The sequence below is a fragment of the Anguilla rostrata genome, chromosome 1 (genome assembly GCF_018555375.3).
Source record: "Anguilla rostrata isolate EN2019 chromosome 1, ASM1855537v3, whole genome shotgun sequence".
Classification (NCBI taxonomy): Eukaryota; Metazoa; Chordata; class Actinopteri; order Anguilliformes; family Anguillidae; genus Anguilla; species Anguilla rostrata.
Genome location: NC_057933.1, coordinates 76641756 through 76713844, shown reverse-complemented (window position 1 = coordinate 76713844; position 72089 = coordinate 76641756). Strand labels below are relative to the sequence as shown.

At 40.2% G+C, this 72089-nt stretch overlaps 2 protein-coding genes across 5 annotated transcripts in view; both read left to right on the top strand.

Moving 5' to 3' along the window:
• grhl3 (grainyhead-like transcription factor 3) overlaps window positions 1–10017 on the top strand; it is a 17742-nt gene extending 7725 nt beyond the window's left edge. For 2 of the 4 annotated variants that reach the window (XM_064302106.1, XM_064302119.1), the window contains exons 9-16: window positions 1628–1786; window positions 3001–3079; window positions 4302–4441; window positions 5916–5947; window positions 6260–6360; window positions 6558–6643; window positions 7117–7181; window positions 8756–10017. In XM_064302106.1, the coding sequence (XP_064158176.1) occupies window positions 1628–1786; window positions 3001–3079; window positions 4302–4441; window positions 5916–5947; window positions 6260–6360; window positions 6558–6643; window positions 7117–7181; window positions 8756–8870 (777 nt within the window). In that variant the 3' untranslated portion in view covers window positions 8871–10017. Of the gene's footprint in view, window positions 1–1627; window positions 1787–3000; window positions 3080–4301; window positions 4442–5912; window positions 5948–6259; window positions 6361–6557; window positions 6644–7116; window positions 7182–8755 lie in introns of all 4 variants that reach the window. The other 2 variants (XM_064302098.1, XM_064302111.1) reach the window with 1 other exon arrangement.
• A 6604-nt stretch (window positions 10018–16621) lies between these two features.
• Window positions 16622–59662, top strand: LOC135235962 (nuclear GTPase SLIP-GC-like). Its single transcript, XM_064302063.1, has 20 exons — window positions 16622–16826; window positions 30571–31071; window positions 32045–32122; window positions 32462–32581; window positions 33060–33168; window positions 33971–34196; window positions 34398–34628; window positions 34788–34979; window positions 39593–39771; window positions 39871–39919; window positions 40011–40109; window positions 47553–47673; window positions 47775–47908; window positions 48423–48602; window positions 53253–53410; window positions 55465–55600; window positions 55703–55811; window positions 55928–56061; window positions 56457–56547; window positions 58676–59662. The coding sequence occupies exons 1-20, from the start codon at window positions 16799–16801 to the stop codon at window positions 58738–58740; spliced, it is 2940 nt and encodes a 979-aa protein (XP_064158133.1). The 5' UTR covers window positions 16622–16798; the 3' UTR covers window positions 58741–59662.
• The last annotated feature ends 12427 nt before the right edge of the window (window positions 59663–72089 follow it).

The window sequence follows — 72089 nt, the reverse complement described above, 5'->3', positions numbered from 1 at the left end:
TGTTTACCCGGCAGAGTCCTGCGTTTCCCTGAAAGCAGGGCGATGGTGTCATAATCGCACCCTCGGCCCGCCCTCGGCCCGCTCGCCCGTCCCGCTCGCTCGCCCCGCTCGCTCGCTCGCCCGCCCGCCCGTCACCAGGAGAGCGGAATCCTAGGCATGCACCTGCCCCGGGGGCCTGTCACCACAGCACTCAATCTGATCCTCCGCTCGCCCCCAGGGCGTCTCAGGGGCGGGACAGCGAAACTGGGAGCAGGGCGAGGGAGGGGGGAGGAGAGAGAGAGAGAGAGAAAGAGAGAGAGAGAGAGAGAGAGAGAGAGAGGAGGGGAGAGAGCGAGGGGGAGAGAGAAAGGGGAGAGAGCAAGGGTGGAAAGGGGAGAGAGAGAGAGGCAGAGAGAGAGAGAGAGAGAGGGGGATGGAGAGAGAGGGGGAGAGAGAGAGACAGAGAGATTATCACCTTCTTCATATAACTATTATTACTAGCATTATTAGTGCTGTACTTATTATGTACAGTCAGACTTTTTTATTCAGCGCTGTTGTCATTTTCTAAACATATATTTAAGCCCAGTCGTAATTTTATAAACGTGTCCATTTATTTTTGTTAATTGGTGGCAGCGCCTGTTTGAGCATCACTGCAAGTTGAACGCCTTGAACAATTGTTCCAGTAAAGCATATGTTCATGTGAATGCGATTTTTAGAAGGGGGGGAGGGGTGCTGGGAGGGGGGGTGAGGGCAGGGCCAGGGGTGGTGGAGTCACGCTCCATTTTCACTGAAGGCACCTGCCTCCCGTCTTATCGGAGGCGTAGGAACAGGAAGCTGCTCCCCGGCCTCCGGCCAACTGCTCTCACAGGGTTGCGGGGAAGAACATGGCGTACATTTCAAAGAAGCGAGGGAAGGGGGGGGGGCAAGGGGGGGGGGTCACAGACAGAGGCGCCAAACACTGCACGGGCAGAGAGCCTGGGCATCCAAACACTGCAGAAATAATACGATGATAATAATACTAATAATGCTTTTTTTTTTTTACATTTACTTTAGCTGTTTAGCAGGGGCTTTTATACAGAGTGACTTACACAGCTCTTACATTCTCTCACATAAGATCCATATTTTACTTTAAGTAACTTGGGTCCAGTGCCTTTGCCCAAGGGGGCAACAGCAGTGCGTCACCTGGGAATCAAACCTGCAACCTCAGAGTTACGAGGCCAGTCACCAGCCCATTATACGCTACAGACCAGCAGCTTTGAAATTAAATGTTTTTTAAAAAAAAGAAATTAACTGGGTGTATAAATCAAGGCGTTTGTTTTCCTTTCAAATGCCCACCCAGTTCACTCTTTTTTCTTTCCCAAACTTAGACAAGCCCCAGCCTGCCAATTAATTGTACCTTAATGAGGAAATCTGTAGTACAGTCATCATCCTGCGCAGGTGAAACTTTACTGCCCAATTAGCGGGTGCGGTTTGGCATGCCACTCTCTGTTCGTGACTTAAGAGGCGGCGGCAAATCGACGCGATGCGGCAGCCTTCGGTTGTGCCAAAACAAACCGCCTGGCGCCCTTCCGTTTCCGGCCTCCAGGTGGCAGTGTGTCTCGCCCGCCACCGTGCGTCTCACCGTCTGTCGTGGTACTGTCTTTCTCAGGTGTACATCGGCATCAACTCGCTGAGCACAGACTTCTCCGCACAGAAGGGGGTGAAGGGTCTCCCCCTGAACCTTCAGATCGACACCTATGACTACAGCACGGGAAGCAACAGGCTGATCCACCGGGCGGCCTGCCAGGTCAAAGTGTTCTGCGACAAGGTGAGCACCCCACCCCCCCAATCCCACACAGGCTATGTCTCTGTCACTATTTCATGGGGTGATGAGCTGGAAGTTGAAGTGTAAACAACTATAATAACCAGCTATTCACATCCTGTGTATTTGTATTTGAGTGTTACCGGGTTAAAAAAAACATGGCCCAATCTATTTTCTCTCAACCGTTGCCGTATTCCGGTATCTGATACGTCTGCGGAAACGGGCGGCGTCGCTGCAAAAGCGACTCCAAATCAGCGCAGCTCAGTTATAAAATATATACAGTATATAGATTTTTTTTTTTTAAACCCACCAACGCTGTCTACTACATCCCAATCTACCCTGTACTGAGTAGAAATGGCGAGCGTAGCAGCCGTGACGACCTTGCCCCTGTATCAGATAACTGACAGCGCCGAGCTGGTGGCAGCGTCGACAGCGCTGAACTAATCTCTCCCATCTGTTTGACCTCACCTGTCTCACCGGAGTGTCTGCACCTCGCGCTGTTTTGACACACTGCGCTCGACCGGTTTTTTTTTCCGGCAAAGAGAAAGGGCTCTTCTGTGATTGAAGAACGTTACGGAGTGCGCCATTGGGATTTTATTTATTTATTTATTTTTTTACCGCGTGCTGTACTGACTCAACCTTTACAGCCAGAAACACGCTACTCTCAAGTAAAACATTGAACTGCTATTCCGCACGCACATAATCGTTCTTAAAAACCACAGAAAATAATAACAATAGTAATAATAAAAAAAAAAAAGCATTACTGAGTGTATAATGCAGCAAACAAACCAGCAAGCTGGCTGTAGTTTTGGTTTAGTCCAGTTGCCACTGTTGTCTTTCAGACAAGTACAAAATCTATGAAATTGCGGTGGTAATTACCCACAATTCCTGTACTTTCTGAAGACCAGGTATTTGTCCTCTGGGTTGATTCTCATTGCACTTTATGACAGTAAATGTTCTGGGACATTCCTGTAAACTGGCCTCCGAGTGACTTATTTAATTGGCTGCTCGCGACCTTTGGAAAACGTCTCGAGGCGTGTTCAGCCAGACACGATGCTAACAAAGACAGCCGTGTATCCCTTTAAAAAAAGAGAAAAGTTTAGTGGGCGTTTTACCGTTGCGCAGAATACAAGTGGCACACGGTGTTTAAAAGGTTTCGTGAAATCGCAGTTCTGACCCCATCATTTTGCTGACTCCCATGCAATGCTTCTACCCACCAGGGTGCGGAGAGGAAGATGAGGGACGAAGAGAGGAAACGGGTGAAAAGGAGGGTCAAGAGCAGCGACAGCAGCAACAACAGTAAGTTGCCCCATTTCCTCGTGTGACGTCACTGCCTTCTTAACATAAGCACGGCTCATCTCTGCCGATGAGAAAAGAAATGAAACGTCACTTAATAATTATTCATTAATAATGAGGCTGAATGCAAGAATCAAAGAGCGATTACTTCTGAACAAAACCTGGTTGTTCATTTTGTTCTTGCTCATAAAAAGGGACATGTGTTTCTTCGACTAAATGCTCAAGAAAGTACAGTGTGTTGAACAAAACTTAGTCAAACACTGAACAACAGTCCTTGAAGAAAACACCACCTTTGGAAGGTGAATACCTTAAAAAACTTTAAACTTAAAAAAGTGTGGTTCCTAGACCCAAGCAATTGATTGAGTCACAAACTTGAGTGTCAGGCATACAAAGCCACAAATATTTATTGGTGTATTTTCTTACAGACAAATTTCTGCAGTATTTTTTTTTTTTATTATTCTGAGGAAGCAGGCAGGCTGCCAGAGCTTGCTGGTGCTCATGCGCTGTGCACTGCAAGGCATTCCCAAGGAAACCTTTTTGAAAAGGGCCTCTGCAAAAGACCAGATGAGACCTGTGGATTAGCGAGCTGTTGAAGTGCGCCTCTCGGGTCCGAGTTGTCGCTCTTCTGAGCGGTTAAGCGAGCCGCGCCGAGCCCTCCGAGCGAAACCAGACTGTAACCCAATCCGGACAGTAATCGCTGCCTTCGACGCATCGGAGCCTGTCTTTCCACGAGTCTGGCTCTCGTTCCTCTTCCAGGCCCGTCTCCTTTAACCGGGACGCCCCGCTCTGTGGGTCCCCAAAGTTGCGCGAACCTCGCAGACGACCGAGGCTGGAAGCAATTCCGCTTTCAATTCTGAGCGTTCGGAAGAGAAATCTGTGAACTGATAAAAGCCCATAATGTTCAGTTTAGTTTATTTTTCTGAACCGAAAACGGCAGTCGATCCAGGCTCTACAGATGACCGCACTATCAATCTTTTATTGAAGACGACACTTTCTGACGATGGCCGCTAGAAAAAACACCTGTCCCCTTTAAGTCCAAATTCCAACATCATTACAGGCATTTCAGGCAGACTTCAGACACGTGGTTCTTAAACGATGGACCGAGGACCTCTGCAGAGTGCTCTGTGCCAACTTAATTATAAATAGTGGACTGATTGATTGATTGATTGATTGATTGATTGATTGATTGATTGACTAACCCCCCGCCCTCTTCCCCCTTTGACAGATTCCAGCAGTAAGCAGTCAGTGGTGTCCAGCTCTATCGGAGGCGACTGCACGTACTTCAAAGCCCTGGATGACCTGGTGACCCAGCCTGTGCTGTTCATCCCCGAGGTGCACTTCTCCAACATGCAGCGCTTTGGCCTGGTACGTTTCTCCTCCTCCCAACACCCCCCCCCCCCCCCATCTCTCGCTCTCCCTCCCTTCTTCCCTCCCTCTCTCTCCCAGGAGTCTGGGATGTTGAGTCATATCCATATCCTTATGACCCCTGGGGGGGTGTTTAGAAAGTAATGAAAGGAGGGGGAAAAAAAAAAAAGTTGGGAAAAAGTGTGGGAAAAAATAGTGTGGGAAGGAATGAAAGGAGGGAGGGGACGGGACGGGGAACGAGTCTGGGACGGGAGGAAAAGCACTTTCTCAGATCAGAAGAGCGGCAGAAGGTTTTTTTCCTTTTTGGCACGCTGTTGAATTTCCTCAGTATGAAACTCAAGTGGGGCCATGGAGTCTGACTGCAGCGGAGATTAACCTGTCAGAGCTCAGATTAAAGCAGCGTGCGCGCAAACACACACACACACACACACACACACACACCCGCACACACACGCACGCACGCGCACACACACACACGCACACTCACCCACACGCACGCGCACACACTCACTCACACACACACGCACACACAACACGCACACACGCACACACACACACGCACTCACACACACCGCACTCACACACACACACACACACACACACACACACACACACACACACACGACACTTAGGAGTCCCCGCGCTGTCTCATCACACAGTGCTGAAGAGGTGCTTTTCAGACTCGCTGACAGAAAGTTGAGTGGAGTGTTGTTTGGGCAGGCCAGTTTCCCACAGTCTGGAAATTTTGGAGGAGGGGGAGGGGGCGGCGCAGGGAGGGTGGGAGGTAGGGGGGAGGCAGTGCGTGTGTAACTCACCTGTGTGATAAGGACTGCATTCCAGCACACCACCTTGGTTATCTCTCCTCTTCATTGTAGTTGCAGGGAAGAATTTAGTGCAGGACTGTAAGGGGGGGTAATGATGGCTGTGCAGGGAAAGGGGCGTGGTGGGGGTGGGGATGGGGGGCTTTTTGGGCCTGGGGGCGTTAGGTAAAAGCTGTCCTGCAGGTGTCTTCTGTTTCTCAGTGAGGCTCAAAGCCCTCTGCTGTCCTCCGGGGCCAGACACTGTCACCACGACACGGCTCATATCAAAGAGAGAGAAGAAGAAGAAAATACACACATTCCTCAATGTCCCCACGCCCCACACCCACACCACAAAATAAACAATAATAATCTTTTTTGTTTCACGTATGAAGGTTTAGACACACATGATTTGGGGGGGGGGGGATAGGGGCTTGAATTTGAGGGCGCACCGAGTGAACATACCATAGAGGTATTGGGCCGCTCGACTTTCGCAACACCTGAGCCCTGACGCAGGAAGGTTGCATAATGCGAGTGGCGGGAGGTGGCTCACCCCTGACTTTCGTGTGTGTGTGTGTGTGTGTGTGTGTGCGTGTGCTGTCTTCTCTGTGAAGAGGCCGTGTCGCAAACCATTACATCTCTGACCGTGTCTTTCTCTCCCGTTTCCATGACAGCAGAACCCCCCTGTGACTCTGGAGGACGCTGAAAGGTAACGATCTTTTCGTCTCCACCGTTAAACACTCGAATGCATATGCTCACATATGTATGTACATTGATGTTACATATTGTAAGCGTACAGTTACTGTCCACGAGGACCTGTTTTGACAATGTCGGTTAATGTCCTGTGATTTTGCTCAGTCTTTGTGTGGAGTGGCTTGGGCACAAAGGAAATTCCAACAGCGAGATGCTGTTGGCAGTTTTCATTTGAAATCCGGCTTGCTTTCATTCTGCAACAAGAGCCGCAATGTTTTTTCGTGAGGCCATGGCTAACCAGTCTCGTTTTTGTCATCTTTTTTTCCAGGAACTCACTGAAAAGGAGAATCTGCCCCCCTTACCCTGAGAACGGGGAGCAGTGCAGCCCCCCAGCCACGAAGCACCCCCGGCAGGAGGAGCAGCAGAGAGGTAAGGGCGGGACAGAGCGGATGGGACGGGTGGGGTGGGGTGGGGGTGGGGGTGGGGGTGGGGGTGGGGGGGGTTATTTCCTGCACCAGTCTCGGGCCCAATATCAGCGATAAACAACCGTCGTTTCCTTTTTTGTTCCGCACCCCCACACGCCAGGGGCTAACCTCTGTCCTTCTCCCCCCCCCCCCCACCCGCAGTCCTTCTGTACGTGCGGACCGAGGCCGAGGAGGTGTTCGACGCCCTCATGCTCAGCTCGCCCACTCTCAAAGGGCTCAAGATGGCGGTAAGCATCCTATCCACCTCCCCTCCATACCCCCCGATCCCCCATCGTTTTTAACCGTTCATGGAGGATTTCGCCAACAACCTGGCAGCTGTTCATTTCCGGGTTCACTCTCACGTCATTGCATTACATTACATTACATTCATTTGGCAGACGCTTTTATCCAAAGCGACGTGCAAAAAGTGCATTTCGTGGTCATAGACAACTGCTAAACGCAGGTTCCGTAAGGTACAATACTTATTTTGTACAGCTGTTTCTAGCCAAGAACACAGTTCACACAGTGAACACTATTCTGACCTAACCTCTGCAAAACAAACTAGGCAGAAGAATAAGCTACAGTATTAATAGCACGGGGGTGTTTGGTGATTGTGATGTCACAGTGGCCGGCAGCCTATAGGAGGGTTACCGCCGCCGTTGGCTTGACGCTAATATCGACGCCTTTCTTCTCTTCTTTGTTTTCCCTCCAAAACCAACAGATTTCAGAAAAGTACAACCTGCAAGAGGAGACAATCGGGAAAATCTACAAGAAATGCAAAAGAGGGTAAGAGCGAAAAAAAATCCCATCCCATTTCCATGCGCGGTGAGGCGGGGCTGTTGTCGTCGCTCGCTGCGATTGGACGAGCGGCCCCGTTCAGGGGAGGACAGGCATCTTCGAAAATACGGCCCCCTGGTTAGGGCGACCCCGCTCCACGAACCTGTTGAAGAAGAAGCTAATCTCATGTCAGCCCAGCCTTCGGGGGGGAAGCGGAGGGCGAAGCGGATAAACCTGTGGGCAGGGGAGGCGCTGCAGGATCTCGAGGAATGTGATAATTGCACCTTTCAAAAAAAAAAAAAAAAAAAAAAAAAAACAACAGAGAGGAGTTTCAAAACTTAAGGCGGGATGAGTCACACGATTGTTTTTCTTATTTGCGTTCCGCCAATCTGATGAGCAGACGAGCACCAGGAAGTCCTCGCGGTTTGCGTCGGTTTATGTGCGCGCCCTCACGGCGGAAAGAGATCGCCCATTCTGATAATGGCCGATGGCCCTGATTCGATAGCGAGGGCGCCATCCTATTGAGCAAAGGATTATGGGCCGTTTGCATTGTGCTGACCGGGAGGAGGGGGGGTGGGGGGAGGGGGGGGGGCTTCTGTGCAGATACACAAATATTAGACTGAAAGCAGGGAGTATAAGACACTGAAGCAGATCTGGCGCACAATGTTCCACGCAAGTTCCCCTGCTCTGCTTTTGGTTCTTCGCAGGCCCCACAGGGGAATGGGTGGATCAGGGGTTTTTTTTTTTTTTAAAAAAAGGAACGCGTAGGACTGTTTATAAAGAAAGCGGGTGCAGATCACCAGGCAACAAAAATGTTCTAAATTCGGGGAGAGGGAATGGAAAAGAACCGAAATTTGAGTTGATCACGAATCACATCTGGTGCCTAGTCACCATGACTTGCAGGAGAACCTGTACGCTTGACTGGTGTTAAAATATCCCGGGGGGGGGAGGAGGGGGGTACGTTGAGGGCGATGGCTCTGATGACATCCTGAAGAGGAAACTTACAGGTTCCGTGACATTTTCTCGTTCTTTAAGTCATCCTCTTCCCTCGGGCAGAGACGGAGTTTGGCAGCTCGCTCATTAGCAACACAAATAACATGGCTCTGATGAACAGAATTTTTCTTGTTTCGTTTTTTTTTTTTTTGGGCGGTGAGGTGTCTTCACGCTTGCCCTCACAGTGAGGGTCCTGCCGTCAACCGTAAACGCTAACATCAAACGAGCCCAAACGAGCCCAACAACCTATTTGCTCAGTCTCCAGATAATTAAATGTAAGATTTTTCAGGCTAAGTGCACAGGTCCTCTCTAAGCTGTAGGAGAATCCAAAAGGAGCAATGTTCTAAAGCTCCTGAAAGAACATCATCAACCATCACAGCCGTGCCAAAACAGCGCCGAAGGCGAACAATCACTGCGAGTTAGAAGACAGTCGATGTCATCACTGTCTTAAGTTCACACTCAGTGCTTCTGGTGTTCACTGTATGTTGTTTACTGAGCAGATTTTGTGCAAATGAATGTGAGCAGGACAGTCCCTTCGGAGCAGGACGTAGCGTTAACTTCCCCTCTCCCTGTCGCTTGTGTCTCCTCAGGATTTTCGTCAACATGGACGACAACATCATCGAACACTACAGCAACCATTCCGCCTTCCTGATGGAGGTCTCGGAGGCCATGGGGCAGTTTCAGGTCACTCTCACCGAGTTGTAATTGGGGTCCAGGCCACTGGGACCCCAGAGGAGTTCCGTGGGTTTCCGAGCCTACCTGCCGAATTTCAAAACTTTTTAAAAAGCACTGTCACTCCGGCGTCAGATGTCCAATCGGACTGGACCCTAGGCCTGTCGAAGTGCCCGCGGAATTCCAGAACCTGACCAGAGGACCAGCTCAGCACCAGAGCCGGGCTTTCAAACAGATGCTAACCATTGCCACTGTATATATCTCATCTAATAGCCCCTTTTGATATTTTATAATTATTATTATTTTTTTGGGGGGGTAACAAATATTTTATAACGTGAAAGCATTTATGATTAATATGCTGTAAATATTATATGTAAATAGACTTAATTATCATGAGCACAGGGAGCTGTTTTGCCAGCGGACAAGCAGATGAACTGATGTCTTGCTGGGAGCTATTGCTATTTCAAATTAGCCAAAAGTGTACGTTATCGCGTCATTCCCTTTTCAAGCTGCCATTCTCGCTGCTTAAAATACTTTAAAATTTCTTTTTTTTTTTTTTTGCAAAACATATTCATAGAAAAACAAAGTGTTGGGGATGGTGAGGTTGCTTATGACTTGTGTGATGAACATTTCTTTTACACTGTAGTATCTCCCATTAGAGGCTTGTATATGATTTTTTTTTTTTTTTTTTACTGGCTTAACACTGCCGATTTTGTTGCTAGCCTGTCATTTTCAGATCTAAATACAGCCAACAAGAGGCTTTTTAGACCCAAAGTCACACATTTCCTTCTGGAAGCCTGCACCTCGGCAGCGTTCCTTCGCTCAAACTCGGTCGAGGGCCCGCGAGCAAACATTTCGGGCTTTGTTTCGTAGCGCCGCTGGCGACGGCTCCGGCCACCGCCCGCGGCGTGGCCGCCCCTCCAGTTCATGACAACCACTAAGAAAGTGAACCACTGAGATTACTTTTACCGGGGGCCCCTTTCAAGATCCATCGCTGAGTTTATTCGCTGAAGGTTTAGGCCTGCTCTTCAAATGGGACTTCACAACATTTCAACGCTTTTGTATCTCTGTATTGTATTGTGTTGCCAAAGCTGTTTGTTGTTTTTTTTTTTTTTTTTTTTTACTGACAATGTGCCTGTTTTTTTTTTTTTTTTAAAGAAAATAAAATTTAAAAAATTATATTTCTTGTAGTCACTTCATTCATCCCTTTTTGGCTGGATCGCAACAGCGGGGCCAGCCCTACAAACGTGAATGTTTGTGACTGAGTGAGCGATGAAGTTACACCATCGGTCGGCCGAGTTCAGACACCCCAGACACTCCCACGTCACCTCTCTCCTCACTACCCCCCACTGGTTGCCTGTCATGGCTCGCATCAAATTCAAAACATTGGTCCTAGCATAGCAGGCAGTCAAGGGATCAGCCCCAGCATACCTCCATAAGATCTTAAAACCCTACATGCCAGCCAGACCCCTCCACTCCGCTACCTCCGGACACCTGGCACCTCCCCCGTCTTTGCACTTGCGCTTCCCGGTCACATCTCCTGTCTGTTTTGGCTCCACAATGGTGGAATGACCTTCCCGTGGAGGTCAGAACAGCTGAGACCCTGATCACCTTCAAGCGACGACTGAAGACTCACCTCTTCAGGCTGCACCTCTCCCCATACCTTCCTGTAGTCTCTAATTGACTATGTAAGCTTAGGTTTGTAGCTAGGTAAGCTGTTTATCTTAGTTTATTTTAATTATTGCACTTGGGCCTACTTAATTATTGCTTGTATTATTTCCATAGACTGCTCTGTTGCTGCTTTTGTTTGTGTTGATCAGATTATCCTATAGGGTCCAAGTTAAACTACGCGGTCGCTTCCTGCATTTGGACCTGTACTTCCCTCTAGAGTTTTCAGCACACTTGTTCCTGGTTATGGTTATACACTTTGTTGTACGTCGCTCTGGATAAGAGTGTCTGCCAAATGCCTGTAATGTAATGTAATGAGTTATGAAGCTACACCATTGTCAGCCGGATCACGTGTGTTAGGTCCAGCCATGTACTAGGTTTTAACCTGGTCTTGGTTGTATACAAGCTGGTAAATATGAGCCAATATAAAATTAATTTTCTTATTTTAGGAGAAAAACTGCTGTGAGGGGGCGGTGTGGTTGTGGTGCCTTCTTCTCTCAGTTTTACTGGCGGATCGCAAACAACTTAAAAGGTGCATACCGCCACCTACTGTACAAGAGTGTGTAACGTCATATCATTTCACCCTATTTCTTATATTCTACACACCAACCTTGTGTTTTTTAAAAAGGTAAAGAGTGTCTTCCTGGCAACTCCTACCACCTCTCCCTCTCCTTCTGTTCCCAGTATCCCAATGGTTGTAGTGCAGGCAGCACAGATAAAGGTTAGAACTAATCACGTAACTGGCCACTAGGGTTGTCAGAAATATCGATACTTACTGTTGTCAATGATGTTACAGTAAGGTTGTTGTTTTTTTTGCACTACTTAAGATAATTTAAAAAATATATATTTTAGTCTTTTTTTAAATATTGTTGTCTTTGATGTTACAGTAAGGTTGTTGTTTGTTTTGCACTACCTCAGACAACTTAAAAATATTGTTGTCATTGATGTTACAGTAAGGTTGTTGTTTGTTTTTTTGCACTACCTCAGGCAACTTAAAAATATTGTTGTCAATGATGTTACAGTAAGGTTGTTGTTTTTTTTTTGCACTACTTAAGATAATTTAAAAAATATATATTTTAGTCTTTTACAGCAAGGTTTATTTTGCACAAACTCAGACAACTTTAAAATATTGTTCCCATTTTTATTAAAAATATTTTTTATGCCTCTTAATCTGTTGTCATTTTTTCCCCCGTGGTATCGAAAATGGTATCGAATATCGATATTTTCCTGGGTATTGGTATCGAAGTTAGAAATTCTAGTAATTCCAGGTTTGAGTCCCCACTAGGACACTGCCGTTGGATAAGATCTGCTAAATGCCAGTAATGTAATGATCCAGACAAAATTTTCCAAATCGAAACGTTGGCTGTTGGATATTCATGAGCGAAAAAACGGAAAAACATTCCCATCTAGTGGTGAATCTAGAGTATTGGACCTGGACTGTATTATTAAAACTGGTAGGCCAGTTGCCAACCCCGCGATTTTCTCTTCGAACGGTTACTTTAAGGATGAGTCGGCAGTAGGGCTTCACATTAACTTTTTGGCTCTCCAGCCACTCAAACTTTTCACAGTTTGTATGTCTTGTCTTTATATTCTGTCATTGTATGATATGCTATGCATTATATTGTATGTAGATGCTTAAGGTTACGTGTACCCTGCCTGGCAAAAGTGACCGAAGCAACAGCGATACCGATAGCAATCGTCTATCTGCCAACGTGACTATCATCTAAACGCACAGATTAGAATTTCCCGGTCATTTTGATTCGCACGTCATTCAAAATGCTAAATTCTCATACTTTTTTCGCATGTGATGTAACGGTAAATGTTAAAAGAAGTTAAATGGAGGACTGTCCAATGGGAAAACCAAGTCTACATCCTTTTACGTATTTGGGACGAAGAGTCGGTATAGGCCAAGATACAGGGGATGATCGTTGCGAACCTAAGGCTCTTTGAAAAGCAACAACTTGAATTGTTATTTCTCTCGTTTTGTGTCCATTGCAGATGGTGATATGGCCGTGTCGACGTGGTTGTTTACATTGGTATCGTTAACAAACCATTGTGTGCATACGTGTTGTTTCAAGTGTGAACCGTGTGAGCACAGGGATCGGATATGGGTCACTTCAAAAAGTAGATGTAAACAGTCGGTCATAAAAATGGGATATAAGAAAAAAATCGGAACAGGGCATCAAGACCTGTGGTATAAACATATCTTAAGAAATATCAAGATGGAGTCTATTAAAAACACTCAATCTTAGGTCAGCTATTTTCTGTCATTGGTGGCATGCAAGTAGGGGAGACTGGGGTTGGTTAGCACACTTTTCACTTTGCCGTATTTCTCCGGCATAATTTATGTTAGAATATTCTAACCAGTTGCAAATGAAAAGTTAAGGTCTCAGCCATACATGCATATATTTTAATGTCCACTAATGTCTTCTAATATTAACTCACCAGTGATTCAAGTCATATGGTGCATTTAATGGGGTTGGGTGGCATAATGTTAAAATGCTATATTTACAAAGAAAGAAGCAACTAATGGAAACAATGTTCAATATTTAATTATAAATAAGAATAACCAGAAAATATGAATATTCATTGGAATAAACATATTAAATATAAAAGTAATAATAAATATTATGTACAATAGGGATTGTGCAGTTAATAATGTGATGACACATGCATAGTACATATATGTATACGTTGGCACATATATGTACAATGCATGCTATCACATTAACTACACAGATACCAGTGTTGGTTGGCACAACCCCAAAATGAGTGTGCCAACCAACCCCGCTGACATTGGGACCCACCTCTGTGATAATATAATGTCACCCAGCAAATATCACTCATCACGGACTCATCACAAGGGGGGGGGGGGTTGTCTGTTACTTTTATCCAGCAAGAAATCCCAGCAAGCCAGTACAGTATATTAAAATTCACTAAAAGACTGTTTACAATGGCATAAACTTGGATTCTTTTACATGTATACAGTTGCCAAAAACACTTCCGGTTAACATTTTTAAAAATCTTTTTCATATAGCCACGATAGACTTTTGGCAATATCTCCCGAAATTGTTTTTTAAATATCCTGACAAAGAGAGGGTAATTCTACATGTCTAACCTGAAATACGTTGTTCAAGCTCAATGCATCCACCAAAAAACCTGATGGTACATTTTGCCCCAGGTTACATTTGGCTTCTTTACATGTTACATGTGGGGTGTTTTTTATTATTTAAAAAAAAATTCATTTATTTATTTTTTAAAGTGAAGTCCTGTATTTTGTGTATTGGAATAATGCCTCAACAAAAGGGGTTTTAAAATATGTATACATATATACATATTGCCCCACTCTCCCCTGCATAACACAGTTCTTGGAGATTTTTTATTTTACTGATAATCATTCATAATTTTCTTCAATTCCCAGACACACATTATGAAACTGTGTTCATTAGTGTCATGGGTCTGGGGTGCAGTGGCCTTGGGCTGCCACTAGAAGGCACCTGGCGTCTGGGAATTTCTTTCTTCTTGTGTTAAACCTGTTTTTTCACTAAGCCGGTTAGGTATAGGTACTCGGTGGACTGTGTACAGTGTACAGTGTACAGAATTGTGTTCGTGGGTGATTCTGTGTTCTCCTTTAAAGGCGATCAGCCTCTTAGCGCAGCGAGTGCATTCTGACGCCTTAGGGTATTTTCTACTTTTATTTTGAGCTTGTGTGAGCCGCTGGGTATTGGGACGTTGTCCCTGGTATTGTATTTTGTTTGTGTCTTTCTGAGCTTTGTCTCAGGCTTTTTCTTTTCGCTGAGTAATTTTGCTACTCGGTTGTCTTTTTTAAGACCAGTTTTGGGTTTGGTGCCAGAGCTTCGCCTCTGTACCACTGCCCCCTTTCTTTTTCGCCCTGGTTTTCACTGGTAGTTTTTGGCTTCTCGAGCCAGTTTTACGGAGTCGTTTTTTACTCCGCGTTTTCTTTTGGTTTATGATCCTGTGTGTGCGGGAGTTGCTCTCCCAAGGATCTTGTTTTGTGTTTTAGTTTCTGGTGTTCAGTTTCCTTTGTCCTTCGGGACTTTGTGGTTAACGCTTCCTGTAACGTTAGCTTTTCGTTTCGCTTCTGGTTCTGACACCCCCCCCCCATTAGAATTAGCTAGCAGCCCTCAAGTGTATAACAATGTTTCCGTCATAAACCATGCCTCTCAGACCTTCACTGGTCTCTGAAAAAATTTAATTGCATAAAACACTAACAAGCCATCTGTCACACCAACAAAAGAACAGTCCCATACTTAATGACCTGCGAGACAACAATTGTCTTTAAAAAAAAAAAAAAAGACTCTGGAAACAAACATATCTACAAATATTTGAATGTGACATCACAGTTGCTATGAAAACAAGTTTAGCAATAGGATACACACCTTGAATTTAAAAAACAGACCAACCGAAGCTGGGCGGGGTGTTCTGCAGAACATGAAACTAACATTGTTTTCATTACCTTTATTTAACCAGACAGGTCATTGAGAACACACACTCTTTTACAGTGACGACCTGGCAGTTTTAAACTCATTGGTAGGCTTGAAAAGCAACAAGACAAGATTACATGAGCTCTTCCCTTCATTCAAACACTGGTGAGGCCGTCAACGGTGAAATATTTACTGCATATTTAACTACGGCACTGTAAATCATTGCAACTGGTTAAGTGTATGAGCTGGTATGTGTATCCCACACTGGCTGTCTCCAATTCTGTTCATATAGTGCTTGGCTCTTTATTTACACTTCTGTTGGCACATGGATTGAATTGGCAGAGATGAGAAACTTTGCCTGGAGTGCTGAATGTAGAGTATGCAAAACTACATACTCCAGAAATACTCTCTTGTTTTTAGCCATACTGAGTTGCGTTGAGAAAATAGCATTTTTATTGTTTGTTTGATAAGCAATTTTTTCCAAAAAATATTTTACTGTATTTATCAATTATGCATGAGTATTTCACACTCTGGTAAAGTTTTGCATTATCCAATTTCATTGTAAGTATTTAAATATTTCTGTATATTTTAGCTTATATTTGTCTTTATGCTCCTGAAATGAGTATGCTACTCATTTTTATAATATCTGATGTATTTTGACATGATTCCACAATATATCCATGATTCCCAGCATAATTGGGTGTTTTGAATAGTCAATGATGGGTTATTCCAGATACAAGTAAATTTAAGGATGTTTGTTTCTTGCCCTAACATTTTCTCCCATGCATTTATGGTACTATTTATTATAAAAAGTGCAGGTTTAAAGTAATAATCTCGAAGATTTTAATTAAAATAAATGTCTTAAGTCACTATCTATCGCTGCATTCGGTAACACAATGGTGATTGAGCCTATTTTTATATTAATTAATACTATTATTATTATTATAATTCATGATTAAAAAACTTGGTGTCTGTGGTGACATTCCCGGGAAAAAATCACAAGTGGCGCACAGTTAGTGACGCGTTTTTCATCACCCATCAGTGGTTGGTCCGCCAGAGAGGGTGGGCGGAACTAACGCAACAGGCTCGCTCTTCAACTCACGTGTGAGCGGCGTACTGTTTTTTCCAGTGTCTGCATGCGTTACAATAACTCCCCCAACCCCCCCTTTCTCTGTTATGGAACCCTAAAAAGTTTTTGTGTAACATGAGAGATCATATTATTTGTTGATGTAGATTTAGTATTACATTTAATGACAATGTAACTTTACTAAATTACATAGCTATTTGCACAGCTAACGCTAGCTACCGGACCATGTCAAGAAAGACAACATTAGTTTAGTTAAAACCTCAGGGCAGGTTTTCTGAGGTGCGTTCAAGTTCAGCGAACAAGGCGAACGTTTGCAAACTATTTTCAACTTTTTTCCGTTAGCTTTGTGTTCGCCGCGAACGGTCTGAAAAGGTAGTTTGCAGCGAACAAAAATGGACGCTGGACTGAGGGAAATGTTACCGTCTGTCACACCAACAAAAGAACAGTCCCATACTTAATTACCTGCGAGACAACAATTGTCTTAAAAAAAAAAAAGACTCTGGAAACAAACATATCTACAAATATTTGAATGTGACATCACAGTTGCTATGGAAACAAGTTTAGCAATAGGATACACACCTTGAATTTAAAAAACAGACCAACTGAAGCTGGGCGGGGTGTTCTGCAGAACATGAAACTAACATTGTTTTCATTACCTTTATTTAACCAGACAGGTCATTGAGAACACACACTCTTTTACAGTGACGACCTGGCAGTTTTAAACTCATTGGTAGGCTTGAAAAGCAACAAGACAAGATTACATGAGCTCTTCCCTTCATTCAAACACTGGTGAGGCCGTCAACGGTGAAATATTTACTGCATATTTAACTACGGCACTGTAAATCATTGCAACTGGGTAAGTGTATGAGCTGGTATGTGTATCCCACACTGGCTGTCTCCAATTCTGTTCATATAGTGCTTGGCTCTTTATTTACTCTTCTGTTGGCACATGGGTTGAATTGGCAGAGATGAGAAACTTTGCCTGGAGTGCTGAATGTAGAGTATGCAAAACTACATACTCCAGAAATACTCTCCTGTTTTTAGCCATACTGAGTTGCGTTGAGAAAATAGCATTTTTGTTGTTTGTTTGATAAGCAATTTTTTCCAAAAAATATTTTACTGTATTTATCAATTATGCATGAGTATTTCACACTCTGGTAAAGTTTTGCATTATCCAATTTTATTGTAAGTATTTAAATATTTCTGTATATTTTAGCTTATATTTGTTTTTATGCTCCTGAAATGAGTATGCTACTCATTTTTATAATATCTGATGTATTTTGACATGATTCCACAATTTATCCATGATTCCCAGCATAATTGGGTGTTTTGAATAGTTAATGATGGGTTATTCCAGATACAAGTAAATTTAAGGATGTTTGTTTCTTGCCCTAAAATTTTCTCCCATGCATTTATGGTACTATTTATTATAAAAAGTGCAGGTTTAAAGTAATAATCTCAAAGATTTTCATTAAAATAAATGTCTTAAGTCACTATCCATCGCTGCATTCGGTAACACAATGGTGATTGAGCCTATTTTTACATTAATTAATACTATTATTATTATCATAATTCATGATTAAAAAACTTGGTGTCTGTGGTGACATTCCCGGGAAAAAATCACAAGTGGCGCACAGTTAGTGACGCGTTTTTCATCACCCATCAGTGGTTGGTCCGCCAGAGAGGGTGGGCGGAACTAACGCAACAGGCTCGCTCTTCAACTCACGTGTGTGAGCGGCGTACTGTTTTTTCCAGTGTCTGCATGCGTTACAATAACTCCCCCAACCCCCCCTTTCTCTGTTATGGAACCCTAAAAAGTTTTTGTGTAACATGAGAGATCATATTATTTGTTGATGTAGATTTCGTATTACATTTAATGACAATGTAACTTTACTAAATTACATAGCTATTTGCACAGCTAACGCTAGCTACCGGACCATGTCAAGAAAGACAACATTAGTTTAGTTAAAACCTCAGGGCAGGTTTTCTGAGGTGCGTTCAAGTTCAGCGAACAAGGCGAACGTTTGCTGACCTGACAGTGATTAATCTTTTCTGAAGCATTTATTAAGCAAATATTGTTGTCCGGGACACCGTGAGCCCGGCGGCTGTATAGCCTACGGGACACAGTGAGTTTGCGCTACTGTCATACGCTCACACGCACACACAAAGCAGTAGCATAACATCACAAAATGTAGCCTACATACAACGACGTGACAAAACCCTTCAAACCCATATGTCCCACTACAATGGCCACCCATTAAAAGTCTATCTGCATGTTATTTTCTTTTAATAATAACGTGGTATTCTCTTTCCATTACTCTTGAATTATGCTATGTATTGTGTGTGCTATCAGTTAATTATATTATATAATGAAGACGGATAGGACGTCCTCACAGGCCAAGTGCTAGGGATGAAGGGAAATTGGTGTGCGCTTGCAGGTTAGCTGCTGGAATAAACTTTCCTTGTGGATTATTCTCGGTCGGAAGATGTGGGTGGTTGCAAAAGGATTGCTTTCTTCTCGTTCGTCGGAGTAGTGAGATTGCAGGTTGTTCCTTTTTGAACCGCGGCTTCTCGCTCCTTCTTCGTCACAAACTTTGACTTTGATTGCAACCTTGATTAACTTTATTCGTATTTGAACTATTTCTGTTGCTTGCTGGACATTAAGACTCTCGTAATTTGGGGGTTTTGGGATATCTTGTCATGTTTATAAATGTATATTTTGGTGTTAATCTAACGTCGGCTTGTCTGTAGACTAAAGTTGAATGTGCGCGGGTCCGCCGAGACGTGATTAATTGATTAGCCTACTTCAATACATCGTGGGGCTATATTATCGTGTCCGATTGTTTCGTTATTATACATGTTATTGTTATATTGTCAATAAAGGAAGTGTATGATTTTCAGTTTGTGGCTTTAATTAGTAGCATACAGTGGCGGTTCTTTAATGCGGGGCGCTGGGGCGCCGCCCCCCCTAAATGCGAAATAATTATAAAATAAAAATCGTTTACTCGTACAATGCGCCTGTTGGTCTGTCAGCATTCATTAAAAATTGGTTCCAAAATCAAATTGTATTTGGTTAATTTCTGTGTGATTATAGCCTACTTCATGGGTGAAGGGCGCCGGCCAAATGAGTGTGTAGTAGGTCCTTCAACTTTTTGCAAGCAAGTGACCTGAGGCTGCTCTCTAAATGGTTGCTTCAGATTTTCCACACTCCTACTTTTATTGGCAGCGAATTGGTATGGTTTTTTTGTTTTTTGATCTAATGTGATTGGACAATTCTCGATGCTATCTTTCATGTCCACGCGCGCCATTGATATAACTACGGATGCGCGACTGTCCTTACTGGAGATGGCAACTTTAAGTAGAACCGCGGAAATCAAAGAAAATTTGGTTATTTCCTTACAAAAACGCCCTTTCACAAGGCGTTCACTGGAAGAAAAAAAGAGGATCTTGGGCCGGACCGACCAAATTTACAAATTCAGCAGCAGGCAAGTGATCGAGGGCTAGCCTACACCGGAGCTTCTCCCCGCTCTAGTTATGACAAACAGAGTTGGCTAGCTGTATGTGGTGTAAGTAATACCTTTTATTGCTTTCCCTGTTTGCTATTTCAAAGTGTCGGCACCGAAGCATTGTGGACAACGACGGGGGTACAAGACCTATAACATATTTCTGAAAAATGCAAAAGGCACGAAAGTAGCCGCAGCCGTCAAGACAATAGTATGAGACTAGATTTTTTTGGCAGGCTTAGCATTTCTGAACAGTTGATCACCTCATCCTTCTGGATAGGCTTGAAAATCTTGTAAGCCTCCGTGGACAGGTTCTCTCTTGGTTCAGATCATACCTATCAGACCAATATCAATTTGTGCATTTTAATAATGATTCCTCTTATAAATCCAGGGTTAGATATGGAGTACCACAAGGATCTGTGCTTGGACCTTTGCTCTTCTCTCTTTATATGCTCCCCCTGGGACAAGTTATTCGCAAACATGGCATTAATTTCCACTGCTATGTAGATGACACCCAGTTGTATCTATCAGTTAAACTTGATGAAGTTGTCCAGCTGTCTAAGATCAAAGCCTGTCTTATAGACATAAAGGAATGAATGACCCAAAATTTTCTCTTGCTAAACTCCGATAAGACTGAGATAATGGTAGTGGGGCCCAAGTCCCTCAGATGCAAACTATCTGACTATATGCTTAACATTGATGGAATCTCCATTACTTCAAGTGCTGTAATCAAAGATCTTGGTGTTACCTTTGATCCAGATCTTGCATTTGATATACATATTAAAAACATCTCTAGGGTTGCTTTTTATCACTTGAGAAATATCTCAAAAATTTGGAAAATACTGTCCTTACATGATGCAGAAAAGCTAGTTCATGCTTTTTTTACTTCAAGATTAGATTACTGCAATGCTCTTTTGTCTGGATGTGCAAATTCCTCCCTGAAAGGGCTCCAGCTAAATCAAAATTCAGCGGCTTGTATTCTCACTAGAACAAGGAGATTCGAACACATCAGCCTAGTGCTAGCATCACTTCACTGGCTGCCAGTTAAATTCCGAATTTTAAAAAAAATACTACTTACTTTTAAAGCCTTACATGGGCTTGCCCCTTTGTACTTAAATGATTTACTTATTCCTTATATTCCCTCACAAACGCTCTGTTTGCAGGGTGCAGCCATCCTTGTTATTCCTAGAATAGCTAAAAGTACCATAGGTGGTAGAGCCTTCTCCTATCGTGCTCCCCTCCTGTGGAACAAGTTGCCTGCCCATGTTTGAGGTGCAGACACTATCACCTTATTTAAAGCTAGGCTCAAAATATATCTTTTTGGTCTCTCCTATATTTGAGGGGCAGGAGTGGGTGGCGGGCATAGCTATAGAGTCTCTGGTGGACTGAGCGTTTAGTGCTGTTACTGGATCATCATTGGTAGTGCTGTGTTAAGCTGAACCGGCCATGGTCTGGTGATGACTGTCGCAAGCCTGCCCTCATGGCTGCACTGGCCCCTGCCTCTGTTTCCCTTAGCTATGCTGCTATAGCCTTATTCTGCTGGGGTTTTCCTTATTGCACGCAAGCACCTCTGTCTCTTCTGCTCTGTTTGCTAATATACCTTTTGAACCCCCTAACAGCCCAAGCTTGTTGAGCACCCCCCCCCCTAGACCAGCTAGACCAGCTGGGCACCCACGCCTCCTGCCAGTACTGACTTTCCATAACAAACCAGTGCCTGCCCACGGCAGATGGGTTCCCCCTCTGAGTCCGGTTCTGCTCAAGGTTTCTTCCTGTTATCAGTCAGGGAGTTTTTCCTTGCCACTGTTACCCTAGGCTTACTCTCTGGGGGCTGGTTCTCTATAAAGCTGCTTTGTGACAAAGCTCCTTTGTTAAAAGCGCTAAAACTTCCTGTTATCAGTCAGGGAGTTTTTCCTTGCCACTGTTGCCCTAGGCTTACTCTCTGGGGGCTGGTTCTCTGTAAAGTTGCTTTGTGACAAAGCTCCTTTGTTAAAAGCGCTATACAAATAAAATTGAATTGAATTGAACAGCTAGATGAAGGCTACAGGATTGGTATTAGAAGGCACAACGAAGAGATGACAAAATCGACACATCTTGTCCAGAATAATAGACTGTGTGCAATTTTGTGGAGCATTTGAGTTGGCTTTGTGTGGCCATGATAAGAGTGAGAGCTCCGATAATCCCCGGATATTCCGTTCCGTTCACATTTTGACCAGCAGATGGCAGCAGAAGGCTCTATAAATGACCTTTGAGTTAGCTAATATTTTCCTACTCTTTATGACTTCATAGAATGTAACAGTGGCAGTAAAAATGACTCTAGTAGTTCCATATTTAGAAATTTAGCTGTTTCCTGTTGGTAACTTTAAGTGATGTAGGTGAAATGGGCATTTTGTCATCTCTACATATTACTTTATATTATTAAGGAGGGCAAAATATGTTCAAGTAGTGCTACTGGCCAGTGTTTAGGCAACATTACAGTGTGTTGTGTTGTTTTTAGATTTATTTATTTTATTTTATTTTCTGAGCTATGAAATGCTGCTTCGGTTTGTTTGGTCTCCCCCAAAACTGCACCCCCCCAAAAACTTTTATCACCAGCCGCCACTGGTAGCATAAGAGAAGGCCCAGTCTTCCAGCAGCATCAATAGGCTAGCCTATAGGGCTCCATTACCCGATCCGTCTCCATTACAACATAAGGAACTGATAGTAGACAATCGTATGGCAAAATTCATAAGTAGGCTAATGTAAATAAAATAACATCATTAAAAGAACATTATATAATTACCCACATCCAAGTAGATTGTATGCCTGTACAAATCATTTACCTATCACCTGGTAGCGCTATTCCTAAGTTCTGTAACACCCCCCTCCCCTCACTTTTTTTCCCCCTTCGGATCTACCCTGATCTCATACATGGCTTCTCTGGAATCCAATTGACGGAAATCCGTCGTAGCGACGAAGAACTTTAATCCCCGAGTGTCTTGGGATCTTTAATGACCACAGTGAGTCAGGACCTCGGTTTAACGTCTCATCCGAAAGACGGCATCTCCTACAGCACAGTGTCCCCGTCACTGCACTGGGGCATTTATTTTTAATTTTATTTTTAAGTTTATTTGACCAGAGGGAAGACTGCCCCCTGCTGGCCCACCAACACCACTTCCAGCAGCAACTCAGTATTTCCTGGTGGTCTCCCATCCAAGTACTAACCAAGCCCACACCTGCTTAGCTTCAGCCAGTCAGCAGGAGTAGAGTGCGTGGTGGTATGGCTGCTGGCCATATTCATATTTATACTACTGTCTATAGTGTTTATATCTGATCTATAGAGTGTACATCGTATTCTTATCATACCTCGAGCTGTTACTCTACATTTCCTAGCATTCTCATTTCCTACTGTCCATACTAGTGTTCACACTGTCTATACCTCAGTGTATTTATACCACTCTGTTCATACTGTTCATTCTGTAAATACTGTTCATACTGTATATATCTTAGCACATTCATACCTACCCTTACTGTTTATTATATGTATATATTATACATATGTACATTACACTTGAGCAACTTGAATATGTATTATTTGAATTTTTTAACATTTGAATTTTTGATTATTAATTTGTGAACATGGAAATATAAAAGTGAAAATGAGTTACTGATAATTTGAAGAGTTGAATTCAGAGGCAAAAAATTAACCCTCCTGTTCTGTTCATTTTTCAGGTACAGCAAAAATGTTCCTGGGTCAATGTGACCCGGTGAATGTTTAAAAATCCAAAAGTTGTCAGAAACCAAAAAATCCTAATAAACATTGTTTGGGTACCTAATTACTAACAATTCCATCAAAATTTAGTGCAATGGTGTTATTCACCTCTCACAGATCATGGTTTCATTACGATAATTCACTCGTTTTTCATAAAAAATACATGTTCAAACTTGTTTCTGTATATTGGAAAAACCTAGATATAAAATACACTAGTTTTATATAACATTTAATTTTAAATTTGTTTTACATTTTTAAACATTTATTTTTCATGGGGTGATGTTGCTAAATAGAGATGACACCTCTTCTGTTCAGGGTCAAATTGACCCGTTCACTTAAAATCAAGCCAAATGAGTCATAAGGATTTTTATTGAAAGTAATCTTTATTTATGCAATGTTTAGAATGTTTAGAACCAGAAATGAACAAAAATGAACAAGAGATGAGCAATATGAATGAGGCGTGTGTGTGTGTGTGCGTGTGTATCTGTGTATATACACAGCACATGAGGGACAAGTCGTCACGGTATGCTTTGTGCAAATGCACGTTACATTCTAAATTTTGCACGTCGCACATGTCGTGCTCATCTTGACGTCATGCAGACCTGGCACCTCTTCCACTTCCTTCTTCCCCCAGCAGCAACCTAGAAAGATGAGGGAGATGATTACTATGTCTTTTTGCTGATCCCGATCCCCTGACACGCACACATACACGTGCGCGCACAGACACACACACACACACACAAAATAGTACTTAGAATGTTTTATCTTTTTATTTAACAATATAATTTGAGCTGGGTCCACATTCAAAGCCCTCTCTCTATTTGTCTCTCTCATACTCAATGACAGAGTTTACATGCATTGTCCATGCAAAAAAAAAGGAAAAAGTGAGAAAAATGGCTTTAAACAGTGGCCATCCATCATGATGCCGGCTAGTTTCACTTGAGCGAATTAAGTTAATTCCATCCATCCAATGGTAAACTGATAAACTTTCAACAAAATTTGTTTCTTTAAATTCAGTGTTTGTGTTAAAGGTTGGAATTCGTGTTATAAAGAGGTGGCTACCCCTATATATTTCTTTATTTGCATTGCAAATATTTCATTTTGAATACGTAACGTCAGCTCATTTCATTTCACTGTAGGATAATAACCTTATACATCCGGGCTGCTAAATGGCGCATTCTGCCTGTGATCAATGGGAATTATGTTTCATGCTTGGATTTCAGAATAAATCCAGCATCGAATTGTAATGCACACTAAAATCTGACAATCTGACCCTAGGAAATTTCAAATGTTTAGGTTCAGAAAACACTTCAGAACATCACTAAGTAACACACAACAGTTATTCAATAATGAAGAAAGACCAACAAAAAATAAATGAATCACCAGAATTTAGTTTTGAGAGAAAATGAACATAACAGTTCAACTAGGTGCCCGTGGGCATCAATTCTTCATTCAGATGAGTCAAATGTCCATAACGCTTCACTCCAAGGCAGGTGAAGTCATTCAGATGAGTCAAAAGTCCATAACGCTATGGTCCAAATGCAGTCCAAATACAGATTTTATGTCTTGTACATGACTATTAACAAATCTGATGGGGCCTGGAACCATTTTGATAACATTAGCAGCACTAAGCCTTCCTTGTCTTTCAACTGGGGAGCGGGACCATAACAGTTTTCCATTATTGGAAGTGAATGTGTAAATTCTTGTAGGTTGAGAGATGACAGGAGGGTCACAATGTGGTAGCTCAAGGGCCTCATTCTCATCAGAGAAAAAACACCATTGAGTTAATTTTATCTTTACGATGTTCTCCCCATAAAATTAGGAATAGTCACAAAAAATCTAGCTGAAAAAATTATGTTAACCATGTTTTTAGCATTAGTAGATATTGAATGGGGTCAAATTGACCCCAAACATAATAGGAGGGTTGAGAGATCATTGGAAAGGCATTTGCTCATTATTTACTCACAAGTGATAAAACACAACCCATATACATAACACACTTGTTTCAATTTCCTTCAGTTCCCAGACACACATTTAAAAAGTGTGGTCATTAGTTTGCAGCTAATCTCCAGTAGCCCTCAAATGTGTAACAATATTTCCTTCATGACCCATGCCCCTTAAGACCTTCACTCAAACCAATCAAAACAATTCTGGCCGAGGAGAAATGTAATTCCATAAAACATTATCAAGCCATCTGTCAGCCCGACAGCAGATCAGTCCCTTACTTAAGGGCATATCAGAACACGATTTGTTTAAACAAACACTGGCAACAAATACATTTTACTGTGATGTCACAGTAAAATGATACAGCTGGGCGGGGTGTACTGTAGAAAACAAAACCTGCTGAACAGAAAGTAGATGATAACAGAGAGCAACTTCCTTTCAAAATTATTAGAAGGCTTGAAAAACAACAAGTGAAGATTACATTATTTTGTCCCTTCATTGAAACACTGGTGAGTCCATCAACGGTCAAATATTTACTGTATATTTAATTAGCATACTGTATACCATCACAACTGGTTAAGTGTCTTCAATTCTGTTCATACAGTGCTAGGCTCTTTATTTACACGTCTGTTGGCTTGTGGCAGAATAAGAATATTTTTGTAAAATGAATTGGCAGACAAGAAACTTTGCCTGCAGTGCTGAACGTAGAGTATGCTAAACTACACACTAAATATTCTCCTTTTTAGCCAAACTGAGATGTGTTGTGAAAGCTGTGCTCTGAAATTGCATTTTTGTTGTTTGTTTGATAAGCAATTTTTCAATATATTTTATAGTGTTTAGAAAATTATGCACGAATATTGATAACAGTTAATAATTCGGTAACAATTATTGTGAAATATGTTGGGAAATAATGCTTAACTACATTAATTAAATAACAATTGTAATGAATACATTTACAGATGTTTGTAAATGTAGGAATAATTATTTATTAGTTGTGAGTAAATACTGAGCAAATGCCTTACTAATGATCTATTAACAGACATTATTATAAAGTGTTAACCTAACATATCTGGCTAACAGGTTTAAAATCACATAATCAACATACTTCCTGTCTCAACAAAGTCAAATATGTAGTACCTTACTGTATTTTATTGTGACTGATAAAGTATGATTTCCAGCTTTAAAACCTTTTTATCTCAAGTTTATAGTGTCAAGTTGGTCTTGTTGATTTAATCAAATAAATTCAGTCAAACCGCCCTTAACCTTATAAGATTTTTCCAAGTGCTCATATGGTATACAATATAAGAAAAAGGAAAAAGGTGTGGCCTGAAAATTGTGCCACAAAAATGGGGAGGGGCCTCTGTTTAAGGTCAAGTAGATGATGGAACATTGCATTACATTACATTACATTACAGGCATTTAGCAGACGCTCTTATCCAGAGCGACTTACACAACTTTTACATAGCATTTTACATCGTATCCATTTTATACAGCTGGATATATACTGAAGCAATTTCGGTTAAGTACCTTGCTCAAGGGTACAACGGCAGTGCCCTACCCGGGAATCGAACCTGCAACCTTTCGGTTACAAGCCCAGTTCCTTACCCACTGTGCTACACTCCGTCCTCCATTGCTGCAGGGATTTGCTTCCATTCATCCAGGAGACTATTTGTGAGGTCAGTGACTGATTTGGCTATTAGGCCTGGCTCGCAGTTGACTTTCCAATTGATCCCAAAGGTGTTTGATGGGATTCTAGTCATGATTCAGTGCAAGCCAGTCAAACTTTTACACACCACTCTTGACAAAACCATTTCTGTATGGACCTTGCTGTATGCCCGGAGGCATGTCTTGCCACAAAGTTGGAAGCACAGAGGCTAGAATGTCTTTGCATTAAGATTTGCCTTCACTGGAACTAAGGGGTCTAGCCCAAACCATGAGATAACAGCCCCAGACCAAGGGGTGTCCAGATACTTTAGGGCATATTGTGTATATACAGCGAAAACATGTTCAAAAAGTGAAACTGCCAACCCCCGGTGAATGAGGCCAGATGCATTCTGTCAACCTGTGACTTAAATAATTGGGATGGCAGGTATGCCATCCCCCCAAGTTACGTCTTGGCGGGGGCATGCCCAGCACCGAGAGTTTGGCACTTTTCAGCGTTCCCCACAGAAATAACCACAACAGCCACAGACACTCAGCCCTTAAAAACATTCAATTCTGTACATTCTGACCCCATTTCAACAGACAGAATTCATAAACAACTTCACATGTCCACACAATAATGCCCCAGACTAAGGGGATTTTGGGTTTTCTCCTTCTTTTTTTTCTCATTCTTATTTTTCCTGCCGCCTCTCCCACAAACAAAATGTGTCCCCATTGGACATAATAGTTAGTCTGTTCTTGGTCTAGTGGTCTTTCTTTAACCTGCTTTTCCCTCACTAATAATTGTCTATTACTTCTCAATTATTGATTTTGCACCACACCTACCTGCCATTCACCGAACATATACACTGCATTATCACGTACTGTCTACATGTTCAGTTAACCGGCTACAATATTGCAAAGCCATATGGATTTAACCGGAGCTCAGCTGTGCTTCCTGCCCTGTGATCTTAAAAACCACGGACAGGTTTCACCATGACATTTCACGCATTGAATAGTTATGTTGTGGTGGCGACATGACGTCAGACGACGAGGATACTAACAAGGAGAGAGTGAGAGAGCAGCAGACCTACTAAAAAGAAGCGAGTCCATGACTCCCAGAAGTTCCTCAAAAAATATCAGGAGCAATGGCCGTGCCTCCGCCCCTCAAAACATTGTGCAATTATGATTTTGACATTAGCCACCAAGGAGCTTCAGGTAATAATTTAGCTAAAGGCCTACATTCCTAGATAACTTTTCAATTGAATACTTTTTTTTTTCATTAGGCCTATATGATGTGTGCCTAGTTTCACCATTCCTGCGAATAATAGCCTGGATAGTGTCCCGCTTTCCCCTCCTGAGATGCCGAATGTATTTCCAGAACTACTTTGCGGCTGACCAAAATTCCTACTCCTACTCCTCTCCAAACTCCTTCCAAGCCCTGGTATTTGCTTCTGCCATTGCTGCAGCATCTGCCTTTTTCGCCTGCCATTACCTGTCTGCTGCATCAGAGGCTCCCTGTGCTAACCAGGCCTGGAATGCCTCTTTCTTGTCCTTAAATAAAGGCCCCACCCCCCTGTTTGTGTCATGATATTCAGGCAAAACCTTTCCCTGTTTCTTATATTTCAGACCATATAAGCATTTGGCAGAATTTTATAAGCTTAAAGTTACAATCTCAAAGATTTCTGTTTCGTTCTCTTTGGCGGTACCAATGGCGAAAAGCAGTAATTGCAGGTGTGCTTTTGGACCTCACTTCCCAGAGATCCAACCGGATCCAACCAGTGTCACCTGTGTGACGTCAATCAGTTGGCACCTGGGCCACACCAACTATAACACTTACTATTTACTGAAAAATGGTTGTTATAAAAGTAACGTTATGTACATACTCATTCATTGTCTAACATTAGGCTAACTTAAGCTGTCTTTACACTGCCGAGCTGGGTTAAAATGCTGTAGCAGACCTGGGGTAGAATTAGTGATGATCAATTTCCACAGAGGTTCTTTATCCACCTTTTTCCCGGTATGAACATCTTTACACTGCAGAGAAGAATTTGCGGGATACGCTGCGGCTTGTACAATTATGTATCTCGAGCACACTAAACGGTCTTTCTCGTGAATTATTGTTGTGTAATATTTTTGAAACAACTGTCTTGCAAAATGTTACCGCTGGTGTTTCCGGTTTTGCTAGCAAACTGTTCGAGAATAAAGCGGAGTGGGTGTTAAATTAGCAATCAGAACAAGAATAATAAAACAAAAGCAAAGGAGATTTCATCAAAAAAGGGCAAGGCTGAAGGACCATATGAGGAAGCGTAATAAAATAATAACGCTAATTCATACTGATGTATTCTTTTATTTAGTTTTCTCTTGTTTGACATTTTACACTGAAATCAGACCTGGCTCTGCTCCACCTATACCCCTGGTTAATGCTCTGTGTAAAGACGGCTTCATTCCGATCATTATAATATATTGATGAACTTGATGGCAATGTAAATAACGGTAACGTTAAGGCCAATTCACATCAGTGATTCGCAACGAGACGAAACGGTTTTAGAATGTTGCAGAGAAAATTGTAGCGGTGTGAACTGGTTAGTTGCAGAGCGTCTGAAGCCGTTGCCTGGGGTCTCAAAAGACCCACCTTGTCAAATTGCCAAGTGCAGTTAGAACATTTACAATTAGACGTCTTGGAATTTTGGAAGTTGCATCCAGTCTCGTTGCGAATCATTGATCTGAACTGACCTTTAGTTAGCTACATTGCAACGTTGCAACAAGGTAGCATTGCATTCGAGAGATGTTTTGCGAGGTCGGTACCAGTCGGTAGCATTAGCTAGCGTTTTTCCTAATTATTAGCTGACATTAAATTGTGTTAATTACATTAGCTAGCTAGCTAACGCAAGGTTACCTGCTATGAGAGATGGATACTGTGCGCAACGTTGTCTAAACTAGTGTTGCCTTTCGACATAGTCCGGTAGCTAGCGTTAGCTGTTCAAATAGCTAGGCTATGTAATTTAGTAACGTTACATTGTCATCAAATGTAATACGAAATCTACATCAACAAATAATATGACCTCTCACGTTACACAAAAACGTTTTACGGTTCCATAACCCCCCCACTTTTCTCTGTTATTGTAACGCTAGCAGACACCGGAAAAAACAGTACACCGCTCACACACAAGTGAGTTGAAGAGCGAGCCTGTTGCGTTAGCTCCGCCTACCCTCTCTGGCGGACCAACCACTGATGGGTGATGGGAAACGCGTCACTAACTATGCGCCGCTTGTGATTTTTTCCCGGGAATGTCGCCACAGACATCCAGTTCTTTAATCATAAATTATTATATTAATAATAATATAAATTAATATAATAATAGGCTCAATCACCATTCTGTTACCTAAATCGGCGATAGATAGTGACTTAACAGACATTTATTTTAATGAAAATCTTCGAGATTATTACTTTAAGGGTGGTTTGACTGAATCTCTTTGCTTGAATCAAGGTGTCTGACACTACAAGCTGCTGGAACATAAAAAATGTACATATTTCAAATGTCAATGATGTTAAAAAGTCATTAGCCTCACAGTTAAGACTTAATAGACAAATAAAAAAAAGTCATAGCATAACTAACACCATGTGGAATTTAAGGAAGCTTTACATAATTTTGTCAGGCCACCGAAACCTAATTTGACCCCATTTTCCCCTCAGAGAAACACAGGACAGAGGAGACTGTTCCAGAGACTGCTCCCATGGCTGAAGCAGGTCCTTCTTCCTGGACTGCAGGTTATCGTACAGGTGTTGACACGTGTAAATTCCAGGGATGCCTCTGCTGCAGGAATATATGGAAGGGTGCTGTTATATTTCAGAGCACAGCTACAGGAAAACAGTACAACATCACCCAACGTCTGACATGCAAGACACCAAGTGTCATCTACATCATCCAGTGCAAAAAATGCCCGAAGCAGTATGTTGGGAAGACTGCAACCACACTCCAAAAAAGATTCAAAGAGCACAGAAGCTCCATCAGACATCGCCAGCATCGGCCAATCTCTGATCATTTTAACAACATTGGCCATTCCCTTGAAGATCTGATTCTATTTCCAATTGAGCAGGTCACTGGTTTTGAAGCACTAAAAGAGAGGGAATTCTACTGGATCAGAAAGCTTGAAACAATGGTCCATGGACTAAATCTGGTGCCATGTAAATATGGTAAGTGGGTTTCACTATGTTTGTAAAATATAAAGCACACATATGAGTAAGTGGAGGAGGGTGAAAGTGATTTAGTTGTTCAGTAAATTGAATGTAGATACAAATTTCAGTTTTTACAAAAAATGATGCTTTACTCTGAAAAATATTTTGAAGAAACAGATACAACCGAAAGTTAGTAGTCATATATAGATATGGACTACAAATACCACCATGACAATGTTATACACTTTTAAAAATCACATTTTTCCAATAAGAATTTATTCTAAGTAGTGGTATACTCTAAAAAAGCGAGTGCATTCACAAATATGATTTGTTAAACGATCATTGCAGTGTAAGAATTACTTTGAAGTTGAAATGACTTCTTTTCAGAGATGTACATAATGATACTCATCTGTTTTGCTCCAAAAATCGAATCTGAAAAATCTGTTTAATAGGACCATAATTAATTTGGGTTGGAAAAAATTTTTTCAGAAACTCTAAGATCATGAACCAATGAAGAAGCCTGAGGGGTATTGGCAAAGATATGAAAAGAAAACGACTGTCTTCTTCCTGGAATTCCTATTCACTGTAATCAGCCACTTTCATCACGGCCAGTATAGGATGCAATCCCCCTCAATCCCTGTATTCTTTGTGATAATTTGGTTACAATGCATGTGCAGATAAGTGAAATGCTGACCACTGTGCATTTGTTATGACCTGTATATCTGGCATTATTGCTGGGGAAAGAGCGATGATGAAATAGCATTCTGTAAATTTATCGGAGTAAACTAGCATGGCACCAGAACAACAGAAAATCATAGATAAATAACATATGTTTTTTAAATATGTTCAACCAGTTGGGAGTTCAGCATGAATAGAAATGTAAGTTATGAAACACAAATTCTCAGCTGTGGCATCGACAGACATCTGTTAGCGTGAAAAAATTATTTTAATCCAAGGCCCTGACATAAAAGCTTTCAATGTTCTCTTAAAGCAAGACAGCAGCAACTGGGTGATGGTGTGAAAAGATCAGCGGGACCAGTTCAGGGACAAGTGGAAGAATACATGGAGTGTGAGTGGCTTTTTTTGGGCTTCAACATGTTTAGCCCTGATGGGCTAATTCCATTAAAGCACTGTAAAAAAGGGAAGGTTGAGGTGGGGGGACTACACTGAAACAAAAAACACATGTTCCAGGTTTCACTATGAATACTGGGGAAACCGTTTCCTGTGTTTCTTAGAGTCTTGGATTCTTCGGAGCCTGCTAATATACTGTAAATTAATTTCTGTTTGGTAAATTCTTACAAGTGTGACAAGTGCTTGCAGTGCCCATCACTAGTTTATGCAAATACATGTGTTAGGGGTCTGTTATATGATGTTCAGAAGTCATTGTCAAACACATACGCTTTTCCAGCTCCTGAGAAAGGTAAACGAAAGCTCTGTGGGAATGATGATCTGAAATCAAAGAGGAGAAAGCTGAAAAATAAAAGACAGCCAGTGTTTTCAAGTGAGACGGAAGAGCTTCTCTTAACCTGTGAGTGTCTGTCTTTTCTCTTATAGGCCTTTACATCATATATTAGTGCTAATTCTATAAGATTCAAGGGCCTAATGCTACATGAAAAAATCACCATTTATACTGAAATCGAATTCAAAAAGCACATACATGTCCCAAACGTTTCATTTTCACAGACTTTTGCTAATTTGTTGAAAATTGTTACTTAGATCTTTTAAAAGGCCACATTGTCTTGATGTGTTATTGGTGTTACTTTTACCAATAATACAAAGAGTCTGTTAAAGATATCTAAAAACATAAGGAAATCCGTAGTCTCATTCATGTATTTTCTGAACGTTTCCCATGGACCTGGCCAGGCCATGGAGGCAAAAAGGAACCTATATCAGTATGGAGCCCCTAGAAGCCTTCACCATGGGAACACTGTTATGTTTCCATTTATTTGTAAACGTTAATTATATCATGCATGTTTTTCACAGTGATTCCTCCTGTGTCTTAACAGGCAAAGATGCAATAGAAGATGGAAAACAAGCCATGTCTCAGGTTTACACCAAACTGAAAAATGTTACCAGCAGAGAGAGACAGAGCATGGAATTCCTGAAAGATCTAAAGTAAAAAACTTATTTTGTAATAAAACAAATGTATACTTTTATTTAGTTACTTTTATATACATAAATTTGACAACGTGCACCTGTACTATCTAATTCCCACCCAAATTTGGAATGTACAATTATCTGCAACTGCAGATGGTGTCACCAGTTGCTTCTTCTCACACTACAGACTACAGCTAAACTCAGGTAGAGTAGGAGGAAGCCCTTTCATAGGCTGCTTACCATGCAGTCTATGGCCACCCGATCAGACCAGGGGTGGTAGCTGGATAGTGATGAAACACGTTCCCCTAACCAACCAAACCCTCCCATGCCCTGGGCCACACAACTGCTGCACAACCACTATGGAGCACTGCAGAGAACAGGCAGTGAGGCTCATCCATTCACCACAGCGTGGTGTGGGGCCTTAACTGAATGAGCCAATCAGCTGCCTCCTAAAGATGCATACTTTTAATTTGGAACTCATTTTAAGTGCAAACACAGTAGACAATTTTTTTTTTTTAAGTCTTGTTCAAAATCTTAAGTCAATGTAATTCTGCAATCAATGAACAGCACAATATTTTTTGAACATGTTAGCTTATGTTGCTGCTCCTTGTCAATGCCGGTGATACATTATTTTGTTTTTCAAAACAAGATGAATCATTTATGTTCAGCATAAGAAGCTTTGACAGGCTCACATGTGACAGTGGTTTGCCACATAATTCCTACATTTTTTGACATTGCTTATTAGGCAAGTAAAGTTGGATTACATGAAGTTGTGTAAATGCTGTAATTGTTTCAAAAATAGTCTGTCCTAACCCTTCAGAAAGAAGGTCTCAGATTTAAAAGAATATGACCAAAAAAAGAAAATTTACATTGGACTGTTTGGGAAGACGGGAGCAGGGAAGAGCTCACTGATCAACGCAATTGTCAATGAAGACCAGCTTCTGCCTTCAGCACTCTCATATGCCTGCACTTCAGTCTTAGTGCAAGTGCAAGCCAATACAGAATCCAGAAAATACAAAGCTGATATTGAATTCATCAGCCCAGAGGTAAGGAAATGAACAAAAACAGGAAACTACATATAGCACAGCAATCCTTTCACAGTTCTGACAGTTACAAGAAATAGAATTAAGAGAATTAACTTGGAGGCTAGCATAGAAACTCAACCATGATTGGTTTATGAAAACAAATCAACACCTTTGTGTTCTATGTGATAATACATGTTGATGATTAAGAAGTTAATATTCCAGGACTGGAAATCAGAACTGCAATTCCTGGTAGAATTACTCAAAAATGAAAATGACCATCAAAACGCTTCAAAAAATACTGCAGAAGATGGTGAAATGGTAGAAATGGCAAGAGAAAAGATCACAGCCATTTATGGAAGAGTGGGACTGGAGAAAAGTTACAGTGAATTGGTGGGGCCCAGAGAGTTTCCTGAGATTCCCCACACAGGCAAGAAGACAATGCAGTTTGACAAAGTGAGTCTTATGCACAATAACACTTATTAACCTCAAAGTGAATAGAGATATTCTTTTTGACAGGATAACTGCATATTTTTGTCTCTCCTCTTTATGTAAAAAAATAATGGAGTTCAATGTATTTTAATGAATATTCATGCTCCTAAAACCTCTCTACAGGCCGAAGAACTGTCTCAAAGCATTGAATGCTACATTCGGAGTGATGAAAAAGGAAAAGATAAGTTCTGGCCTCTTGTGAAGCGAGTCACCATCTCCTTGCCACAGTCTCCAGCTCTACTGGAAGGGGTTGTGCTGGTGGACCTGCCTGGGGCCGGAGATGTCAGTAAACACAGAAGTGAAATGTGGAAAAAGGTACTGTCAGTGCTTCATGTTTTAATCTGTTGCTGGGTGATTTTATTTTCATTGTACAGATGCATTTATGAGCCCACACCATGGACCCTGTGTACCTGCAACACCAGATGATGTACAAAAACAGCATCAGACTGTTTCCGGTTCAGCTGCCATTTGGACATATCAACCCCTTATTGGCCACAATGCTGTCAGATCATTGCGTACTGCGACACATTGTTGTGCGCATGCGTATGTAAAAGTAACTGGTATGTTTCCACCAAAAGTACCCAGAACTCCCGCGAAGATTAGGCAAATTACCCCACTGACGTATGAAAAAGTGACGTTGTCGTCGGTCCATCTGTCCTATGATTTACTCTGTAACCCCATACTACCACCGAAGTAGCCTACATTATTTTCTAATAACCGGGACAGCCCGGAGGGGTTTATTCCACTTATATACAACGGGTTACCAACAATGACTATATATGGTTACTTTTGTATTTATTGATTTGTATCGATTTAATCACCTGTCTTTTCATTGCTTTAGAGGTGAAATGCATCCTTGCCTTGCATTGTACTTCTGCACCATCGGAGCGTAACGTTACTGATATGTAAACAACCAGAAGGGGGGTAGCCGCTGTTACCTGATTCCAGTGCTAGTTTGTACTTGGTAGGATTCTTGCTGAACAGCTTACTCTACAGGGTTGGAGTCCTGATCGATGTGGTCACTTCTGGCACTACGATCCTTACTTCACTCTAGTGTTTCTTTTGCACCTCTACATCATGAACCAATGCACTTGTTGTACGTCGCTCTGGATAAGAGCGTCTGCTAAATGCCTGTAATGCAATGTAATACACATTAAGTATGAGAACGCAGAAAACAGTTGAGTTGCCTTATCGATAATTGACAATAAGTGACAACATTACTACTATAATTGTCAACATGATCATCATCAGTTTTATATTAGCTCAATAGCAATTCACCTAAATCAACAGACACAAACTAGGTAGCCAGCCAGCTAGCAGCATGATGTAGTCAAAAGAGATTCGTAGTGATGATAGCCTAAAAATGTATTCGTTTTTACTCGGGAAATCAAGCTTGTTCAAATGAAAAACGTTTCAGCTAAAATTAATAATACATTCATTACTTTCTAGCCAGCTTGCCAGGTTAAAATGATTGTGGTTGTGTTCAGTTTAATTCGTTCAAAATCAAAACACGACTTGCAAGAAAACATTGGTAGGTAGCTAACAAGCAAAGCTAGCCTTACATTCAAGGTTATTTGATGCTTACAATCCTACTCAAGTTAGCTAGCAATTCATTTATTACTTTCTAGCCAGCTTGCCAGGTTAAAATTAACTGTGGCAATTCCTTATGACAGTGAATTATTTCCCACCACGTAAGTGATTTAGTTAATGTAAACCTAAGATACACACTCCTCTCTTGAGCGTCGAGCGATTATAGCCTAACTATCGAGATTCTAAGTAGCTGGAGATAAAACTTTTTTTGTACTCCACGTAGATCATAAACCCTTTAATATAAAAACGACTCATTGAAATCGGTTAAGAAATGTAAACGTTATAGTGCTTTTTTATCCAGAAAAACCGCAGCTCCCCCGTTTACTTCTATTTGTTTTCAGGCCAGTCTTGCATGGACCAATATGGCGGCCACGTTGACGTATTTCAGCAAGGGGCCGAAGCAGAGACTCTAAAAAAATATGGACAAAGCTACTGTGACGTCACCCATTGACTCTCCGTGGGTCTCTAAAACACTTTTTCATGTCAATGGCGGGCGCGGCCATGTTGTCGATTTGGAGCCAAAACCAAAACCGTGATTTTTACAATGTGATTGACAGTCCGGTGCGGAAAAGCCCATCAACCCAAACGAACGATTGCAGAACGAACTTGAGGCTAGCTGACTGTCTGCCTTAAAAATAGCCTATATTATCATATGTTTAAGGAGTTTAATTTCCATCCGTGACTGTACTGTGTCATGTAATCACGTTATATGTATGACATTAAAAATACAATTATATTCAGTTATCTTCAATTTATGTTTCTCAGTAAAACGAATATGCTTAGCTAGCATATCAGCTTGCCGGTGAGCTAGGTAGGCTATCCGTGGTTAGGTCACGCACAGAGACTGTAAAAAATAGGACGAAGCGGCCAATGCGGCGTCTATGTTAGGACTGTCAAAAAATATTCGAAGTTCGAAAAATATTCGAAAATCTTTATTTTCTATTTTTTAAGTTCGAACCTACATTTGAGCATTCGAATATTAGTTTTGGATCCCGCGTTTTGTAATTAACATGAATATGCAGGCTTTAATTTCATACAGCGAATCATGTTCATGCACACAAAGTTCATTTCCTGTGCTAACGTTACTTCCACTGAACAAAAAACGTTCTGCCCTGGACCCAGAGCAAGTGGATCGCCTGGTTTTCCTTGCCAATAACCTCCGGTGATACTTTCAGCTCCATGGACACCTAACGTTACTGGTCAGCTAGCCTCGCGAGCCAGTCTCTTTTTCCACTTCGTTCAACAGATCTGGTCAGCTAACAATTTAGCCTAGATAATGTTCCCATGGCAGGCTATGTTTCCTTTCTGTTCTGAATATTTTGATAAAATTGGACGACGAAAGAAGTTAAACAAGCTAAACAGAGTAAGTAGGCTAATGTTGTTTTAGGCTACAAGTACTAGCCGTTTGAATAGTTTTTGTGTTAAGAAATAAACAGGGATCTCCTATAAACAATCATTCCCCTATTATTGTGATTAATAAATGCCGAGTTGTGGCAAATTACACCCACGAGAAAGTGCTTTATTCATTTGCGCATTAGGCTATAGAAACTGCAGGGGACTCATTTATAAAAATTAACTTGCTTGTGCATACGTCAAGTGAAGACCTGAGGTACGTTTCCACGGTCAAATCGAGTCAGAGAAATTTTACAAATCACTACTTTGACGTGATTTTCTACGTATGCGCCACACAGTTGATCTAAAATACGTTTTATAAAGAGGCCCCAGATGTAGTAACCAAGTATGAAAGTTCACCAATGTCCTCTATTTTACTGTCCGCTTGAAGAAAATAACACGCTGGCCAGTTCAGAGGGAGAGTCACCTGCAAATTGCGCCCGACAATAAGCAGCTTTTTTGTGTGAATTATATGCAAATGATATTCGAATATATTCTAACTAATTACAAAAGCTAATATTCGAACTCAATTTCATGGCACTTTTGACAGCCTTAATGTATATATGTCTATGGGTGTAGATATAGACAAAGGGGCTGGAGACTGGGCTTCACAGACTTTCTATTATGAAAAGGTATTAAAATATTTGTGAATATTTTCACAAAACTTCTGGACAAAAAAATCATCGTTCCACAAACTGCTACACATAATGAAATGCATGACGACAAAAAATCAACCAATGTGGTTTTATTTGGTTGTTGAATCACTTTGGTTTTCTACATTGAATTCGATGGGCAGCAAGCACTTTTGCCCTCAACAGTTTTGAACATGCGCAGTAGAGGCTGTTTCCCAATACTTCCTCGGCTTCACTGACTGGCCCCTCCTACCTTCTCCTGTTCGTGCATAGGCTCTATGGTCCAAATGACACCTGAACCGGTCTGCTGACGTTTTTTGTACATCCACCAGTTTTGCAGTCACTAGTGATGGGCAAAACAGTTCTTTTTAGTGTACTGAATCAGTAGAATCAGCCTACCGAAAATGAAAACAGGCGAACCCCGGCTCATATATTAGCACATTATTTTATTTTAATTGAATGCAGAATGTAATTTTATTTTAATTGAATGTAGCCAAAGAACCAAACACTTTCTTTCCCTATTTTTTTAAAAAGTTTGTTTTCAATTTTATTCTGAACAATTTAGTTTGAAAAAATGTGTTTGATATGGCCATTTTATTTTACTAAATTTCCCAAAATGTGTTGTTTTAGCCCTAGATGCTGATTTCTCTACCGTGACTTGTTCTAACGGCTGCTTGAAAGAGAAAGTGCTGATATACGTTGGCTAAGTAGATATAGGCTATCGTTTTCTCAAAAAATGTAGTCGATAAAATAGTAGCCTTGGCTGGCCTACTTTGAGACATGTTTTTAAAAAAAGGCTTGTTATTTCATTGAAAATAAGCAGCACACTTGACAGTGATGTTCGATTATTATCCATTTATTATCTATATTTCCATGCCCACTTTCCTCACCCGAGGCTCCTCATTCGCTACAGTAAGAGGAACGAACTATTGTTGTGTCGTTCGCGAACGACTCGGGCAAGTGTACTGTCATTCGCGAACGATTCGTGCAAGTGTACTGTCGTTCGCGAACGTTTCGGGGTGGGCGCAGTACGTTCAGTGAACGAACCACTGAACTGTGAACGATAGTCAGTCAGTGAACTACCAGTTCACGTTCGCGAACGAATCATTTCACGAAGTGATTCAGTACACTTCGTTCACCCAAAAGATTCGTTCTTTTGAACGAATCGTTCGTGAACGACACAACACTAGCAATCACACTTGCTCTTTGTCAGTTTAGTCGGGGAGATATGAGCACATTCGGGTCTAGCCGACCGGTTCCCCTTTCCAAGGGAAATGCTGAAATTTACCAACTTTCTCCATTTAAATCCCAAAGTGTCTCAGCCAGTGCTCCTCAGTCTGGATTGTGAATGAGAACAACCGTGCCCTGTCTGAGAAAGTTGCAGATGAGATCTTTGATACAACACTGAGACACGTTGCTGGAGGAGGAGAGTGTCACAACATCACTTTCGTCTGCACCAAAACAGATACTATCAACCCAGAGGACATCAAAAAGTTAGCTACTACTTTATTAATTCCATTATAATGATTTGGTACACCTGTATGCAGACCTATCATGTTTTTCATTTTGAATGACTTTTGGTATTTTACTAGGAGTTATCATCTCAGAGATAAGGATCTTGAAATAGAATGTGATCCAAAGGTAAGTAGCGGTTATATAAATTATATAAATCTTGAATACTTGATAGGAAATATTTAATATTTGACATTTAATATTAAAACATATTTTTCAGGATCCTCAATATGATAATAAAGAAAAACAGGCATGTATACTGTTACACAATAAGAGATTTAAAGAAGCAATCAGTGATCTCTTCAAAAAGAAAACGAAGGTAAGTTTTAGTGTGATAGCTTCGAATGAAATTTGCTTTTCATCTTGCTTCCACAAAGACAAAAATAAACAAACAAATAGCAATAACATATTTAAAAATGTTATGGCAATATTACACATATAACTTATGAATATTTAAGCATAAATTATTTTGCACAAAACTTTCTATCCAAAATTGTAATCACAACATTTAGAGGAAAGACCCTCCTAGGTATAGACTGTGTAGTCTCACACAGCAATTTCACCTGCATGGAGAAAGCTACATCTCCATACAAGATCAACTTTTTATAATTAATTTGAATGGAAAAAAGTCGTCATATAGTCATAGATGAGGAATTGGAGTCTGCAGTACCATAGCATCATTTTTTGGTGTGTACGTGAGATTTAACCAGTTGGCTGTTATTTACAAATTCTAGGCACTTTTTGTTATAGCAAATGAACACCTTTGCATTAAAAAAAAATTAACAAATGAATTAATTTGCTTGTCAGATACAAAATAATCGCACTTTGTTTTCCATTTTCAGTGTTTCCCCTATAATTGCACAGGCCCGGTGGGCTGCCAGGTCAACAAAACCCTTTTTTTAAAATTCCAAGCGGCGTTGGCGATTTTAAAATGGTTTTGTCCCCATGATCATATACCTTCACCCAACATATCACCTGAATATCATGATGATTGTATAAAATATTGATGACTTATGGCCAATTTTGTGCTAAGAGACGCTGTCGGATTACTTTGTTGCGTCGCCATGGATGTGTCCCAGCCACTTGCTGCAAAGGCCTTCACTATGTCGTAACACTGAGATGGCATGTCATAACACTTAGATGCAGGGCCGGCCCATCCATTGGGCAACTCTGGGCGACCGCCCAGGGCGGTAGGTGGCGAGGGGTGGCACATGAGCGCCGACATAGCAGCCTAGTTTAGTGATGTGGGCTAGCGTGTGCTGTGATGCCGCCCCCCCCCCCCCTTGCTACTGTTGAACTCTGAACTCAATGTCAATTTAGTTCAATCATGAAATGTAACACATTGAAAGTTACCAATTGCGTTACTGTATATCTTTGAAAATACGAAATCGGGTGGGGAAAACTGTCAGCCTGTTAGACAGCTAGCTAGCCAGCTTAAACACATCTAAAGGGAAAAAATGAAGCGACACAAGCCATCTGGCAGTGAATTTCGGAAAAATAACTTTTGCTCCTACCTCGTCTGTGTTCTATCACACGCGCTCCAGCAGCATATATAGCTGTATGATTGAGTGATTAACGCAACGTCTCATAACGTTTTCATAGTAATGTCTGCTCTTGTGCTTGTAACTTGCTTGTAACATAGAAATGAAGTAACCCAGGTTGTGTAATGAAGACTATAGATGGTTGTATTTCTGCAAATGCGTAGTCTGCAGAACTGTCAATACTGCTTTCACTTTCAACGGCATCAAGGAAATTAATTTGACAGCATATGTGTATGATTGAGTGATTAACTTAAAAGATCCGTCATGGAGCTAGCTAGCATATTCAGTTTTCTGTAGGCCTATATATAGCCAACGTTAGCTAGGTCACTATCGGTATTATTTAGAGAGTCATGTATTTTGGGTTCTATGGAAATGGAGGGGGGGGGGGGGGATGTCAAAATGTAATCTTGCCCAGGGTGCAAAAAACCCTAGAACCGGGCCTGCTTAGATGGCCCGGCGTGTATGTAGAGCTGCAGTGCTTCTGCGCTGCAACTGAAAAAGGTATCAGACTAGTGTTGTCACGATACCAAAATTTTGACTTTGATACTGATACCAGGTTTAGCATCACGATACTTGACATTGAAACGATACTTGAAACTTAAACGGTACTGATTCGATTCTCGTTACCTAACGATACTTAAATTACCTTTATAGATCAGAAACATAACGTCCACAAGGGTTGACCTCATTTTCAAATTCATGGTTTATTAACAACCTGGTTTATTAACAACCTTTAAGTTGAAGCCTCTTCAACATATTAATAAGCATAGGCCTATAGTGTTACAACACTAATAGAAAAGTATATTAAATATATTTCAAAAATGAACCAATTGTACACTAAATAATCTTTAAACAGGTCTTTCACTTTTAAATATATCTAAAAACAGCATATTTTAATAACAATATAGCATCTTCCTGTAATAAAATATTTCCAAATTAAAACACCTATTGCTACTGAAGTGAACTGAGTTGAAGCTTGCGCTGTATCAACGAGGAGGAATGCACAAGCGCACGTCACGTGATTTGGCTACCTTAGTTGCTACTGCCATCTAGCGAAGATTCTGACAAATTACACCTTTCATACTTTCAATCAGTAATGCGGGAGACACATTTCCCTGGCTTTTACATTTGGCCTAAGAGTACCGAACTTCGGAAAAAGTCTAAAACCGAACCTTTTTTTTTTTAAAGTACCGAAAAGGTGCTGAAGTTTCGTTATACCGTGCAACACTACGTCAGACACATATTCCAATCCATTGCTCAGCTTAGCAGAGAATGCACATTTCAGAGCACCTCAGAGACTGATAGAATAATAATACATATTTCAAATAATAAATAAGATATTGAAAAAATGAAACAAAAAACGAAATATCAACTTGCCATCCCTACTACCTGCGTGCTGCCCGCAGAGTACTTATTATTTCCATTGCAGACTACAGCATAAATGGTCTTTGTTTATATTCAATATAGTATTGCAGCGAGAAACTGCACTGTAGACACATAAAGTCTGTTATATGGTACACGAAGCACCAAATATTTTTGAGCAGTAATACTTACATAGCAATGATGAAATTTTATCTGTGTTCAGTAGATAGAGACAGAGACAGTAAATCAAGTTCTATCTGCTTCTGTTTTGCTCCAGAAAACTGTCAGATAGGTCTATCAGCACATATTAGCTATGCCCAGAAATTCTCAATAATAATAGTATTTTCCAAGAAATTGTGAAAAATCGTTGACAACGTTTCGTTAGGTGCAGCGTCTTTTACTGCTAACCCAGAGTGAATGCGTAAGTGAATGCGATGATAAGAAAATATTCGGTTACGCTGACCTATAAAACGCTATTCCAAAAGCAAACTCAGACATGTTATACATCGTTAGAAAGCTTATCCTCTCATCTACTGAATGAAGGAATTGTCAATCAAGCCAGGCTGTACTAAAAAGGGTGACAATGCCGTAAACAACAGGTGTGGTATTACACACAGCTATTTTTGAAGGTACCCAGGCATCACAGATGCACGTATATTCACAAACAGATTGTCCAAGACAATATTTGACCATTAAAGGAGTACCATGGTGGTTGAACGTGACACTTCCCAGTTGTCTTCAGGCAACAACAAAACAAATGTGCATAATTTTTTAATTCTTCAGTCATTTCAATGTACTTTAAAACGTATTTTTCTAAGCCTAAATTTCCCACTATAAAAATTCACCCGAACCGTCTGGGCGTGGTAATGAGAACTGTCAGTTAGCTATGATTGACAGACCGTGCCTCGTTACCATAGCTACCCCCATGATACGCGCTCTCTTTGGGAGACTGAATTTTCACAAGCTAGCTAGCTTAGTAGTATATCAAGTATGGATAGATAGCTAAGGTAAGGACGTTGACTTATATCCAATTATAATTTTTGCTATCTAGTTAGCCAAGTTAAGATAAAAGCACAACTATAACGTCCGCATAAAAGCAAACTAGCAAGCTAACGTTGTCGACAACATTGCCTTATGAAAGCAAACCTCCTAGCTAGCTAACGTTAGCTAGCTAGCTAAATGAATATAACCAGAAATAATCTAAAGGCACTCTAATTTAAGTGAACCTAACGTTAGTCAAATATTTGCATTGTCTGAACAGCAGGACGGTGTGTCCTGTCAGATTTGTTTACGGGGCGTGGAAATGGGAGTGGTGACTGTATTCGTGACGTAGCAAAATGACAACTTTCTCAACCGGTTGAAAATAGGACGATGAATTTAAAACGCATATTTCTCCAAAAATACAGAATGGACATATTTAATACTTAGCTCATTGTGTTTCTTCAATGCCTCTTGTGCAAATAGCACATAAAACCGAGAAAGTGTGAAAATCACCATGGTACTCCTTTAAGTCTCAAAAGGGACTTCTCTACGCGTAAAATCAATGGTAAGGTCGTATATTTATTCAATATTTAGTCCCAGATATTGACTGTAAAATGACATGGTATAATTTTTTAAAAATTTGTCTCGTTTATTTCCTTATTCAGTGAGCAGGGATTTCACTGCTGTATTGGCATATTTTAGGGCTAATGTCGGGTTTATCTTGTTGCTATGACGGAATACGATTTCTCTCAGCATAATGATGGATTCAAAGACTAAACGAACTCATCCGATATTGTCTGCAAATGGATCTATGCCAAAGAAAAGTAATGATTCATCCTCTCAAAAAGCTTTTGCTAACAAACTTTTAGTAGCAAAAAACGAAATATCAACTCGCCATCCCTGCTACCTGCGCTCAGAGTACCGTATTATTTATCTCATAAAAAACACATTTTCAACGTACAAAAATGCTAAGTTACTCACACATACAAGACATACACCGTCTATAACTTATTCATTCAGACCGCCAAAATCCAGGCCTGCCATTAAAAGTATTGATATCAAAATGACGCCAAGTTACGGTACTACAAACAATATAGGCTATCTTGCCTCACCGAAATTAAATAAGATGTATTCCAAAGCAATGCTACCCAATATTTCCTGAATTCTTTCAAGTCAGTTGGCCCTGTGTTTTGTAATCTTACCATTTTACGATGTCATGCAAACTTTGTGTCAGATCAAAGAGTCAAATATTTCGAATTGCCTCATGGAACACATTGAAATTCATGTAGAAAACTGCTGGTAAGTAACTACAGGAAGCATATTTCTCCAGAAAACATATGTTTATACTTGCTTCTGAACTGAATTTCAGTAAATGTACAAGTGATTGTATATTTGCTACGTACAATAAATACTGCATGTAAAATACATATTGTCCATACATACATAGAGAACTTCTTTATCCCCATGGGGACATTTCTCTCGCAGCATGTTACATTCACATTTACGAACAGACATTTATACCAAGAAACATACAATCATTCACGCAACAGAAAGGCTGGGCAGCGAAATACATACATACCAATACAAATTGGACATTTAGACGCCTATTCAATCAATCTTGACTGTGAGAAAGCCATCCACACATATGTTTGGCCTGTCCATGTACTGCATGTTTATACATGCAGGGCCAAGTGACATGAAAGAATTGAGGAAATATTGGGTAGCATTGCTTTGGAATACATCTTAGTTATAGATGGTGTATGTCTTGTATGTGAGAGTAACTTGGCATTTTTGTACGTTGAAAACGTGTTTTTTATGAGATACAATTTCTTTTTGCAAAGCGTTTTATTATGAGAGTGAGAAATGCTAAGTGACTGTGTAAGAAACGGTTGTGGATTATGGCTATCCTTCTGTGAATTTGTACAGTCTGATGAGTGTGTACCGTTTAGCAGTTTCGGTTTGCTATATATGTAAAACAGTGACTGTGACAAAGTGTGCGGTGGCGTAAGTGTAAACGCATCAGAAACGCGGGTGAAATATGGCCAGTGTATGTACTGACAGATTTGACGGCCATCCAACAAGCCTTGATTGACAAAAGAATCAGCAAGCCCGTAGAATTAGAGCTCCCTAGGTCGCAACTTGTGTACCCTTCTGTCCTTCTCTGTTGTCTGTTATTTCGTGGAGATGGACTTTTAGTGTTTGTAAGGTTTATAAGGCATTTTGATAGGCTTATCTGCAGGTAGGAATCCTCTTCGCTGTTTTGCTACGCTAGAACCGGAAAACTTGATAGTGGAGAATAGGAGCAGACGCATATGTCCCAGCAGGCTTTGCATAAAAAATAACAACAGTGTGAGAGAAATTAGGAGAAATTATGAAATTGAGTAGTTGAAACAATATGTTTTTAGCAGAATGGGCATATTGGTGAAGGTTGACATGTTCACAGACTATAGTGCGAAGTAAATGAAGTAAGCATGAGCGAGCTTAGTTTCCTTATCGAACGGTATATATAACAGTCTGTATAAAATATTAGTTGCAGAAGTGGAGGGTTAAGTAACGTGAAATCTATTGCACTGATGTGCTTTTCTCATGTTCAGTACTAGTAGTTATAATTACGAGTGAGTCATGATTTTAAATGTAATGTTTTAATGGGGAGTTGCAGAACGTACATACGTAGTAATTATTTGTATGTGGCTAGATAGAGAACAGGGCGAGGTAACATGAATGTAGAAACGTGGCGTTTGCTGATAAGAAGGTTTTGTACGGTTGCCAAGTGAAGAAATATAGTTAGTAGAAATGGCACAGTGGTGAACTGGTGTAACTTTTTAATAAAAGGAATACATTTGCCATCATGAAATGCATATGGGTGGCCGTGAGTGAGTTTTGGTAAAGCAAATAAAAGCGTAAGAAAACATTAGTGTAAAAGAGGGAATTATCTGCCTGAGGGCGAGGCGGGATTCAGTCCTTCAACCGGAGGTTTACCGGTCTGTGACTTTGTTAGTGCAGCACCATGACATAGCTATGCAATGCGTGAAATATCATTAGCAAACCTGTCTGTGGTTTTAAAGAAGAACACAGGCCAGTAAGCACAGAAGAGCTCCCGTTGAATCCATATGGCTTTGCAATATTGTAGCCGGTTAATAACTGAACGTGCAGACGGTACGTCATAATTCAGTGGACACGTTTGGTGAAAGGCAGATAGATATGGTGCAAAAGCAATAATTGAGAAGTAGTAGACAATTATTAGTGAGGGTAAAACCAGGTTAAAGAAACATGTTCCTAGCTGGGCTTGAACATAGGGCCCCATGTTTCCAATACTGTAACCTTGCCCACTAGGCCACAGGCAGACTAGCTGTATAAACTGGAAATGTTTCAGAGTAAAAAGGTATGGGTATTTTGCGTGAGTATGCAAGTTTTTGATTGGGTCGTGTAGGTGAAGATTTGGCTGGTGTCTGTAAAATGTCCAATGGGGAGACATGTTGTTAGTGGGATAGGCATACCTGCCATCCCAATGTAGGGACAGTGATGCAAATAGAAACCTATGGGGAGCACATTAGAACGAGGAAGTACAATTTTTTTGTCTTTAAAATTGTGTTTTTTAGAACGGCAAGATTTTAAACAGTTGAACATAAAACTTATGGAAGCAGACGCACCAAACTATCGGCATCGATATCGCCATTGGCCGTTGTTTCCCCCCAAAAATCAGAAATTGGCTTCATATCGGTGCATCCCTACATGTGCTGTAGCTTAACTACTTCCAGTGTAAAGTACTTTGTAACTTATTTAACATTTTTAGAGTAGCTTCCCCAGCACTGCATATTACAGACCACAACCATCGTTAACAATTATGTATGAATAACAATAGTTATATTTGATTTCAGAAATTTCTGCTTGGCGATGAAGGGCATTCAGACGGCTTCTTTGATGTGTACACTGTGAGTTCTAGAGAATTCAGCAGAAATAAACAAGGGAAGTCAACTGTTCTGGATCTGGATGAAACTGGTAAAAAAAACAAAAACATAGGCCTATCTATTTAAGCACAATGTGAAGGTAAAATAAATGGTTTAAGTGCTAACCAGCTGTTTTTTCTACTATTTACAAAGAATTGCCATTGCTGATGGAGCACATTAAGAAACTGTATGTCTCCCATTCTGTGAAGGAAGTGAAAGATTATGTATCTGATGTTTCCGGAATCATTTCATATCTTCGCTTTTCAAAGGACGCCGTCAGTTCAAAGGTGTGTTTTGACTCCATATGTATATTTTAATATATTTATAAAAATTGTAATATTATCATGGAGAACCAAATGCAGATGATTTTATTGAAGACTGGCAGCTGCTGTTTCTGAAATTAAACATTAAAGACAGTCTTGCTGGAATTCTGGTGTACTGCCAGCTACCTTCCATATTCAAAATCCAGATACACTACATGGCCAAATGTATGTGGACACCTGATATCCAACATCTCATCCAAAATTATGGGCATTAATATGGAGTTGGTCCACCCTTTGCTGGTTCAAGTTCTACCACTACTTTTGGAGACATAGTGCAGGTAGTTTGGTGATTTGGGTATACTGTTTCACAAAATTAGCAATGGATATGATATAAATATCAAATGTTCCCTGATCTAGCTATCAACAGAAAGTCATAATTTGGGTGGTGTTTCATTTTAATTACTCATGTTTAAGTAAAATGTTCACTGTAAAATCAGAAGTTACACTTTATGTGAGAGTAAATACTGCCCTTTTTCAGGCTCAGACTTCAAATTTCCAGGAGTTCAGGCGACTTGGAAAGGACTTGGATGAAACTTGCATAAAACTGAATTCAGTTCTGGGCAGAGTTCACACAATACTCCGGAAAGGTCTGCGGACTGGAGCAGAGGAAGCAGAGAAATGCTGCCTGAGGAACGCCACAAAGAGTGTGCTGGAACCAGTGAGTTTGCGTTAAATGGCAACGGCCGGCTTTTCTCTGGACAAATGATCAAAGTCTGGCAAATTGAAAGCCTTCCTGACATTGTAGCAGTCAATGAATGAACAAATAAATAAATAAATAAATAAATAAATAAATAAACAAAGAAATGTTTATAGAGACTCAATATTATACATCTCGCCAACGCCAGATATAGCCAATATCCCTGTGGTCACAGAGCTCCACCAAAAAATGATAAAACAAGTCAAAGAGACGTACTGTTGCTAATTCAGTGTTATGATGAACCTAGCCTTTTTACTGAAACAACTTTATGAAGTGACAGCGATTGCTTTTTTGATATGTGTAAAGTACTTCTGTTTCAGCACTGACATACTGAAAATGTCCCAGCTGAAATTAACAATTCACTCCATTTTGAAGTAAATTTGGTAGAGCTATGATTTTAGCACTCAATTTGAGTGCTAGGCCACAAGTGGCAATTACTGGGTCCAAGCAGTATGGGACAATGGTGCAATGTAAATCAATGAAAGAAAACTGAGCTATTCTAATGAGTGAAACTACACCATAGCCGCGTTTCCACCGCAGGAACTTTACCCCGGAACTAGGAACCTTTTGAGAAACTCAGTGCGTTTCCACCGCAGGAACTAGGGTCTAAATTTAGTTCCGGGGGCTTTATTTTACCCCCCAAAAAGTTCCTGCTCAGGGGGTAGTACTTTCCGAAAGTACAGGAGCCTTTTGGGTGGAGCTTGCAGCGCAGAACATTTCTGATTGGTCGAGTACTCGCAGCATTTTTTTTGTGTTTATTTTCAGGCGCCATGTTTAAAAATATGTAGGCGCAAACCGATTTATTTTCATAATAACTTCAAATCAAACTTGTATGTTATGCGGCGCAGTAGCCTACTTTTGATTATAGCCTGCCAACGTCTTGGAATTATAACGTGTGCTCTTCTGTTCTTTTCTTGCGTTAGTATTCGTTTTATAAATGCTAAGCATTCGTGCGGGGACAGCATATTACGTACCAAAACATTCAAACGGATTAATTCGGTTTCTGAATATTTTCTTCCGGATTTTCTTTGCTAGCCCGTTGTAATTGACTCAAAACGTTTGATACAGTTATGTGAGGTATGCGGTAGTTCTGCGTAATTCACATTGGTGATACAGTAAAAGCAAACTGGAAATCACCTTCTGCACTTTTTGTCAGGGTAAAATAACAGGTTAATTCTAGTAATCGTACCTTTAGCTTTTTCAGACTGCCGTAATTTTACTCTGCCATTCTTCAATTCCACAAAAAGACCAAAAAGACCAAGACTATGGACTAATTTATGGTGCATGGTTCGCATCTGGAGGGCACACTTCGCTGCTCGGCTAGCAGTAACTTCGAAGGAAAGCAAACGGTGGCTGTACCACTACTAATTTAAATTTTCACGCAAGTCCGAGTTTTCGTTCTATTCTTGTCATTTTGCGATTAGCCTATATAGAATTGACGATGAGAAAGTAATCAAACAGCAAATTGTTTACAACGTGTGCATGTTTTCTGCTGTTGTTGCCAGTTATATTGGAAATGTGAATGCATTCTGTCGCTTCGGATGTCAAGACATGAAAGCGAATGTTCGCATAAAAACATAATTAATGTGTTTGAGAGGATATATAAAACAATTACAATCTGACTATTGGCCTGTTATATCCTATTTGTTGCATAACGACGGTCCAAGTTCAACTACCAATGACAGTTTTGCTTGACAACGGTAAAATATGCCCAAACGGCTGCAGAAGAATATTTCAATTCCAGATGATTAAATCGATAAAAATCAATAAATACAAAAGTAACCATATATAGTCATTGTTGGTAACCCGTTGTATATAAGTGGAATAAACCCCTCCGGGCTGTCCCGGTTATTAGAAAATAATGTAGGCTACTTCGGTGGTAGTATGGGATTACAGAAGAAATCATATGACAGATGGACCGACGACAACGTCGCTTTTTCATACGTCAGTGGGCTAATTTGCCTAATCTTCGCGGGACTTTAGACCGCGGTGGAAACGCAGACAACCATGGGCTGAAGGAACCTTTTAGTTCCTGGTAAAGTAGTTCCAAATGTATCTGGTCCCTCCTTGGTCTGAGGCTGTTTTTCATGGTTTGGGCTAGATCCCTTAGTTCCAGTGAAGGCAAATTTTAATGCTACAGCATACACGTAAAATCACATTCTAGATGATTCTGTGCTTCCCTAGCAGTATGAGGAAGGTCCATCCAATTATAAGGTATACAATTTTGGCATGTGTAGCACCCCTTATGGGTATAGGTTGGACTGCAGTTACACAAATGCTCATTTAACAGCCCTTTAGATCTATTCGAAGTTTCAAAACCATACAGCAAATATAGGAGAGCATTAGGAGGCTATGGAATGCACGATGTGGTGGGTTTGTGCCAGATTTTTGTCTGGTTTTGTGATTCCTTTTCCTTTAAGGTGTTTTGTTGCCAGGTTAGCCTTTTTGGTTTTCTTAAATATATCTGTTACTTAGTTTTTGTGCAATAACAGGTGGTAAACCAAACACTTCTGTTGTGTAGTCCTGTCTGTCCAACATGTGAGCGGTGGCCACCTCCAGCCCTGCCTCACATTGGTGGAGAATGCAGACATAGTGCCCCTAGTGGACACACAGATATTTATTTCTGTAATTTTTCCCAAAACTTTTTGCTGAAATTGAGAATCTTTTTTTCTCCTTTAAATAAATAAAAATAAACAAATTTTGAGACACCACAGGCAGGAAACATCTCAGCAGGCCAGCCCTCCTCCCAGACTTAACCCTTTGCGTGGGAGGATGTGGAGGCCTGCCCTCTGGAACACCTGGGGGATCTCCTCTGCCTGGTCTCTGAGGCCTACCTCAGCCCCAGGAAGGACCTGGATGGGTGGCTCGCGGGGGACCTGGGTGCACGCCTGGGCCAGAACTGGGATGCCCTCGAGTCTGAGAAGGAAGAGGCCTAGGATAAGCTGGATGGGTCCTTGTGGTGGGAGTGGTGTGGGAACCCTTGGCACTGTGGGGACTGTGACCTATCAGAGGACCTTCCAGAAACTGCTGTCCTGCTGCCCAGTCCAGAGGTGCCACCGGAGCCCGCAGCTCCGCCACCCTGCCTAGGGGAGCAGCCAGATTCTGCCACCCTGTCACCTGCTCCTGTCACCTTGATCCCTCCAGAGGGACCTCTTGCTCCTTATGCTGTGAGCCCTCAGAGGGTCCCTTGCCTCCACCTGCCGAAGCAGTGAGCCCTCCAGACGAGTGGCCTCCACTGCCAGCAGCATTCGGAGGCTGTGGAATGCATGGTGTGGGGGGGTTGATGACAGATTTTTGCGTGGTTCTCTGATTCCTTTTCCTTTGGGGTGTTTCATTGCCAGGTTGGCCATTTTGGTTTTCTTAAAGGTATCTTTGACTTTTTTTTTTTTGCAATAACAGGTGATAAGCCAAGCACTTCTGTTGTTTTGTCCTGTCTGTCCACCACCAGAGCTGTGGCCATACCCAGCCTGGCCTCACAGTACATTTATAAAACAAGATTTTCAACTGCAAATTGACATGCCATTGCATGAAAACTGGATTTAGTGACCGGTATCGTGAAGTCAGTTGGCTATGTCATTGTAATCTATCCAATATAACTACGTCATCCAACGTTAATATTTCCAAACTTAATAAACACCACACTGTAACAACAAAAATGCTTCGCTACATGTAAAGTGTTGCAACTAAGATATTTGCCTGATAAAAATGCATTATCAGCATATTTATCAATTTTTTAAAACTATTTAATCATATAGGCCTGTAGTGCCTTTGTAGATACTGTAGCTGTAACCTCTTGTGGTTAACTTTTCAATTACAGTTAATGCAAGGCAATATGCCTTCTAAATAACAATTCTGCTATTTTAATACTTGTTATTTTCAGCAAATGAGCATATTGCAGTGACATCTCTGGTGAAGCACAACTGGACTATCTAGACTTGTAGCAGCCATTAAACAAATATAACTTTCAGTCTGTATTGGTCTAACATTTGGGAATAAGCTGTCCAGGCTACGCTTTATAGCTAGCCTAACAGTATTATGAAAGAATGAAAGATAATACATCAATGATGATGTAATAACAGCACATTAATAATACAATGAATACTACCACTAATACTCCCCCTCCTACTACTGCTACTACTAATGACGATGATGATGATGATGATGATAATAATAATAATAATAATAATAATAATAATAATAATAATAATAATAAAAACAATTAACTTTTGATTAGATAAATGGTTCTATTTTACTGCTATGGGTCTCGTGTTTCTAGTGCTCCAAGCTAGACTGCGGACTGGGGGAGGGTGGTGTGTGGAGCAGGTTCTGCTGGGGGTGAATGGGGGTAAGCACAATACATGGGCTATACACCCTTTGACTCGTAACAATGGCAATTACTTCTGATAGATGGGGAAAAAAAGATTTCAGATTTTACAATGATCTTTTTACTACATGTTAAAGAATGTGCTGGTGAATACTCTTACTCAACTGCAGTCTCTTGTAAACCTCATGTATCTTCAAAGCAGCTTTTACAGTGAAAAAGGGATGCCTCATGCGTAAATTGTTTTCCCTACAAGGCGATTTTTCATTTGCATGTTTGTATTTGTACAGACACGGTTTGGTGGCGGAGGCCACCACAGGACGCTCAAAGCCTTGTGTAGAAAGGATGGCTATCACCGATCTGACAAAATAGGGGTATTTGATCTGAACTACACTCTGTCAGAACCAATGTACAAACAGATGAATGATGTATTTCTGACAACGTTTAGGTGAGTGACTTTTGTGTTTATGAATCTTGTATTTTCCTTTTGCAACCAATGTTACGCCTATATCTCATGATTCAGAGTGATTTCCCTTTAGCTAATTTCCATTTATGTCCCTGGTTCTACTAACAGAACTCAACTTGAAGAATCTCTTGTAGTTCACTTTGTTAATCCCCTTTATGAATTTAAAAGCCTCCATCAAATCACCCCTAAGTCTCCTTTAACTAAGCTTGAAGAGATTAAGTGTATTAAGACTTTTTTTCATAGCTTTTATTTTTTATACCAGGAATCAGCTTTGTTGCCCTTCTTTGAGCCTTTTCCAGAGAATCTATATCAATGGTTCTCAAACTCGGTCAGTGTGGGTGCACACTTTTTCCTTGTCCTGTCATCATTTCCCAATTAATAGCAGGGTAATAGAAGTCACCAATGATAATAGTCTCACAATCCTGACAAGCTAGTTTTATTTTTTAAGAGCGCTGAGTTCACACTACTGTCTGAAGCTGGCGTCCGTTAACACATGCCTATCACAAGGCCCTTTTCATGTTCCCCTATGAGCTTTATCCAAATATCACGAGGCACAAGCTGGTCAATGTCTAAAATTTTCTGCACATTAAAATTTGCTTTTACATAGAGAGCTACACCCCCACCTCTCTTACTGGATCTATATTTCCTAGTGAGTTAATTATTTTGAAGCGGAAAGGAAAACGCCTTTCTCCCATAGGCAGTCTAATTTTTTGATCCAGAAGTCCCAAAATTTGTAATGACCTCGAAGGGAATGACTGTTGTAGTCTGTATTGGTATCTGTTTGCTGTTCGTGTTTGTTTTGTGTTTCTGTGGGTTTATTGTTTTTCACATCCTCCATCCCAGTGTTTTCGTTCTCCCGGTCACTTGTCTCCCCAGTGCCGTCTCTGTGTCTGTGTTCCCTGAGCTGCTTCACTCCCCTGTATTTGCGTGATTTCACTATTCGGGTGGTTCCGGGTTTTCTTTCTTCTTTCCAGTCCTGTTTTACTTACTTCCTGCTTATATCTAGTTTTACTCATTTCTACTAATCCTTACTAACTTATAGATTGTAAAGTACTAACCTCATTAATATACTAACATGTGAATATTACTAATGGATTAACAAACACTAGTTTTGGGTTTTTGATAGTTTAGATCACTAATCACTAATACATTAACCAGTCTCCCCTTTTCCATGCTGTGCTGTAGCTCCGCCCCTTTTCTTTCTAGTCTGCCCTAACTCTGAGTTCTGCAATTGCCTGCACCTGTCTCCTGCTCTAACTGCACCTCTCTCTCTCTGCATGTGTTTTACCTGCTAAACCCAGGCCGTCTGTTATCATTGTTGTCTGTGATTCCAGTCCGTGTTTTGTCAGTCCCCTGTCATTTAATTAGTTATCCTAATGTTCTTCACCTGGATGTTGTTTGTTACTCCGCCCTCACTCACATAACCCCTCCCTGATTGTTACCTTCCCCAGTGTATAAATGTCAGTCTTTTCCACCAGCTCCCTGTCAGAATGTTGATCGTATTCACTGTGCTGATGTGTTGTAAGCCTTTGTTTATCGAGATCCTTGAGACACCCTTTCTGTACAACTTTGAGTTTGCCTGCCCCTTTTGTTTGATTGCTTTCTGGTTTGACCTTCGCTTTGTTTTGACTTCTCTTTTGCCTGTTCCTTTGTACCTTCGCCTATTTGATCTCCTGGTTTTTGATTTTTTGCCCGTTTACCACTATTCTTTTGGAAACTCGATTACCTGGCTTTGAACTTTGGACTGAATAAAGACAACGTTTTTTGGATTTCCCTGGTCTGCGTTTTGGTCCTTGCACAGAACATAACAATGACGACACTACTTCTGAGGCCCATAGCTTGCTGTTCATGGGAAAAGCAGTCTTGGACTGTCAGCTATAATCAGCAGTCAGAAGTTGACAACAGACCTTTAGGAGCATCAGCACATGGAAAGTTGTTAACAGACCAAGTCACTCAACAGCCATATTTCTGTGTTTGATATGTCTATGTATCACCTCAGAGTAACACCAACAAATCATTTTACATTATCTCTCAAGCGCTGGAGGTTCGAGAGCATCAATCAATGGGCGCTTTGCAAGTTTTCAAGAGAACTTCATCACAAATGAACTTCTGAATTCTCACAAAACAAAGAATAAAGAAAAATACTTGCGTCTGGTGTACATCAGAACAGAGGTGAGAGAGAACCCCTTTTAAAGCCTCTTTTACTGTAGCTGTACAGTTGGTCTCTTTTTTTATGTACTACAAGTGAACTGATCCATCTTCCATATCATCTAGCAAAGAAAATTACACAAGAATTTGGAAAAGCAAATCCTAAAGAGAAAGAAGCTGATCTACAATTCCCTCACTGATTCAATCCGTGACACCATGACGCCAACATATCAAGGTCAGAATCTGAATAGTGGACATTTGGGAATTAAATAATTCCAGATTTATCAGTTAACACGTTAAATACTGTTATTAATAGAAATGAATGCAAGAATGTGTCAAATTTATTTTCAGAATGCGTTGACATCCATGGACAATCTTCTTTCTATAAGATTCAACATAAACTGAAAGATGCCATTGAGAAATCCAAAAATTACATGTTCTTTGTGGCCAGGAAGAAGATGCTAGATGAGTTCAGTAGTCTGCAGGTTAGTTTTCCCTGGAAAATTCTACTTGCCATTAAGGAACTCTAAATTATCAACAAAAAAAAAGGTGGGGGGGGGTGACAGTTAATTCAATGTTTATGGTATAATAATGCTGGCAAGGCATCACCACTTTTACTTCCCATGTTTGTATAAGCTACAGGCGACATATTTCTGCCTGAGCCAAATACATGTTTTTACTTTGATTAAGATCACCCCAATCTAATAAATGTTGCATGTTTTTCCTGTTTAAATTGCTGCTGTTTGCATGTAAATATAGATTGTTTTTTATAAATAAGAGAAAAAATGAAATAAAAAATTGCTGTAGCTAAGATTTACTACCTTTAAAAAAATAACTTTACAGAAAATGATCAAATCTCTTTTCAATCTTTACTTTATAGAAATACCTTGTGACAGAAACTAAGACACAGATGACAACCTCCTTGAGGCTGGCTCTAAACCAGATCCCAGATGACCTCACTGGCCTCCCAGGTAACCAGTGGAAACCCCTTTTAGACTGCAGGAGGATGTCAAAGGACACTCTGTACACTGTATACTGAACCAGCAAATTACGATATGTCCTAATTATTCCTGCCCTCCTTTGGTTTGAGAGGCGGCTGGGCCATGCGGTCGCTCCTTGATTATGATATCTGATAAATTTAATGTGGAAATATTCCAGTTCCATGTTGCAGGATACTGATTCATTGATTAAGCTTTCTTTTCTGTGTGATGTTTATGTGTCAGTAAGTTTTCTATGTCTGACACCTTTCATACTCAACTCCCATCATTTACTTCGACAATGTCCCCGGAAAACAAGCAATACTCATTTTCTTATGGATGATTGCTAATTGCTAAGATTTCTGCTAGATAAACGTACTGTGTTTGTTGGTGTAATATCTGTTCACAAAAAAGCAGACAGTGCTCAACCAACGCAGACAAGGGAAAGCACAAAATATACCAAAATTGTTTGTTAGGTGACATTAAATGGATATATAATATTAAATATTACATTTCCTTCACTCAACAATTTGGTGCAATATTTGTAAGCAAAAGGTAACAACAAGAAGGTGTTTTGAGAAATGCTTATTTAAATTGTGTACGTTAGCTGCAATGTATCGTAAGAACCATCTTAAAGGAGTACCATGGTGATTTTCACACTTTCTCGGTTTTATGTGCTATTTGCACAAGAGGCATTGAAGAAACACAGTAAGCAAAGTATTAAATATGTCCATTCTGTATTTTTGGAGAAATATGCGTTTTAAATTCATCGTCCTATTTTCAACCGGTTGAGAAAGTTGTCATTTTTCTACGTCACGAATACAGTAACCACTCCCATTTCCACGCCCCGTAAAGAAATCTGACAGGACACACAGTCCTGCTGTTCAGACAATGCAAATATTTGACTAACGTTAGGTTCACTTAAATTAGAGTGCCTTTAGATTATTTCTGGTTATATTCATTTAGCTAGCTAGCTAACGTTAGCTAGCTAGGAGGTTTGCTTTCATAAGGCAATGTTATCGATAACGTTAGCTTGCTAGTTTGCTTTTATGAGGACGTTATAGTTGTGCTTTTATCTTAACTTGGCTAGCTAGATAGCAAAAATTATAATTGGATATAAGTCAACGTCCTTACCTTAGCTATCTATCGATACTTGATATACTACTAAGCTAGCTAGCTTGTGAAAATTCAGTCTCCCAAAGAGAGCGTATCATGGGGGAAGCTATAGTAACGGGGCACGGTCTGTCAATCATAGCTAAGTGACAGTTCTCATTACCACGCCCAGACGGTTCGGGTGAATTTTTATAGTGGGAAATTTAGGCTTAGAATAATACGTTTTAAAGTACATTGAAATGACTGAAGAATAAAAAAATTATGCACATTTGTTTTGTTGTTGCCTGAAGACAACTGGGAAGTGTCACGTTCAACCACCATGGTACTCCTTTAAAAGTTTAAGTTCCGTCGTTATCGGAAACAGGGCCCAAGTCTGGTTCCCGTTTGGAACTGTGTGTACCCATTACATTACATTACATTACAGGCATTTGGCAGACGCTCTTATCCAGAGCGACGTACAACAAAGTGTATAACCATAACCAGGAACAAGTATGACGAAACCCCTAGAGAGAAGTACCGGTCCAAGTACAGGGAACAACCGCATAGTTCAACCTGGACCCTGGTGGTTAAACTGATTAACACTAACAACGAGAACGGCAACAACGCAATCTATGGAAAAATAAAAATAAATAAATAAAAATACAAGTAGTGAAATACAAAAATACAAATACCCATAACATACACATTTTTGTGAACCAACATCATCACCACACAAAAGATTCAAACAGTCCAAGACTATACCTCTAACCAATTCTGTTTTTTCACTTGCTGTACGGAACTTCAGGTTGCTTATTTTGGCAGGAAATACAGGTTAGTTAATTTTCACAGGTCTAAGGTTGTAGTATCCTACATGGCAGTCACCCTGGTCAATAGCCCACCTATTGTGCACAAAAATCTCTGGTCATGTAAAGACCTACAGTAGTTGTCGTATGTGCTGTGCTTTGTTTCAAATTGTTTAGTATATCTGCCAGCATGTATCTCAAACGATGTGATTTGTTCTTCATTCCAGATGTTTCAGAAGAAATGGAGACAATGAAGCGAAGCTGTGACTCTTTAGGACTCAAGATATTTTAAGTCACCGAAAGCGGATGACGGATCCAGCTGAGATCACCATGGCAACCTGTCTCATCCAAATAAGGTTGCAAAATTTCATGAATATTCAGGGTGGAAACTTTCTTTGGGAATTAATGGGAATATATGGGAATTAACAAAAATGAATGAACAATCTTTTGCAACCCTATACCCAAACAATGAGGGTGCTGTGAAACATGCATTTTAACAGACACTGATGACTATTTTGCTTGTCAACATGTGTGTACAGATAATTCCCTGAAGAATCAGCATTAATCCACCACACCACTGGGATTGACTAATTGTTCATTCAGCTTTTAAAACTAAGCAAGAATTTTATAAATCAACAGGGTTTTCTTTAATAAATTTTAATGACAGTTCAATGCTAAATACTGAATTTTGACATTTGATCAGTTGAGAGAGATTTGACAGTTTAACTGGCCCTCTTTAAATATTTTACTCCTATGTCAAGTACAGTATGTATAGCTACATATATAACCATAGCTTTTTATTTTAGTGCCAAGTGCTTATCTTGCTAGCTAGTTACTTACTTAAGTTACCTACTTGATTCTGCTCGCAATTCTAAAGACAATAAATGACAGGTGCACCAGGAGGAAATGCAAGTGCTTTTTTAATTCATTCACTGCTTTGCTGTGCTACAAGGTCACAAATTTCCATCTCTGAGTTTGGGGGAAAAGTGGTCTGAAATGAACATGCAGCACCAATGCTGTTTGTGTTGAATAACTGAAGTCAAGTGAACTCATCAGTTCAGTTCAGTACAGCAAAGCAAAAATGTTCCTTAAACTGTTTCATATTCATTTCTTCTGCGGTCAACCTATGAAGTTTTTAGTCATTTTAAACAGAGAATTGATTTTCTGCACTTCTTATTTTAAGTGGCGGCTTAATAAAAGTAGTTAAAAAATAACAGTTTAGTTTGGTGTATGACAATATAGGCTAATAATAATATTTCAGTGTGATGACTTCTTTGTGTGGGATTTTTAGTGGGAAATTGGGGCTCTTGGGAGTATAACCATAATATTGTATGTGTACTTTTTCCATTCAGGAATTTTTTGCATTATATAATCATATCAATAATCATTCATAAAGTAGAATGTACCCAGTATAAGAAGGGAATTATTCTGTACTGTGTGTGATTTGTTGTTTGCCAGTTGAATCACTTCAATATTTAAAATAGCTAAATTGTTACTTGAACTTCAGTCTGATTCACTTATAATTTAGGGAAGCCAGGGCATGTTGAATGTACAAAGAAAGTTTGTTCTGTGACTGTCAGTAGGCGGGGAGGGAGACGCCTGATGTCACAAACATATCCAATTCTCTTTGCGGCATCCCTGACCCAGTTAGGACAGAAGCCCATGTTTCCTGGCCACAAGCTTGGGTTGCTTGGCAACAGGGAACCTTTCCCTCTCCCAACTACTCTAATCAATCCCTTGGGCAAAGTGTAACTTATCTATGTCATGCACTGGTGTAAAGACCTCAACCACAATAAGAAGTCTTTAGAATCATCACTGAATGTTTATAGAACACTGTTATTTCTTTGTTTTCTTCTTTAATAAAGTGTGCTTTTCTCAGCTCGGTCTAGACTTCTATTTATTTGGAGAATTGTAAAGTTTTCTTTTCCTTTCCTTCAGATTAGTTTCCTACAATTCTGTTTCTTAAAACAAGGTTATCTTTAATTATTCAAAAGTGCTACACTGACCAACAAATAGTTCAATGACCAACCAAAGTTCTGGGTAATCATTTTTGTTTTATTTCTCATTACATTCTGACTCTGCTGAAGTCTTTGAATGGATTGAAAAACCTAGAAAGAAGCAAAGCTGTTTATTTGTTTGACTTGGGGCAAACTCATGTTATAATGCTGTCAAGAATTCATGGAAAGCATTACATTTTGAGAGCAGAACTGCATATCACAATTTCACATTTAATCTACCAGTCATATTCAAAAGAATTGCTTTTTTTTTTAACTTAGTGTATTTTCATAACCATAATCATATCAGGAAGAACTATTCTAATCTGCCTTTTAATTTAAGTTTGAATATGTTTTTGACAGAACTTTCATCATCCATTGCAGTGTTCTGACAAATATTAGCATTTCAACTTCTCAAAACATATATATGTATATATATGGATATGTTTACTGCATCGACAGCAGTGGCTTCCTACAGCTGAAAGCAAAACATTCAAATTTGATTCATCATTCATTTTCACATCACAATGATAATTAATTGAGGTGCATTACCAAGTACAATACTGTAGCAATAAGAGTTTGGCATGGTAACATACTGCCGAGAACACCTGTTACCAACCAGAGCATTTAATACGCAGCATGGATGGAAGATTTCTAATGAGGCTAAAGGACATGTAATATTACAGACAGTACGGTAGGAACTGTGTTAAATCAGTTTGAATTAATAATAAAACACATGTCCAATACTGTTGATTCACCACTAGATGCTGTTGCCGTTTTTTACGCTCATAAATAATAAGCCAGTTTCGATTTGGTAAATGTTATTTGGAAGACATGAAATGGAATGAAAAATGAATAGTCCGGACGTTTATAAGTGACCAAATTGAATATGTTTATACTAAGAAGTTATACACTCTGGAATATACAGTGCAGTCTAAGTATTTCAATGGTGTCACAATTTTTGTAGTTTCACCCATTGTCTGGTGATGTACGTGGGTCACAGACTTCAGGCAGTCACCAAATGCAAAGGATTTGCAACTAAATATGGCAATTCTATTTCAGATTATGTGAATTTGTCGTATTACTTTTTGGTCCCTAAAATTGGGGGACTATGTATAAACACCGCTGTAATTGCTACGCAGGTCACCCAGTATGGATGTAAATACCATCAAATTAAAGCAGACGGCCTGCATTTAACCTCATATTCATTATTTCATTTCAAATCCAGTGTGCTGGAATACAAAGCCAGAATAAATGTGTGTCACTGTCCAAATACTAATGGACTACACTGCACATGTCTGAAACAGACAGCCCTTGTCACTAAGATATAGTGGCACTGGCATATTGCACCGGTAATACATATTATATACTCTCACCCTGATTTTCTTTCTCATTGCAAAAAATAATTTCTTCTTGTTTTCAGACAATAGCTACATTAGGCCATGAAGCAGCATTGTCAGCTAAAAACAGGATCTTTTCCAGTCAGCATGTAATGCATGAATTCAGTGTCTTTTGTTGAATACATGAGTGCATCCATGCAGTTTTTTTTTATTATTTTGAAAAGAAGCATTTTTTAAAAATAATTGAGTGATTAGAAATTTAGAGGAGTGTTTGAAGAGGGGTTGCAAATGTTCTTATGAACATGAAGGTAAAACACCACTTTGACGCCACTCTGATTTTCATTAAAAATAAACTATCCAGAAGTGTTAAAGGCGTACTATGCAGGATTTTGTTGCCTGTAGAAGTCTTCTCCTCCATCTTCAACCCTGCCCACTCACCCCCAAGTACCCAACTGAGTCACTGACACACAAATTCATTAGACCCTACCGCTGAATTTCTCCCATCAATTGCTCAGACTAACATTACCTACACTGTCTCGTCGGGACCACAAATCGGAAATGTACAAATAATTTGAAAACCAGACACTCAGATTGGCAGTCTGGCAACCGTACCTGGATAGCTAGAGGTAATGTAATTGTTTTCTGTCGCTTTTCATCTCCGTGATGAAATTCAGCTGACGCCACAAAGAAAAAGCAATCTCAAGGTTAACTCTATATTGAGCGAGCTCTGTCAGCTTGTCTTTTTGCTTTGCTGTATCTGGGCCATTGCACTGCTAGCAACGAACTGCAAATCTGATCCAAAACCAAAGGCCTGTAGCCACACCGACCCATCCCCACAGAAAAGCCACGCCCAGAAACATCCCAAACACATTGTAGGAGCCGTTTATGAATTTTTTTTTGTTACTGTAAATGAAAATTATTAATTATTAATAATAATTAATAATTAATATAAAAGACATGATAATTTTCAGGCTCCTTTTAGATATACTTGCATATAAAATAATTGCCCCATTTTTTAATAACGGACAATTAGGGGCCGGAATGTAGGAGCCGCTTATGAATTGTTTTGTTATTGTAAATGAAAATGATTAATAATTAATGAACTATGGAAATGTAAGCATTAGATTTGGGGATTCTTTTGATTTATTATATGATATGCATTTATGCCTTATAATTACCCGTCAAAAGACCTTACCTGGCCTGGTTACGTATGCTTACCTGTATTTCTTACTTGGATAATAATGGTTACGGATGTGGGAGGGGGTAAGACCGGGGAAGCAAAAAAGTTTTCTACTGCACGACCGTACCACGTATGCACCTGCAAGGAACGAAGGGTATTTTTTCGTTGTGTTTGTTTAAACTAAAAGAAAGCAATAAAATGATCGTTTCATTTACTTTCGGGACGGAACTCTTCATTGGGAAGGATGTGCGTAGACTTAATGGCTATCCCATTTTAGAATGACAAATACAGGTAAAGTCATGCAAATTTGGAGAAAGTGTGTGGACAGATTGCAGTGCATCATAGATAAACCCTAGCATGCTTATTTTATATTTTCTAGGTAAAAATCCTGCATAGTATGCTTTTAAGCAGTGTTTCTCCCAAAATGAGAAAATAATGTATATTGGTTCATATTTACCTTCTTGTGTACAGAAAAGGGATGAACAGATGAATGAAATAACTACAACAAACATAATTGTTTTCAATTTATTTTCTTTGGGGAAAAAAAAGGTACATTGTCAGTAAAAAAAAATGAATAGCTTTGGCAACACAGTACAATATAGAGATACAAATACAAATGAAATACCATTTAACATAACATAACATAATGATGAGAACATGCCGTTCAGCCAAACAATGTAATTCCAATCGTCTTCATTTGCTAACAAATATCTCACCTTATGAAATGTTTTTTGGAAATCTAAGTATATGATAACATAAGCCATGTTACAGTCAAAACACTTGGTAGCTTCTTCAAGGAATATCAGAATGTTTGCCAGGCATGACCTTCCCTTGTGAAAACCATGCTGTAAGATGTAGTTATTTTCAAGAAACATTTCTAATTTGTCTCTAATGATAGATTCCAGTATTTTACATGTAATGCAAGTTAAACTGACAGGCCTGTAGTTTCTTGGATCAGTACGATCCCCTTTTTTATATACTGGTATGATATTACCTTGCTTCCAGTACTTATTTATCCTCAATATCTGCAAAGACATTCTGAGTACTGACTATGGCTTCCAGTCTATTAGTGGCCTCTCTTTTAGTAAAACGCTACTACTGTATTGAGAGAAACATTTAGCATTGCTTTTTGCATCTTGGGCAATTTGCTTTTCAAAGAGCCTCTTGGTTTCCCGTAGATATTTTTTATCCTTAGTGCACATATTACAGTATTCAGCCTTAATACTCTCAGTGCTGTGGTTTTTAAATATCTTATACAGTTAATTGTTTATGAAACTTTCCTGTATGACTTTGTTCATTACCTAGGGAGGCTGCTTCTTCAACTTATTTTTCATAACCTATGGAATAAACTTTTGTGCCTCAATTATAACCCTTTTGAACCTGCCCCACTTTTCAATCACAGTCTTACAATCAAGAAGTTGCACCCAGTCAATAGTACTTCAAGTTGCTTGCATCTTGTTAAAATTGGCTCATCTAGAATGTGAAATTCTGGCCGTAGAGATGGCCTTGTTAATTTGCCAACATATATGAAAACTGACTGCAGAATGATCGCTAGTCCCACTCCCAAGTGGCTCGATTACCTCTATGCTACAAATTCTGTCAGGATCATTACTTAGCACCAGATCCAGAATTGATTTCCCTCTTGTAGGCTGACTGACATACTGTGCTGACATTGATAACAACTAAAAATTCTACCTCACTTTTTTCTTGTCCTGCCACCAATTCCAATTTATAGAGGGGTAATTGAAGTCACCCATAGTAAAAGTCTTACGTTCCTGACAGCTTGTTTAATGTTTCCGAAGAGCACTGACTGTCTGAGGCTGGTGGCTGGTAACACACACTTCCCGTAAAGCCCGTTTCATTGTCTTCTATGAGCTGTCCAAATATCTTCACTATGCATGAGCTGGTAAATTTACGGAATGTTTCAATGTTCATGGTATAATAATGCATGCAAGAAAACACTTTTCATTACTTTGTTTGTATAAGCTACAGCCCACATATTTCTGCCTGAGCCAAATACATGTTATTACTTTGATTAAGATCACCCCAATCTAGTAAATGTTGTTGTTTTTCAGTTTAAAATGTGATGCAGTTTGCATAAAAATTTAGATTTTTATACTTAAGAGAAAAAATGAATAAAAAAATTGCTTTAGCTAATATTTACTACCTTGATAGAAAATCACTTAAAATACAGGAATAAAAGACAGACAGATGCAAGGAAGAAGCACTGTGAGAAAGGAAAAGAAGAGGGGAGGTGATAAATGCTACAGTTGAGAAATAAAATGGACTCATCCCCTCCATTCATGTTTTTTTGAAATGAACAAAATTTCAGAGCTGCTACCAATGCCTTTACACATCCTCCGCCCATCTCTCCATCTCTCCTTCCACTGAAAGCACAGAGCTGCAGACGTTACTTACTGTGCAAGTGTGCAGAAGGCAGGTGGAGATCTGTCTGTTACCCCTCCGTCTGCAGGACAGCGTTATGACTCCCTTCCTCCACTGTGGAAAGAAACAACCTCTTTTACATTCCCTCCCTCCTTATTTCTGTCTACCTAGATCTCTCTCTCTCTCTCGATCTGTCTTTCTCTATTTCTTCTTGTCCTTCCCTCCTCCAAAGGATGTGTTGTCTATCTTGGATTCAGAGAAGAGACAATATTATACTGGCGTCTCTCTATCTCTCTCTCTCACGCACACACTCTTATGCTCTGTCTGAGATACCTCTTTGCTGAACCAAATGTGTGGAACTAAGTAGGAGAGAAAGAGTGAAGGAGATGATGCACACACACACACACACACGTTTGTATTGCTACACTTGTGAGAACTTCCCATTGACTTACATTCATTCCGTAACCTCTACCCCTAACCCCAACCACTACATGCCTAACCTTAACCCTAACTGTTACGGTTTAAAACCCGTGTCTGCAGCCGCCGAGTTTAAAAACACGGACAATTAAATTGTGTGCAGCCATTCTTTCGCAATTTTAACATCGCCAGCAAATATTTTTTTAAATGATTGTGTATGGAAAGGCGCATCCTAGCGGGTGTCGGGAACTTTACCGTTGCGCCTGTTTGAATGTAACTGTAACACTACCGCTGTTTGTAATAGCCAGAATAGGTCTGCTGGCAAAAACGGCGATAACTAATAAAAACGGAAATGTGCAATAAGTCATTTGCTTTAGATATATGAAACAGGCAGTACAGTATTGCAAACCATTACGCAGTAAATGAAATGAGTGTGCTGCGTAGTTACTTACATGGTGTGTTTGAGTGGGCTGGCAAGCAGAGTGTGGGACAGACCATCGTAATTTCTAGAGGGGTTGCCGCGGGTGCAACCACTTTTTTCTAATATCGGGGGGGGGGGGGGGGGGGGGGGGGGGGAATAAAATAAACTGTATGTGTGATTTGTCCTAGGGGAGGGGATACAGCATTATAAGAGCTGTGGTGAAGGCCCTGAGGGTCGGTTGAGTTTTGCAGCTGTATGTAGTGTTTGTGGGGTCCAGGCAGGACATAGCCCTTGACTACACATTTTGTTTATTTTTGTACAGTTCTTATATTTATTTTGTTGGGTATTAGGGCACTGTTTATAATCTGCCCTGGAGTTTGGGAACCACCTGTAAAATAAATCACTGTTTTCTCCACTTCGACGTCATGCTTGCTTTGTCTAAGCCTCCATTCGCCGGTGCACCCTAACACTAACCTTAACCTAATTAAGAGGGAAACTTAAATAGAACAGACACTGACGAGACACAGGAGGGCACCATGTGCCCTCATACAATTACACAGGGGGAGCAGTACACAAAACAGAAGTGCCCCCATCTGGCGGCCCAACAGGGAAAACGCAGACCAGAACACAGGACCATGACAACGATTTGTTTAAACAAACACTGGCAGCAAACATATTTTATTGTGATGTCAGAGCTGTTCTATGGAAACAGGTTTAGCAAAAGGTGAATTATGTCCCATTGGATGGAAAGAAACAAACCAGTTACAGCTGGGTGGGGTGTACTGTAGAAAACAGCACCTGCTGAACAGAAAGTAGATGATAAAAGAGAGCAACTTCCTTTCAAAATTATTAGAAGGCTTGAAAAACAACACGTGAAGATTACATGATTTTGTCCCTTCATTGCAACACTGGTGAGTCTGTCAACGGTCAAATATTTACTGTATATTTAATTAGCACACTGTATATCATCACAACTGGTTAAGTGTCTTCAATTCATACAGTGCTAGGCTCTTTATTTACACGTCTGTCGGCTCGTGGCAGAATAAGAATATTTTTGTAAAATGAATTGGCAGACATAAGTAACTTTGCCTGCAGTGCTGAACGTAGAGTATGCTAAACTACACACTAAAATATTATCTTGTTTTTAGCCTAACTGAGATGTGTTCAGGAAGCTGTGCTGTGAAATTGCATTTTTATTGTTTGTTTGATAAGCAATTTTTCAATATATTTTACAGTGGGCACCTTGTATCAGGAGACGGAGCAGCAGAGCGCAAATCTATAGTCTCTAACCCCAAAGTTAGACGTTTGATAGGCGAGCTCTCGAAATGTAATACAATATTAAATTGTTTAGCTAACTAGCTGCGAGTGTCACAAATAGGATATTTCCAACTTACATTACTCTAGCTGTATCAGCATCACCATCCTCACTGTCCACAATTTCTTGCACAAGAGGCGCTACTTTGTTTTCAATCATAAATATTGATAATCTTTTTATTTCGTCCATTTTTATCAGGCAGTTTAGGTCAACTGACAGTTTTCCCGTTCGTAAATTCGTATAGGAATAGAACGCTCTATTTCTGGGAAAACAGCCCTCTCATTGTTTTAATAGAGCGTCAGATTGCATTGGACTGCTTGTAGTTCAGTGCCATTCATCTAGACATCATCATCTAGACGAATAGCTCCTGTGCGGTCGCGCTACGTTAAACAGTGGCCATCCATCATGATGCCGGCTAGTTTCATTTGAGCGAATTAAGTTAATTCCATCCATCCAATGGTAGACTGATAAACTTTCAACGAAATTCTATTCTTTAAATTCAGTGTTTGTGTTAAAGGTTGGAATTCGTGGTATAAAGAGGTGGCTACTCCTATATATATTTTTATTTGCATTGCAAATATTTCATTTTGAATACGTAAAGTCAGCTCTTTTCATTTCACGGTAGGATAATAACCTTATACATCCGGGCCGCTACATGGCGCATTCTGCCTGTGATCAATTGGAATTATGTTTCATGCTTGGATTTCAGAATAAATCCAGCATCGAATTGTAATGCACACTAAAAACTTGCCGGTCAATCTGACCCCAGGAAATTTCTAATGTTTAAGTTCAGAAAACACTTCAGAACATCACTAACACACAACAGTTATTCAATAATGAAGAAACACCAACAAAAAATAAATGAATCACCAGAATTTAGTTTTGAGAGAAAATGAACATAACAGTTCAACTAGGTGCCCGTGGGCATCAATTCTTCATTCAGATGAGTCAAATGTCCATAACGCTTCACTCCAAGGCAGGTGAAGTCATTCAGATGAGTCAAAAGTCCATAACGCTATGGTCCAAACGCAGATTTTATGTCTTGTACATGACTATTAACAAATCTGATGGGGCCTGGAACCATTTTGATAACATTAGCAGCACTAAGCCTACCTTGTCTTTCAACTGGGGAGCGGGACCATAACAGTTTTCCATTTTTGGAAGTGAATGTGTAAATTCTTGAAGGTTGAGAGATGACAGGAGGGTCAAAATGTGGTAGCTCAATTTTATCTTTACCATGTTCTCCCCATAAAATTAGGAATAGTCACAAAAAATCTAGCTGAAAAAATTATGTTAACCATGTTTTTAGCATTAGTAGACATTGAACAGGGTCAAATTGACCCCAAACATAATAGGAGGGTTAAGGGATCATTGGAAAGGCATTTGCTCATTATTTACTCACAAGTGATAAAACACAACCCATATACATAACACACTTGTTGCAATTTCCTTCAGTTCCCAGACACACATTTTAAAAGTGTGGTCATTAGTTTGCAGCTAATCTCCAGTAGCCCTCAAGTGTGTAACAATATTTCCTTCATGACCCATGCCCCTTAAGACCTTCACTCAAACCAATCAAAACAATTCTGGCCGAGGAGAAATGTAATTCCATGAAACATTATCAAGCCATCTGTCAGCCCGACAGCAGATCGGGCATATCAGAACACGATTTGTTTAAACAAACACTGGCAACAAATATATTTTACTGTGATGTCACAGTAAAATGATACAGCTGGGCGGGGTGTACTGTAGAAAACAAAACCTGCTGAACAGAAAGTAGATGATAAAAGAGAGCAACTTCCTTCCAAACTTATTGGAAGGCTTGAAAAACAACAAGTGAAGATTACATGATTTTGTCCCTTCATTAAAACACTGGTGAGTCCATCAACGGTCAAATATTTACTGTATATTTAATTAGCACACTGTATATTATCACAACTGGTTAAGTGTCTCCAGTTCTGTTCATACAGTGCTAGGCTCGGCTCGTGGCAGAATAACACTATTTTTGTCAAATGAATTGGCAGACATAAGAAACTTTGCCTGCAGTGCTGAACGTAGAGTATGCTAAACTACACACTAAATATTCTCTTGTTTTTAGCCAAACTGAGATGTGTTGAGAATGCTGTGCTCTGAAATTGCATTTTTATTGTTTGTTTGATAAGTAATTTTTCAATATATTCTACAGTGTTTGACAAATTATGCATGAATATCAATAATAGTTATGCATGAACTATGCATGAAATTATGCATGAACTTCGATAACAGTTAATAATTTGGTAACAATTACTGTGAAATAGTTGGGAAATAACGCTTAACTACATTAATTAAATAACAATATTAATTAATACATTTACAGATGTTTGTAAATGTAGGAATAATTATTTTTAACTTGTGTGTAAATAATGAGCAAATGCCTTACTAATGATCTATTAACAGACATTATAATAAAGTGTTAACCAAACTTATCTGGCTACCAGGTTTAAAATCACATAACACACTTCCTGTCTCAACAAAAGCCGCGTTTCCACCGCAGGAACTATACCCCGGAACTAGGAACCTTTTGAGGAACTCAGTGCGTTTCCACCGCAGGAACTAGGGTCTAAATTTAGTTCTGGGGGCTTTGTTTTACCCCCCAAAACGTTCCTGCTCGGGGGGTAGTACTTTCCGAAAGTACAGGAACCTTTTGGGTGGAGCTTGCAGCGCTGAACATTTCTGATTGGTCGAGTACTCGTAGCATTTGTGTTGTATTTATTTTCCGCCATTACCCGCCATGTTTGAAAATATGCAGCGGCAAACCAATTTATTTTCATAATAACTTCAAATCAAACTTGTATGTTATGCGGCGCAGTAGCCTACTTTTTGTTATAGCCTGTCAACGTCTTGGAATTATAACGTGTGCTCTTCTGTTCTTTTTTTGCTTTAGTATTCGTTTTATAAAATGCTAAGCATTCGTTCTGGGACAGCATATTACGTAGGCTACCAAAACATTCAAACGGATTAATTCGGTTGCTGAATATTTTCTTCCGGATTTTCTTTGTTAGCCCGTTGTAATTGACTCAAAACGTTTGATACAGTTATGTGAGGTATGCGGTAGTTCTGCATAATTAACATTGGTGATACAGTACAAGCAAACTGGAAATCACCTTCCGCACTTTTTATCCGGGTAAAATAACAGGTTAATTCTAGTAATCTTCCCTTTAGCTTTTTCAGACTGCCGTAATTTTACTCAATTTTACTGCCATTTTTCAATTCCACGAAAAGACCAGGAAGACTATGGACTAATTTATGGTGCATGGTTCGCATCTGGAGGGCACACTTCGCTGCTCGGCTAGCAGTAACTTCGAAGGAAAGTAAACGGTGGCTGTACCACTACTAATTTACATTTTCACGCAAGTCCGAGTTTTCGTTCTATTCTTGTCATGTTGCGATTAGCCTATATGGAATTGACGACGAGAAAGTAATAAAACAGCAAATTGTTTACAACGTGTGCATGTTTTCTGCTGTTAATGAATGTGTTTGAGAGGATATATGAAAATCAATAAATACAAAAGTAACCATATATAGTCATTGTTGGTAACCAGTTGTATATAAGTGGAATAAACCCCTCCGGTCTGTCCCGGTTATTAGAAAATATTCGGTGGTAGTATGGGGTTACAGAAGAAATCATATGACAGATGGACCGACGACAACGTCAGTGGGCTAATTTGCCTAATCTTCGCGGTACTTTAGACCCCGGTGGAAACGCAGACAACCATTGGCTGAAGGAACCTTTTAGTTCCTGGTAAAGTAGTTCCTGGGACTGAAAGTTCCGGGTAATTTTGGTGGAAACGCGGCTAAAGTAAAATATGCAGTACCTTACTGTATTTTATAACAACAAATATGACAGAATCTAGTGCCTGATAAAGTATGATCCCCATCTTTAAAACCGTTTTATCTTGAGTTTTATCTTGAGTTTATAGTGTCTGTCAGTCTTGTTTATTCAATCAAAGAGACTCAGTCAAACCGCCCTTAAGCTTATACGATTCTGCCAAATGCTCATATGGTCTGAAATGTAAGAAACAGAAAAAGGTGTGGCCTGAAAATTGTGCCACAAGAAGGGGGAGGGGCCTCTGTTTAAGGACAAGTAGATGTTGGAGGATTGCTACAGGGATTTGCTTCCATTCAGCCAGAAGACTATTAGTGAGGTTAGTGGCTGATTGGGCGATTAGGCCTGGCTCGCAGTTGACTTTCCGATTGATCCCAAAGGTGTTGGATGAGGTTGAGGTCAGGGCTCTGTGCAGGCCAGTCAAACTTTTACACACCACTCTCAACAAAATCATTTCTGTATGGACCTCGCTGTATGCCAGGAGGCATGTCTTGCTGAAACAGGAAAAGGCCTTCCCCAAATTGTTGTCACAAAGTTGGAAGCACAGAATCATCTAGAATGTCACTGCATTAAGATTTGCCTTTACTGGAACTAACGGGCCTAGCCCAAACCATGAAAAAACAGCCCCAGACCAAGGGGTGTCCAGATACTTTAGGGCATATTGTGTATATACAGCACAGACATGTTCAAAAAGTGAAGCTGTCTACCCCTGGTGAATGAGGCC

Bases quoted from the DNA above. Each gene is read 5' to 3' on its own strand.
- LOC135235962 (XM_064302063.1), top strand. From the start codon at position 16,799: ATGAGCTCTTCCCTTCATTCAAACACTG. The intron at 34,980-39,592 runs GTACTGTCAGTG...TAAATCCCAAAG, and splicing joins GAAGTGAAATGTGGAAAAAG to TGTCTCAGCCAGTGCTCCTC. The intron at 40,110-47,552 runs GTAAGTTTTAGT...ATTTGATTTCAG, and splicing joins TCTTCAAAAAGAAAACGAAG to AAATTTCTGCTTGGCGATGA.